The sequence below is a fragment of the Leptidea sinapis genome, chromosome 24, assembly GCF_905404315.1.
Source record: "Leptidea sinapis chromosome 24, ilLepSina1.1, whole genome shotgun sequence".
Lineage (NCBI taxonomy): Eukaryota > Metazoa > Arthropoda > Insecta > Lepidoptera > Pieridae > Leptidea > Leptidea sinapis.
The window spans coordinates 8,481,143-8,535,870 of record NC_066288.1 but is presented as its reverse complement, the minus strand read 5'-3'; the positions used below and the strand labels follow the sequence as shown (position 1 = coordinate 8,535,870).

The 54,728-nt window shown below is 35.4% G+C and overlaps 4 protein-coding genes and 1 long non-coding RNA gene across 6 annotated transcripts; 2 read left to right on the top strand and 3 right to left on the bottom strand.

Moving 5' to 3' along the window:
* Window positions 1-15,672: 15,672 nt before the first annotated feature.
* Window positions 15,673-17,328, bottom strand: LOC126971822 (uncharacterized). The gene is made up of 3 exons (XR_007730995.1): window positions 17,028-17,328; window positions 16,211-16,478; window positions 15,673-16,127 (listed from the first exon to the last, which is right to left on the bottom strand). It is a non-coding gene; the product is annotated as an uncharacterized LOC126971822 (long non-coding RNA).
* A 2,478-nt stretch (window positions 17,329-19,806) lies between these two features.
* LOC126971795 (zinc finger protein 271) lies at window positions 19,807-25,486 on the top strand. Its single transcript, XM_050818216.1, has 9 exons — window positions 19,807-20,030; window positions 20,160-20,299; window positions 20,388-20,421; window positions 20,823-20,854; window positions 20,945-21,106; window positions 21,171-21,296; window positions 21,388-21,454; window positions 22,661-22,789; window positions 25,230-25,486. Exons 1-9 carry the CDS (start codon window positions 19,920-19,922, stop codon window positions 25,458-25,460), a joined length of 1,032 nt encoding a protein of 343 aa, XP_050674173.1. The 5' UTR covers window positions 19,807-19,919; the 3' UTR covers window positions 25,461-25,486.
* An 8,802-nt stretch (window positions 25,487-34,288) lies between these two features.
* On the top strand, window positions 34,289-35,264 carry LOC126971815 (rRNA-processing protein FCF1 homolog). The gene is made up of 2 exons (XM_050818246.1): window positions 34,289-34,511; window positions 34,595-35,264. The coding sequence occupies exons 1-2, from the start codon at window positions 34,509-34,511 to the stop codon at window positions 35,204-35,206; spliced, it is 615 nt and encodes a 204-aa protein (XP_050674203.1). The 5' UTR covers window positions 34,289-34,508; the 3' UTR covers window positions 35,207-35,264.
* A 1,239-nt stretch (window positions 35,265-36,503) lies between these two features.
* Window positions 36,504-43,446, bottom strand: LOC126971785 (DNA methyltransferase 1-associated protein 1). The gene is made up of 8 exons (XM_050818199.1): window positions 43,133-43,446; window positions 42,878-43,041; window positions 41,979-42,197; window positions 41,443-41,574; window positions 40,505-40,774; window positions 38,513-38,654; window positions 37,184-37,338; window positions 36,504-36,667 (listed from the first exon to the last, which is right to left on the bottom strand). Exons 1-8 carry the CDS (start codon window positions 43,332-43,334, stop codon window positions 36,554-36,556), a joined length of 1,398 nt encoding a protein of 465 aa, XP_050674156.1. The 5' UTR covers window positions 43,335-43,446; the 3' UTR covers window positions 36,504-36,553.
* Window positions 43,447-44,788: 1,342 nt separating this feature from the next.
* Window positions 44,789-52,433, bottom strand: LOC126971786 (retinoid-inducible serine carboxypeptidase-like). Of its 2 annotated transcripts, XM_050818200.1 has the most exons (9): window positions 52,283-52,433; window positions 51,560-51,780; window positions 51,308-51,407; window positions 49,971-50,101; window positions 48,752-49,046; window positions 47,492-47,668; window positions 46,192-46,272; window positions 45,796-45,950; window positions 44,789-44,887 (listed from the first exon to the last, which is right to left on the bottom strand). In XM_050818200.1, exons 1-9 carry the CDS (start codon window positions 52,407-52,409, stop codon window positions 44,819-44,821), a joined length of 1,356 nt encoding a protein of 451 aa, XP_050674157.1. In that variant the 5' UTR covers window positions 52,410-52,433; the 3' UTR covers window positions 44,789-44,818. The 2 variants fall into 2 exon arrangements, with proteins under 2 accessions (XP_050674157.1, XP_050674158.1); XM_050818201.1 differs by lacking the exon at window positions 51,560-51,780 and having other exon boundaries at window positions 52,283-52,299.
* Between the last annotated feature and the right edge of the window lie 2,295 nt (window positions 52,434-54,728).

Genomic DNA, 54,728 nt, shown 5'->3' with positions numbered 1-54,728 from the left:
ATGCACAAAACAGGTTGCTATATGCCATAGCGTAAATGTTTTTTTCTTATGACAAACTACATCTTAAAGTCCCGTCGATAATAGTTTATATAACAATGGTTATATAAAATGGTGGTCTCAATGTAACTAAAGCGTAACGGATACGTTTTAATGTAGATTACCATTTATATTCTGTAATAACTAATAATAAGGTAAGTGTAGGTACTATTCTCCAAAGCTTGCACCAACAGTGGTGAATATAGAAGTACTACTTACTAAGTACTTATATATTTACTACTTGACTACCATGTACTAGTCTGAATTATTTGGTAATTCATGTTTGATGGTAAGTGGTGCATTTTCTTCACTCGAGATTCTTCTTCTTAATCGCTTTCGGCGACTTTGCTGGTTAGCTTGAAGGAACCTCGGGTACGAGGTGTGAAGATCATTTGTGAAATGTATAAATTATATTATAAATTGATTTAGTGTGTCCTTACTCCTTTCTGATTGCTTTGTTTTTTAAAGCATATCGATAGAATCACAGGTTGACGCTACTCGCTTGGTCCGGTTCTACGAAACTTCCAATTTGTGAAGAATATATTAAGTATTTTTGCGTTTTTTAATAACATTTGACTTTGAAGTTATAGTATTTATGACTTCCGACTTAAAAGAACCATGGTAATTCCGAACATATGAGCCAGTTGAAAAACAATGAAATAAACCGCACCTTGAGCTCGCGAATGCGCCTTTGAAGAGTAATTTATGATAATTCTGTTACCTACCTATTTAAACTTGTAAAAAATAGCGGGCCTAACTACACTTTAAGTTTTCGATTGAAAAAGGTTCTTTCAAAATATTATCTGGTTGCAATGTTTGGTTAGTTGATAGCCTCATTGCCACTAGTCAAAATTATGATAAAAAAAGAGCTGATGTCAAAGACAAAATTTTCAAAATAGGTGTTTGAAAGCGCGGGAAACATCTAAATTGGCGGACGCGTTTTTGCTTGATATTTTTATTTATAATTAAAAAAGTGGATCAGTGAAGGTTTTTATGATATAAAAGTATTTATTTAATAGTTATAACATATTTATTTTATTATTTTATTTATATAGTGTACTTTTTGGAATCCGGTAAGACTTTCTTTTAATTTTTAGAGACTGAGCGTTTGGCGATTAAATAAAACAACTGCTTGACTGTGAGGAATATGTGGAAGATATATGGAAGATATTAGACATTTGTGTTAATTGATATTATTGGTTGTAGGTACAGCTACAGGAGTCCCCTTCAAGTGAAACGCACCGGCAACTTGATGTGTCGGCCTGTCCTTGACATTTTGATAGGCTAGGACGTCAAGTTGTTCGTAGGGTCCGGTAACGTGGTATTTTGGGTATTGGTGGTATGTTTGTTAGGTATGGTATCGGTAAGGTTTTGGGTAACTTGTACAGGTAAAGGTAATGAATATAATGTATTGTTTTCTTCAGTTTCATTTAATAAATATGCAGGTTTTAAACGGTCGATCGATATGTTTGTTTGTCGACCTGGTAACTGAATGGTATAAACTTTACCGCTTCGTTTGATAACACGGTACGGTCCTTCATATGGTGTTTGTAATGGTGGTTTTACTGAATCTATTATAATAAACACATGACTGCATGTATGTAAATCTTGATGAACAAATATGTGTTTGTTATTACGATGTGAAGTAGGTGAGTGTGGTTTATTAGCTGCGATATGGGTACGTAATTTATCAACGTAGGTATGATTCAATGAGGTAGATGATGTTTGTGTGTTTATGTCGAAGAAATCACTTGGTAGACGAAGGTTATAGCCGTATGTTAGTTCGGCGGCGCTAACGCCTGTGTCCGATCGTAGAACTGCGCGCAGGCCTAATAATACGGTTGGTAGTTCATTGACCCATGCACAGGTGTTCGTTAACCTTGAACGAAGGACTGTCTTCAAGCAACGATGAAAGCGTTCTACCTTTCCGTTACTCTTTGGGTTATAGCTAGTGCTTCGTATCCGTTTAACTCCCATAGTTTTCATGAGGTTGGTAAACAGAGAGCTTTCGAATTGTCGACCTTGATCGCTTGTTAGTGTCGCTGGGCATCCAAATCTTGAGATCCAGTGATTGTATATGATATCTGCAATTGTCTCGGCTGTAATCTTGTCGCTAGGGATTGCCTCAGGCCAACCAGGTAGAGGTCCAACAATATCTATGTGTATATGCTGTGTGGCGTTGTATTTTACTTTTCTGACAATTTATACAAGTTTTACTCCACTTCCCGATGTCGATATTCATTGATGGCCAAAAGAATTTTTGAGATATTAATTTACGTGATGTTCGTATTCCTGGGTGAGTAATATTATGTACACTATTAAAAATTTGTTTGCGGAATTCTGTAGGTATGTAAGGACGTATATGACTTGTTTATGTTTCGCAATATAATTCTAGGTTCGTGTTTGGTACATTTATTTTCTTGAAGATTAAGTTTGGTTGTTGAATGAGTTGTGTTATGCTGCTGTCTCTCTCTTGTGCGATAGATAATTCGCTGTAGTCGATCGTAGGTGACACTGTTATTGTTTCTATTCGACTTACTGCGTCGGCAATAATATTGTTTTTTCCACTGATGTGTCGAATATCGGTTGTGAATTCACTGATGAATAATAATTGGCGCGTTCGGCGTGGCGTTTCGTTTGCAGTATGTGTTTTATTCATAGCGAATGTGAGGGGTTTGTGGTCTGTGAATATAATTATTTCACGTCCTTCAAACATCTTACGGAAATGTTTCACTGACTTATAGACGGCTGAGAGTTCTCTGTCATACGCTGAGTATTTCTTCTCCGCCTCTGAGAATTTCTTTGAGAAGTAACCGAGTGGTTGCCAATTATTTTCGATGTATTGTTGTAGGACTGCACCTACTACATTGTCAGACGCATCGCAGAATATTGCGATAGGGGCATCATGTGATGGGTGAGCGAGTAAGGTAGCTTTGGATATACTATTCTTGCACTATTCGAATGATTGTGATGCTTCGTCGGTCCATTCAATTATTGTTTTATCACGTTTCTTGACATGGTGTAGGTAAGCGTTTAGCGGAGCTTGTATTGATGCAGCATTCGGTATGTGGTCACGATAGAAATTTAACATGCCTAGAAATCGTCTTAAACCTTCTATAGTTTTCGGTTTTGAATATTCGGTAATGGCTTTAATCTTCTCTTCTGGCGGTTGTATACCGTTTTTTGATACGATGTATCCAAGAAATTTTACTTCCGTTTGGCCTAAGTTACACATCGCGGGATCAGTGATACCGTTTTCTTCCAATCTTCTAAGAACTGTTCTTAGGTGATCGCGATGCTCAGTCTCGTTTGCTGAAGCTATGAGCAAATCGTCGATGAATGGGAAAACGTAGTCTAATCCACGGAGCACTTCGTGAATAAATCGCTGAAATGTTTGTCCCGCATTCTTCAGACCAGGACACATGCGAGGAAATTCGAATAAACCCATTGGTGTGATGATAGCTGTCTTCTCTATGTCCTGTTCCCTGGCCTTCAATTGTTGGTAAGCGCGGTTGAGGTCGATTGTGGAGAATATTGTTTTGCCAGACAGATGATGGGTGAAGTCCTTGACTCTCGGCACTGGATAACGATCGGGTTTGGTTATGCTGTTCAATCGTCTATAATCACCACATACCCGTATATCTCCATTCTTTTTAGGTACTATATGGAGTGGTGAAGACCATGGACTTTTACTCGGTCTGCAGAGTCCTTGTTGCATCATGTTTTCGAATTCTTTCTTCACTATTTCATAACGATGAGGTGGATTGGGACGAGCACGGCAATGTAATGGAGGTCCTTGTGTTTCAATATAATGTTCCACGTTAATTTTTGGCGATAATTGCATCGATGTTAATCTCGTGGTACCGGGGAATTCGGCGAGTATCGCGTGGTACGGGGCCTGTATATCGATACTTCGTATTGTGGGTGAGGTCGTTGACATTATTGGCGCGTTGATTTTTAAATTTGTAACGGCATCAATTAATCTTCGATTTTTTAAGTCTACGAAAAGTTGATGGTGGTTGAGAAAATCGGCACCTAATATTGGTTTCGTGACGTCAGCTACAATAAACTTCCACTTGTATGGTCGACGGAGGTTGAGATCGAGTTCTAATGTTTTCTCACCATAAGTTGAAATTGTTGTGTTGTTTGCAGCGTACAATTTAAATGGTAGGGGCGTTGCTTTCAGACCGACCGACGTCATTAAATTGTATGAAACACCCATACCGTGGGTGAAGGATTACAAATACTTAGGAGTCACGTTCAACAGCAATATGAACTTCAAGAAACATATTGATACGGTATGCAATAGAGCCCGATTTGTCCTCAGTCGCCTTTATCCACTTGTGTGTGGGCGAAGCAAACTTCCGCTCAAACACAAAGTGACGCTGTACAAAACCATCGTACGGCCCATACTGTCATACGCAAGCGTCGTTTTCGCGCACACCCGACCGAGCTACTTACGTCGTTTGCAAGTAGTTCAAAATAAATTCACGCGCATGGCAACCGGAGCCCCGTGGTTCATCCGAAACGTTGACCTTCACCGCGACCTAGAGCTTCCGACGATAGCTCAACACTTTAAAGAGATCTCGCGACGCTTCTTTGACAAGGCGCCTAACCATCCCAACATCTTGGTTAGGAAGGCATGCGGGTACACCCCCCTTCACCATAGTCTCAACCCAATAAGACGTCCCAGACACGTACCGGTAGACCCGGATGACGACATCACCATGGCGAACGCGACACCCACACAAACACCGACACGCACACACCGCCTTCGCAGGCGTAGGCGCGGTCAACCACCGCAAACCACAGGCACTCGTCACTCTGACGATGGCCAGCGGCCCGCACCCTAGATACACCACACATTGTTTTGGTATCAAAACCGACGAGACGTTAGTCCTCGTCCTGTAATCATTTCACTACACTCACTAACACACGGACTGACTGACGGACTGACATGCACCACTTACACAACCACAAACACACTCCACAAACAGACACAAACACAAACATACATGCACACTAACATTTACACACAATCATAAACACATACACACACTTACATACATTACACTAAACATCACCACACTCGCCGGCGAGTGTGTTCTTCTCATCTTTTCATCTTCATTTTCATTTTCATTCTCTCTCCTTCCCACAAGCACACAGCCGGTCTGAGGTTCGAGTCTCCTTAGGAGACGCCCCGCGACTGTTGTTGCGTAGTCTTTGCGGCCTCCACGGCCCACGTCCTACTTCGCTGTGAAAGCCAGGGCTGCTAACAGCACAGAGGAGGTTTTAGTCGGTATGGGAGTCCGCTTACGCGGACACTCGAGTCCGACATATTACGACCCGTTCCGGGGCGTAAATACGTAACAGTATTGCCTCCTCTCAAAAAAAAAAAGTTGCTTTCAGGCCTATTTTTCTTGGTAGGACGGATATATTAGCACCGGTATCTACTAAGAATGACATCTTTTTTTCTTGTTTGTGACAAAAAGGCGGTATGAAGTGTGAAGGACGCCGGGTTCCGCCGCAGCTAGCGTCCGTTCTAGTTTCCCGATGGCTCTTTCTTGAAGCTGCAGGGCGTAGTACAACGTCGTGCTTCACTACCAAATCCGCGATGGTAATAGCAGTAAAGTGTTGGTGAGCTATTGAGTGTGCGGGAACGGTGTTGTGACGAAGTTCTATTTCCAGATGACGAGCGAAATCGGTGGCGATGATAGTGTTGAGATGGCCTTGACTTGAGTTCGGCGACTTCTAGTGATAGTTTTCGTATCTCGTTAATAAGGAATTGTGTGTGATCTACCTGATTTGACGTCGATGATTCTGGACCTGATGCTGGTGGCTGGCTGGAGACGGCTGGTGGCAGGCTGGAGACGGCTGTTGGCTACCTCCTGGATTTGCTCCATCATCGTGTCAGCAAGCAACGCTAGTTCCTCCAGCGTGGACTTCGTGCTGAATGACTCGCTGACGGCGAGCACGGAGCGAACGTGGGCTGGCAGCAGCTTACTCCACATCATGCGGAGGTCGGAGTCGGTAACCTTGTCCCTTGCAAGGTTACGCATGCGTCGCAGTAGCTGTGAAGGCTTCTGGTCTCCAAGCTCCATCTCGGCGAGTAGCTTCTGGAACTTGCGGCTGTCGGATTCCTTATACACCGATATGAGACGTTCCTTGATTGCTGAATATTGTTTGTCTCTCGGTATGTTAAATAGGATGTCGGAGATTTGTTCGATGTCAGCCTTTTCTAATTGGACGAGCACCATCTGTGTCAGCTGGGCTTGACTCCTCTTGAGATCATCGGTGGCGGCTTCAAAGCAGTGATACCACAATCGCGGATTTTCCCGCCAAAATGGTGGTATGCGCATCGACAGTGAAATGCTGGAGATTTCTGTCGCCGTGGGCGCTGGGAGTGGCTGAGCCTGGTTTGTGTCTTCCATTTCTTCGTCGGGTTGATATTCCTCGAGCAGAGATTCGTCGAACAGGAATTCGTCGTTTCGGCGAGCTGGTGAAGCTGTTCTTCGATGTGTAGCCGGGCAGAGGTTCGGTGTTCTTCTGTTCTGGCTTCCTTCCGTCGGTGTTCTTGTTCGGGCTTCCTGGCTTTCTTCCGTCGGCGTTCTTGTTCGGGTTCCTGGCTTCCTTCCGTCGGCGTTCTTGTTCGGGGTCACCACTTTAGAGACTGAGCGTTTGGCGATTAAATAAAACAATTGCTTGACTGTGAGGAATGTGTGGAAGATATATGGAAGATATTAGACATTTGTGTTAATTGATATTATTGGTTGTAGGTACAGCTACAAATTCTCCAATACTAATTACTCTTCCAGGACTAATTCCTCTCTCAGAGAGAAAACGATCGAAACCAATCAAAAAACACTCTAAATCAAAGAAAACTAAAGCTGGAAAATTGTCTTCTCTAACTAACGAAAATTCTAATGAGCAAACAATGTTACCACCCAAAATTCACGTCTCACCAGTTAATACTTCTGCTGATACACAACCCACTGGTTCAGGTCACTCACAACCATAATTAGAAAATATGTTCGCACAGATTCAGGCCCTTTCACGGTACATGTACAAAGATTAACAACATCCCCTGATGATCCCATTACGTTGCACCCAATACAGTTTGGAAAAGATTTAAAAAAATATAATGTTAATGGCAGCTTGAAGCGTATCGGCAGGAACAGAGTGTCCTTGTCTTTTACAAACTATGAGGATGCCAATTTGTTTATAGAGAACTCTGCAATAACTAGTCTCTGCTATAAAATATTCATACCAAGTTTCACTGTTACTAGAGTTGGTATAGTGAAAGGTGTGCCCCAAGATTGGTCAGAGGAGGATATCCAGGAAAACATTACTGTTACTATAGGATGTGGACAAATATTAAAAGTGAGGCGAATTAAAAGAAAAAATGTTACTGATGGTACTACCTTATTTTCTAATACCAACATGGTTGCTTATGGTGCGATGAACGTAGTGGACGTTGTGGAACAAATTTATTTATTAAATTATTTAAAATTTTATAAAATTCAAGAATACACTCTTCTAAACTCAGAGGACTAAAAATATTACACCAATCTATAGCACAAAGCTCATTATTTATTTCCTGGTAGTTTGCATTATAAAAACAGTATACCTTACAAGGGGCTGGTTTCAGTGTGTGCATGTATGTCAGCCGTAACTCGAATTGAAGAGCTTTGTGGTGAGGGTCTTCACTTGTTAAGGGAAAATCACTGGATGATACTATGCAACGTTCACTGCACAGGATTAAATCTAGTATACGTTTATTAGCATTAAAAATATTGTTACACTGATACATACCGGAGAAAGACATAAATTCGCGCAATATTTGAACTAAATAGCTGTTGTTAGCATTAGTTGGTAGGAACATATTATGACAGTCAGATACAGGCCACTGCGCTTCTGAAATATTAAAATCTCCAGTAATTAAAAATTTATCATTCGGATTGTTTACAGCTAACTGTCCACAAATATCAAAAAAGTTCGTTAAAGTGTCCTTATGTAAGGGACCATGCGGAATATAAATGCAACATATATTTAAATATTTTTGAATGTTCTCTCTATCTCTTGATAACGGCACAGAAACCCAAACACATTCTGACGAGGCTCGAGAGCAAGGCCAGACTCGCTGCATAGGCAAGTATTTACGGCGCACAGCTACAATAACTCCGCCTCCCCGTTCAAAGCCACTCTCTTCTACCGATCTATCGCAGCGAAAAACAATATAATCATTATTGAAAAATTCACCATCATAGTAACTTGAGGTCAACCAGCTCTCTGATAAACAAATAATGTCATAGTCTGACTGTGATACTTGGGTATGGAAACTATGCGACTTTGTGCGGACACCGCGTACATTCTGATAATAACAGCTAAATGTTGTGTCCGTCATGACTTATGCATATATACCTACATATACATTTTATAAATTCAAAAGCAACCGGCATGGTTTGGTAAGTTAATTTTAATTCATAAGGTAAGACACATATGGTCGAATGTGCAATAATATATTTGCTAAGATAATAAAAATAGACAAAATTCAATCTTACATGCACATACTTACGGAATTTTATTCGACTTAGCGGTGCAATGCTCGACCTGATTACCTGCCGAGAACAATAGGCGCCCAATAACTCGTTAGTTAATGACTTGTTTTTTCTAAAGGCCAATTCTTTGCAGTAAGCTGGAAATTTTTTAGGTATCAATTGATTATTGTCTGTAATGTAGAACGAAAGTAAGAAACGACTATAGAATATAAAAATACATGCACGTGTTTATTTGTTACGGTGACATTGAGTTCTTAATATTTTAATATAGTTAATGGATTTATAATTTAGAAATGAGATTTGAAGGATTAGGACATCGATAAAAGTGAATAACTTGATTTTAATTGACAAAATTGAAAAGGGCAAAACATGAAAGTCAATTGATTCTACTAAAGTCGAAATTGTTATTAATAATCATCACTTTCGACGAGTCAGTTTTTCGTGCTAGTATTTTGCAGTCTCGCACCCAGAGATGAGCAATCTTTCTGTCGGCCTTGAGTTGTCGTGCCTGCTTCAATAGCAGCTTATTTGCCGGGGTAAGGTGATTGGTCAAGAACAGGTTTAGGGCTGGACCTGTGAGACCTATGTTAGCTGTTGTAAGACCCCTACGCACTCGCACTGCTGATAAGAGTTCATCTTTATATATTCGGCGGGTTATAAACTTAACTATGATAGCGGGAGGTCGTGGACTTAAAGTAGCTTCAATGTTTTTATCAATGCCACCGGTGTTCGAGTCGCTTTCAATGTACCGACGCGATGTATGCTGTCTATTATTGTCGGTTCAAAGTTCAAACCCACAGCATTGTGAATATCACAGACGATGTTGGTTAAGTTTTTTCCTTTCTTAAAAGGTATGCGGGATATCTCTAGATTGTTCATTCTGCTGTATTGGTCACTTGCTTCAATTATGTTTTTTAAAGTTGAAATAGAGAGCTTCGCCACCTCGAGGTCAGATTGCACTTTGGTTATTGTCTTTGATTTATTTTCGACTTGAACTAACCTGTCCTCTAAAGCCGAGAACCTCGTTTCTTATTCATCACAACGGGTATTGAGATTTGAAATACCCGTTGAGCATACTTGTAACTCATTTTTTAAGCTGCTTAGGTCGGATTGCACTGCACCAAAATCGATTCGAAGGGATTTTATTTCTTGTAGCACCTTTGCGATGCCCTGTTGGCTAGTAGTCTCATCGGAAGTAGTTCCGGAGCGTGAGGCATTACGACATCGGGCACACCGCCACACTGCTTTCTTTTCAGTGCCCATGCGCCGATAGGTACCCTCTGTGACTCCAGAGCATCCAAAATGTAGGGAACCATGACAGGCACTACACACAACGGCATCTGTTACCGCCTCATTACACTCGATACATTTCATGTTTATAATTTATTTTAAGCTACTGCACACAAAATATGAGCCTTAAGGTCATAAACTTTGGGTTCAATATTCTTCGAAGCACGAGATGTTAACGCGATTAGGTAAATTGAAAAGTACCGACGTACTGTACACTACCGGCCGCGAGGAATACGACAAGCGAACTAATTGTGAGACAAATAATAGAGAAAGCAAAGGAATTCAACAGACCGACTTTCATATGCTTCGTTGATTTCCAAAAGGCATTTGATTCTGTTAAATGGCCACAACTATGGAAGATCCTCATAGAGATGGGAGTGCCCAAGCACTTGGTGCAAATCCTCAGAGCCCTTTATGAACATGGTTCCGCTTCAGTCAAGGTGGATAATGTCACGTCCGACCCACTTCATCCCTCTGCAGGAGTCAGGCAGGGCTGCATTTTGTCGCCTCTTCTGTTCAATATTTATACGGAGCACATTATGAGGATAGCTCTAGAAGATTGGACAGATGGCATTGGCATACCAATTGGCGGCAAAAACATATCCAATCTCTGATATGCCGACCACACCACGTTAATAGCGACAAGTAAGGAAAACATTGCTGAATTATTACATCGTATCGAGCATACCAGCCTCCAGTATGGCCTTAAAATAAACCGGCAGAAAACAAAAATAGATATAGTCGAGATTGCTAATTGCGAGGTTGTACAGTCATACATATACGTAGGATCACTGGTCGCTAATACTGGTGGCTCGGAAGACGAAATTAGAAGGCGAATGGCTATTACCAGATCTGCAATGCAGAAGTTGACGAGGATATGGCGGGACAGGAATATCACCAAAGCTACTAAAGTTCAGTTAGTAAGATCTCTAGTGTTTCCCATACTACTATATGGTGCCGAAACATGAACAGTCAAAGAATGAGAGAGACAAAGGATTGACGTACTAGAAATGTGGTGTTGGAGACGAATGCTACGAGTATCTTGGACACAACGCCGTACAAACGTCTCAATACTTGAAGAGATCAAGGTGAAAGAAAGGCTTTCATCTATAGTCAGAGCCCGTATCCTCAGATACTTCGGACATATCACGCGACGTGGAGAGCATGCCATAGAGAGACTTGTTGTTCAGGGAAGAGTCAACGGCAGTAGGTCAAGAGGACGCTCCCCTAAGCGCTGGACAGACCAGATCAAATCCCTAACCAATATTCCCTCAACACATGTGCCAGAGAAGCAACAGCCAGGGATAACTGGCGTAGAATCGTTCGTCGTTCGACGTGACCACGACTGCTCTGTCAAGAGTAATCCGACGAAGAAGAAGCTCCTTCATCTGCTCCCGACATTAAAAATGCCCCGTGTTGTATTCCTTTTTCTGTACCTTGTAGTTATACAGACCTATTAAGGTCATTAAAAGGGAGCATTAGCTCCCTTTTCTTTTTCTGAACTAAAAGGGGTGCTGTCTTATGTAAAAGACTCATCGCCAGGTGAAGATGGCATCACATACTCTTTCGTGATAAACTGTAGTGACACTTCCTTGAATTATTATTTGAGTATTATTAATGCTATTATGGAGACTGGTAATATTCCTTCTTCTTGGAAATCCCAAACCATAATTCGCATATTAAAACCAAACAAACCAGCTTCTAATATTTCATCTTTTCGTCCAATAGCGCTACCATCTGTCCTTGCCAAAATATCTGAGCATCTTGTTAAAAATAGGTTAGAATTTTTTATTGAAAATAATAACATTTTGACAACCAATCAGCTGGGATTTAGAAAGGGCCGGAGCGCCATAGACAATATAAGTATTTTTGTGTCGGATATTCGATTAGCTTTCTCAAATAATGAGTGGGTTCTTGCGGCCTTTCTTGATATCAGCTCAGCTTATGATAATGTACTGATTTCAGTACTGCATAAAAAATTACATGACATTCACGTTCCCCAATTATTAATTACATTTATCATCAATATGCTTTCTGAGAGATGTATTAAATTAGACCCAAACAATGGTACTCAACTATCTTCTTTCCAACCATTCTTCTCAGGTCTGAGACAGTCTCTTTTGAATGGGTGGTAGATTTTGACGTTCAATAAGTGATTATAAATCCTATTTTGAATAAAAATATTTGAATTTGAATTTATCAAGGCTTGTATGGAGAGGCCTGACCCAGGGGTCGGTCCTAAGTCCTTTGCTGTACAATGTATATACCTATGATTTAGAAACATCCTTAAATTCAGATATATATGTTTTGCAATATGCTGATGATCTTTTATATAACTCGGACAGTTCTGTAGTAAATGCTAGTAATCGCTTAACTACTACTCTTAGTAAGCTAAATGACTGGTTGGATGTCAATGGCTTAGAATTGTCAGTTAGTAAAAGCATTGTGGTTCTATTTTCTAGACGGAGAATCATTCCCGATTTCAATGTACTTTATAGGAATTATCCTATACCCGTAAAGTCTGAATCAAAATTCCTAGGAGTTATTTTAGATTCCAATCTTACTGGAATACCTCACTGTGATTATATTGTTACTAAATGTGAAAGAAACTTAAATATGATTAGGTGTCTAACCGGTGTCTGGTGGGGTGCCCATTCTTTTACCTTGCGTCTTATTTACAACGCCCTTATTCGTAGCTTATTAGATTATGCCACTTTTATTTTAGGGCCATGTAGTGCAGTTGCTCTTAGCAAATTAGATTGTGTGCAGGCTAAAGCTTTAAGGATCATCCTTGGAGCTATGAAATCTAGCCCTATCAACGCTATGCAAATAGAGTGTGTTGAGCCACCTTTGTACTTAAGACGTCAATTTTTATCTGATAGGTATTTATTTAAAGCAATGCAGTTTTCTCATCATCCTTTACGTTTAACGTTAACGTTACGTTTACGTGATAAACTTCAGCTCCTTTTAGAATTTATAGATACTTGTTCATACTGGTCCCATAAATCTCCCCCGTGCCTTGTCAAAAGCTATCAAACATTTTGCTCTATACAAGCGCCGATGTTTAGCACATATTGTTACCCTACTTTTGATACTAAATATAAGGCACTAATAATCTCTCCGGATGTTAGAATCAATCCAGATATTCCAAGAAATTAATTGGAAGCTCCTCAATATGTGAACATATTAAAAGAAAATGAGTTTACGGACTTTCATTGTATATATAGTGATGCTTCTAAGCACTCACCAGATGGCATAGTTGGGGTTGGAGTTTTCCATTTTCAGTATAATATTGTCCAGAAAACAAAACTTCCACCTGAATCATCTGTATTTACTGGAGAATGTCTTGGTCTGTTTAAATCTATTGAATATATACTTCTTGCTAAACTTAAGAAACCCATTATATTTACAGACTGTATGAGTGCCTTACAAGCTCTATCTAGGTTTCCATTCAAGTCTGCCCCAATTAACCATGTTATTTTAAAAATTCGAAACCTGCTAGTGACATGTAATGAAAAGGGCTATAAAGTGGTGTTTTCCTGGGTACCAGCTCACTCTGGCATTTTTGGAAACGAACGATCTTACCAGCTTGCCAACGAAGCTATTTCATGCGGAGATATGGCAGATTATTATAACAATGACCATGATATGTGTACATTGCCAAAACATTCCCTTCAGGAATCTTGGAGAGTGGCATGGTTGATCTCTAGCAAGTTAAAGGGTAGAACATTTGCTAGAATTCAAAACTGTATTCCGTCAAAGCCATGGTTCTGAGGTTTGGTGTTGAGCAGGAGAGTGACGTGTATCTTGACGCGTATGCGTTTGGGCCACGTTTGCTCTCCTGTTCAACTGGCGAAATTTGGAATTGTGAATAGTGATCTGTGTGAATGTGGTGAGTTGGGTGACCTGAACCATATATTTTTATCTTGCCCAAAATATAACCGGGAATCGTTATACCCGGGTCTTATTCAGTGTCATATCCCACTTCCTACTTCTGTTGACATCCTCTTATCCTCTGATAAACCTTGTGTATATAAACTTCTTTCCTCATTTATCCTATTAAATGATATTAAACTCTAAATAAGTAGTATAAGTAATAAGTATTCCATTATATATTATTTTCTATCCTTTCCTGATCCTATCAAAAATTTCGTTAGTTATTTTCTATTTTTTTCTAAGTAAATAAGTTTCCTCCGTTTTAAAAAGATAAAGAAAAACTTGACAATGGCTCAATCGCTTAACGCGCAGAGCCAATAAACCACGAAGAAGAAGAAGTAGGTATTTATTTATTTAATCTCTTGATAAATGTAGGGCGGGAACGAGTGAACGAAGGAAGGCGCGCTTATACAAAAAAAAATTGTTTAAATTATTGTTCATAGTGCATATATTTTTCATACTTGTAAATTGTTTATCCTGGTTTATAAATATTCGATTTTTGTATATATAAATTGTTAAGTGCGCTTCCCCATCGCCATGGGGAAGCGTACAGGTAAAAGGCCGAAGAACGGCCAGAGCGACGCAGAACCAGCAGACGAACTTCCCCTATCCGAATCCTCGGTATCTGACGCGGAGGTGACTGAACGTCTCATTGTAAGAAGAAAGGATAAAGAGAAGTATACCCCTTATAGAGCGACAAATTATTATAGGTTATACGACGAAAATTCAAATAAGAAGGAATTTATTGTATTTCTCAATCGCAAGCAGGGTGAAGTCAAAATATCAGACAAGGACAGGTTGGGTCTGTCAAATGGAATCAGGAGGCATTGCGTATCGGGTGTGTTGCACCTGAGGTCCGTTAATGCTTTTAAAGTTGGTGTTACCTTTGACCTGCCTAACAATGCGAATGTATTTTTAAAAAATGAAAAGTTACTTAGCGAGTTGGAGATGGTTGCCTCAATTCCGGCTTCTGAAACGGAGGTCACTGGAGTTCTTACTTCTGTTCCCACTGATTACTCCAACAAAAAAATTCATCAATTAATTGCATCGAGTAAAAAAGTTATTGCTGTGAGAAGGTTCATGCGGCGAGTAAAGGACCCACAGGGTGTTGTCTCCTTTGTTCCAACGCAAACTGTTGCAGTCACATTTGCATCAACGTTGTTACCTGAGTATGTAACACTTGATCACTGGAGGCATGAGGTTAATGTATATGTACCCCCTATTAAACAGTGTCTACGCTGTATGAAATTTGGCCATATTGCTAAATTTTGTAGAAACAATGAAGTTTGTTCCATATGTTCTGACAATCACAATTTTAAAATGTGTCCAAAAACTTTAACAAAATGTGCCAACTGTGGTGGAGATCACATAGCTATCTCATCTACCTGTCCTCTGAAAAAACAAAAAATTGAAGAAAACAAAGTGAAGTCCCGTAGTGTTAAATACTCAGATCTCTTCAATGAATCTGCTTTCCCTCAATTAAACTCAAAGTATATTGACACACACCTGAGCAATCTTATAAAATCTGACAAATTTATGAACCTCTTGGTTGAAGCAGTTTTACAAATTTGTACAAATAAAGATAAGTTAACTATAAATTCAAATAGTATTAAGGAAATTCTGAATAACACTTTTAGAAAAAAGACACCTAGTTAATTGTTATTATGGATACATTGAATATAGTGCAGTGGAACGCTCAAAGTATTATTAGTAATAGGCTTATTTTTACAAGGTTTTTATATGAAAATCATATCCATATTGCTATAATTTCGGAAACTTGGTTAAAACCACATCAGTATTTTTTAATAAAAGGCTATAACACAATAAGGAATGATTGTGGTAATAAACACAATGGTGTAGCAATTTTTATTCATAATAATATCACATTTTCTAACATAAATACATATTATGATAGTGCTCTACAAAATGTTTGCATTAAAATTAAAATTAATAAAAAAGAACTGAGTATTGTGAGTTTTTACAGTCCTTCCAATTCAAATCCTCCATTTAATAAAAACAATTTAAACAGTTTAATTAAGTCCATTCCAGAGCCAATGATATTTGCAGGTGATTTCAATGCTCATCACATGTTGTGGGGATGTGTTGATACATTGCCTCGAGGTAAAGATGTTTTAGAGGTTATAGATGAGAATGGTCTTGTTATTCTGAATAATGGTCAAGCTACCACAATAGGATCTCCATCTTGGCGTCCTAATGCTCTTGACTTGACTTTGGTAACTCCATCTTTGGCTCTTTTATGTGACTGGTCAGTTATTGACAGTCCTCTGGGCAGTAGTTATCATCTCCCTGTAATAATAAAAATGGCAGTAAGTAGTGATAGTATTAGTTTGCAAAACACATTATGTAATAATCTACATTTGCCCACTCACCCTAATTATAAGCAGGTGAATTGGAATATGTATAGTAACTTAGTTGTTTCTTATTTGGATGATGTTAAATTTGACACTTTATCTTCAATAGATGCTTTTAATTCCTTTTGTAATATTTTACTTTCTGCTGCCAAGCAGTCAATCCCTAGCTGTCTGTTTTCCAAAAGTTCTAATAGTAATAATGCTACTAGTTCTTGTTCACAAAAATCTTTTAAATATCCTTGGTCGCCTTGGTGGAATCAGAGGTGTACAGAAGCAGTTTTAAATGCTAAAAATGGTTACATTAATTTTAAAAACAACTCCACTGATGAAAATTATGTGGAGTTTAAGAGATTGCGGGCTTTAAAAAAACTTACCTTAAAAAGTGAAAGAAGAAATAGCTGGATAGGCTTGTGCAATTCATTTAATCGTTGTACTCCTTTGTCTTCAATTTGGAAATACATGCGCAAATTTAACAAAACTTACATTCCTGACAGTGTGTTGAATGATAGTTGGATTCCAGATTTTCTACAAAAGTATACTTCTGACTTTGTATCAAATGAGTTAACTAACTATGTAAATGTTGTTAATGATAGTAATAAATATTTGATAGAGCCTTTTTCTTTACAAGAACTAAAATCCGCTTTATTTACTAGAAGAGATACATCTTTCGGTCTTGATACCATTCCATATATTTTACTCAAAAAACTTAATTGCCACAGTCTCAACATCTTTTTAAATAATCTTAATCGCCTATGGAAGGAGAATACTATTCCTGCAGAATGGAAAACAGACTGTTTAATCCCAGTTTTAAAGCCAGACAAAAATAAAATGTTACCTGACTCTTATAGACCTATAGCTCTCACGTCTTGTGTTGGGAAGATATTTGAGCAGCTTCTGAAACAACGTCTCGAGTTCTTTATAGAACAAAATTGTCTTTTGCCTAATAATCAGTTTGGTTTTCGCAAAGGTCGGTCTTCTAGGGAGAGTATAGCGCAGTTACAGCTTGATGCGCATCAATGTTTAGCAAGTAATCAATATCTTTTGTCTGTATTTTTTGACATCTCAGGTGCCTTCAATAGTGTAAATATTGCCGTGCTTTGTGACGAGTTATCAATGTTAGGGATACCAGGTAAAATAATAAATTGGATGCAATCCTTTTTGACTGACAGAAAAGTATATGTAAAATTTAATAAACATTTGTATGGACCACGACTTTCTTCTCTAGGTGTTTGTCAGGGGGGAATATTGTCTCCTTTAATTTTTATTATGTACATAAGACGATTGAACCTTATTTTGGGGCCAAATATAGTAAACCTACAGTATGCAGATGACTTAGTCGTCTATGTATCGGGAGTTGATCTGATTAATTTAGCCGCTACTATTAATAAAGCACTTGTAAATTTATATCAATACTTTTCTTATCTTAATTTAAATGTAAATCCAACCAAATCAAAAGTCTTTGTGATTGGTCGTAAACGCATCATATTGCCTCCCATTTTATACAATGGCATTCCACTGCCTATTTCATGTGACATAAAATTTCTAGGTGTAACATTTACTCCAAAACTTTCTTGGAAAAAATATACAGATAGTGTTATAATTAAAGCGAATAAAGCTTGTAATGTATTAAAATCTTTGTGTGCAACGTCGTGGGGAGCGGACCCTAAAATATTGTTAATTTTGTATAAATCGCTTATTCGTAGTCATTTTGAATATGGCTTTCATTGTTTCGCCGCAGACAGCAAAATTGTTAATAGTCTGGATAAAATACAAAATAAATGTATGCGTACAATATTGGGTGCACTTAAAACTAGCCCAATAGCTGCTATGCAAATCGAGGCCAACCTTCCTCCTTTGTGTATTAGATTTAGTTATCTTAAAGAAAGATTTATTTTAAAGCTCTATAGCTTGCCGACGAACAATTTTCTTAAGAATCTTATTGCTTATCAATCGTCTTCATTTCCGAGACAGTTGTTTATCTTGCAAGATTTTTCTTCATTTTTTAAATTTCTACAAGATTTAAATATTCATCGGAATAATGATATACTTCCCTGCCATGCAGGTTCTTTTCGATGTAAATATTCTGCAATTAATGTTGTAATAGATCCAAATTTAACTTCAAAAGAGGAGGTTCATGTATTATTGTCAGAATGGTCTAATTGTAAATTTGTTTATACGGATGGCGCAAAAAACAATAATAATGTTTCTTTTGCAATCTACCTTCCTGAAATTAGGAAGGGTATTGGCTTTAAGATTAATAGATATGCCAGTATTTTTACTGCTGAAGCCGTCGCTATTCTTTTTGCTTTAAAGCATATTAAGAAACAAAATCAACTTAATAAGAAGTGGGTAATAGTTAGTGATAGTATGAGTGTGTTAAAAAGTTTGTCAAATAACAAAATGAGTGCTAACATCAATTACATCATTTTTGCTATAAAGGAATTGTGGTTCGAACTATGTTTAATCGATATTAAAGTGGATTTCGTTTGGGTCCCGTCCCATATAGGAGTAGCAGGAAACGAAAGCGCTGATTTTCTAGCTAGAACTATCATTAATATATCCGATCTATCCCTATATCCTGATTGCAAAGATCTAGACATTAACATACCATATACAGATATAATAAGTAATCTAAAACAGCGTATGACTCTTCTTTGGGGAAGATATTGGTACAATTGTACAGAAGTTGAAAATAAGGCTCATTCGTATACTTTGTTAGATAATCCCGTTAATAGCACACCCTGGTTTTGTAAGTTTAAAAATAACGCTCACAGAAAGTTCTATACTACAATAACACGAATGCGTATTGGTCACTATCGATTGAATTTTCATCTTCATCGCAAAAAAATTGTCTCCTCTCCTTTTTGTGACCATTGTAATAAGCAACAAGATCAGTCTCTGGATCACATCTTTTTTGATTGTTCGTCCTTTGGCATACAGCGCCTTGTGCTGATGGATGAGCTACTGGAAATATATGGTGCACCCAATATAATCCCGCTCTCAGTAATAGATCTATTAAAGGACACATCAACTTATATGTCCTTGTATAAATTTGTATGTAGTACTGTAAATACATTGTAATTTGTAGATACATACGTTGTAAATTTGTTTATAATTATGTAAATACGTTATAACTTGTACATATACAACTAGTAATAGCATAGCGCAATTCGCGAACTGAACAGATAATGTAAATAGGTAGGTATTATTCTAAAAAGTTATGCAAATTACACTGGATTTGACTTTAAGAAAAGGGGAAAATTATTAGAGACTATATTACTGGATTTGGACTTACTAAAAGGAAAATATGGAAAATATTCTTTAGAGAATTATACATTAACGGAAATGGTAAAATAACTGATGACTTTAAGACTGGATTGGATTTGATGAAAGAAACTACTATAAATATTCGCTATCGAATATACATAATTGGAAAAGGAAAATGGAAATAATGTAAGATGAAATGAGAAAACTGGATTGGACTTTTTGTAAAACAAAATAGTGAAAATAATAAATACCAAAGAAATGAAAATACTAACGACAAGGCAGTAAGGCCCCTGGCTATAGCCTGTTCGAAAGAACGAATTAATATAAAAAAAAAAAAAAAATTGATAAATGTATCAAAATAGTAAATAGTAATTGATAATGATTGTATTTGCAGAATAATAATTTTTCTGATGAACATTCAATAGGTATTACGTACATACCTTTATGTTATAAAATAAAAATGAACAAGATATGCAGAATTTGTTTAGAAGAGGGTGTTCTGTCGTCAATATTTACAACAAATTATAAGTTATCTGTATGTGATATGATTGAATTTTGCACAAATATAAAGGTGAGGTATTTTAAACGTACTGTTAAATTAATATTATTTGAAAAATTTATACTGTCCAGTAAGAATTAATTTGCTAGAAGTATTTTAATATAGGTATATACATAATATGTAAATTTATATAATTTACAGATTCAGAGACACGACGGTCTTCCTGACCAAATGTGTAGTAACTGTGCCTATAAACTAGGCATAGCATTTCATTTTAAGCAGGCATGTGAAAGTTCAGATATACGTCTCAGGCAGTACTTGGGTCTGGAAGCAGTACCAAAGTAAGTAATCAGACGTTGCTATGGTTTTAATTTATTTATGTATAAAATTTTAACTTTTTAATCTAATGTAGGTATATTTTATTTATAGACACTGTGATGCCGTCACAATGACTGACCCTATTGTAAGTACATTTAAATTCAATTGAAGTACACTTTGACTGTTCCTTTAATATATTAAGTGGCTAGCCATCCAGACCTTAATGGTTCTCACTTCTGTGAGTTGGTGATTCATTTCATTTTTACTTTGAAAATACAGGATTTATTAACTGAATCTATTAATGTACTGCATCAATACCATATTTCATAAATTATGTTATCTTAATTTTGAAAATACTTGAATAAGATTGAAACCCTATTGAAATTGTATTAGATCACCAAAAATATATTCAGCCAAGTTTATGCCACTAGTAACATTTATATTATATCACACTGAAATACTAGTGAAGCAAATGGTATGAATAAAATAACTGTTTTTTAATTGTACGTAGGTAATTGAATATAATTACAAAAACTTTTTTTTCAGGTCCCTATTACTAGAACAATAATAAAGAAATGGTAAGTAAAGGAAAAAATAATATGACTGTGCTATCTACAATGTCCTATTTTAATAAATGGTTATATGTGACAATTTTATTTTACTTACAGCAAATGTACAAAGGTTGAACAAAAGAAATACAGTAACTATAAGAAAAAGCAGGAATCTGAGAGGCTAAAGTGTGGACCTAAGCCAAAACCAAAAAAGATAATTGAATGTTACAATTGTCAGAAGCAATTCCGATGTCAGGCTCAATTGGATATGCACATAAGGTAGTAAATATAAATTAATTTTAAATTAATGTACATTCATCCATAATCAAAATTTGTTCTGCAGAACACACACTGGGGATAGACCATATTCTTGTATGTTTTGTTCAAGAAGTTTTACACAGAAACATAATCTTACAATACATATGAGGCTTCACACAGGGGAGAAACCTTTTCAATGTGAAATATGCAGGTAATAAATATATATGTTTACTTATAAGATTGCAAATATATGAAGAAAATGAAGTGTAATTGACAATTATTGTTATTGTATATCCTTTCAGCAAAAGTTTTTCAGCTCAAGGAAATCTACAAGCACACATAAAAGCACACAAAGGACAGAAAGATCATGTAAGTAAATGTAAGTTAATTATTCAGTGTATTTTACAATAAAGTAGCATAAATGAGTGTTCCGGACACAACTGTCGTAGGATACCAGAGGAATGACACAAGTTTTTACAGGTAAAAGGAGTTATGATTAAGAAATGAAGTACTTATTACTTAGAAGGCTTAACACAAAAATCCCATGAAATTTTAAACAAAATGCAATTTCATTCTCTGATTGCCATGAAAATAATATCTATTATGGTGGTCACTTCTATGGACTATAACAAATTAAATAAATGTACAAAACATAAATTAAAATACATAAGTTATAAACAAGGCATAGAAAATGCAAATGGATGTGCCACACAACTATTTGCATATGTACTAAAATTAGGTATTTGCAACATGGGCTTACGGCTGTTCGCAAAATACTATCTACAGATAGAGATAAATTATTACCTTCTACTGTCAGCATTTAGTTTTCAATAATCTGAAGCTGTATACACCCGATAAGTCATTCTTATCACCTTATATTGGGATGGGTGAATTGGAATTTCCATACAAACTTCTATCGCTGGTAAGCTATATGTTGTCCCATTGACAGACAGTGTGCACGGATAAGGTGAGTTACCGTCGATATGTTTATTGGCACAGAAAAGTCAACGATAGTTACGATTTTTATCTCAAGTAAGAGATAGACAGAATATTGGAAACGGCCGTAAGTGAGGATTAGCTAGTTTCTCTGACGTGATGTCTCAAATATATTACAATAACATCTGAATAATACAATTTTACATGGAATAATTATAGTGGGATATAAAATTTACTTACAGAGGGGTATTGTCTCACCAGAAGGTATAAACCTCATTTATAACTTTATTGGGAACTAAGTTGATTTTAATCTTAGAAATTTTCAGAATATTGATATGGATGTCAATAGTGGAATGGACTCCACAACTTTTACTATTTATAATTTGCAGTATATAATTGTTTTCTGTGTATATGTGAGTTTTAAGACAGTGGTTACTTAGTAAGGAAGTTTGAAGCAATTCCCCTTATATTTTCTATTCCATGACTAAAAATCTCATTTGCTTGTAACACTAACAAATTATAAACTAAATAAAAACCTTCACCATACAGTGTGACAAAGTGAAATTTCCATTTCATTTTACACAAGTTCCTATAAACAATAATCAATAATTACACAGATATATTTTAATTATTTTTCAGGTATGTGCAGTCTGTAAAAAAGGATTTGTTACTTCAAGTGAACTCACAAGACATATGTCCAAACATACGGGCATTAGAAATTTCAAATGTGATATTTGTGAGAAGTCTTTTTCACAGAAAAGAGACCTTGTGAGTATGTTCAAAGCATAGTCTTTAAATTAAGCATTATCTTGTGAAGGAATCAAATTGAGGCAATTAAAAGTCTTATGTGTTCATCAAGTACGCGCAAAAGCGCCTTCACCTCCGTTAAAGGCCGGCAAGGCTCCTGTGATTCCTCTGATGTTGCAGGAGAATGTTGTTTGTCCTCCTTTTCCAGAAAAAAAAAGTATAATTGGTGTCCTGGTATGCTTCAGAATAAAGATACCAGCTCTTACTAATCCAATCCCCTATTATATATTATAAGTCAAGTATAAATTGTTATATTATTTTGTTCAAATTAGATTTATATGCATTATTAAAATAAATTAAAAAGATGTGTTAATAGAATATTACATAGTGAATAATGTTATTTAACTGCTGTTCAAATATTAACAGTCAAGATTAATCCCCAAAAGCAAATATGTTACTTACCAGGGGTGAGACGTATTTATCGTCACAGGTATTACAGGTATTAAAATATCACCGGTTGTCAGTGTGACAAGATACAAAAATAACAGTGACAAGTATTAGGAGTATTTTGTAACAACTAGTATTTTAGTAACGACTGTTATTTGAGTAACACCTGTTATTGAACAAGTATTTGATAACAACTAGTATTTTAGTAACAACTGTTACTGAACAAGTATTTAATAACAGCTAGTATTTTAGTAGCAACTGATATTTGAGTAATAGGTACCTGTTATTGAACAAATAATTAGGAGTATTTAGTAGGTATTTTTTTAACAGTATTTTGATACAGCTATTATAGTTGTATCTGTATGCGTGATTTGTAGGTCTGTTATATTATTTTTAATTCAATAGGTAATAAAATAGTTATGGTTCAACTATTCTTTTAAAATATGCGGGATAAGAAAAACCCTGTTTACTTTTATTGTTTACTGAATATTTTTCTTTTAGACACATTTGTAAATAATAGATACATCACTTTCATACATTTATTTAACATACTATTGTTAAGATAAGATAGGTAGGTACCTAATTAAAAAATTTAAGTAAATTTCAAATGGAAGACCCTGTCTCTGATATCATTTTCCGTAATCGTATTTATTCACAGTTATATTGCCTACGAGCAGGAAAATACGGCTCACCTCTTCGAAAGAAAAAACCTATATTGGTAATTTGATAGTACCTACTGAATAATATATTTTTATGATGTTTATTTCTACTTTATTGTTGAATTTTTCTTATGATAAGGGCACATTTTAATTGTGTACTTGGTAAGGATCACTGTTTAAGCATAGGTAGTATTGAAACATAATGAATACGAAAGTATAATGATTATTTTTATTACATCAAAACTATAAAAATAATTAATAGGTCTGTACAGCTTTACCTAAACAGAACTTTTGAAATTACCACAAGAATTATGTAATACGTATAGATGGCGTTAACAAGTAACACCAAACAACGAAAAATATACGCCTCACTACAGTAGCTAGTATATTATCACAGATAGTATTTTGTAACAGGTATTTGTCGCTGTTACTTTTGAGTCACAGTCATACCTAGTATTGCATTTTGCCTAGTACGTCTCAACTCTATTACTTACATATTACTTTCACATTAACAAACCCAAATATTATAAAAAAAAATAATCATATTGTTTACTTACCATAGCGGCAATTGTGCACCAAAATTTCTTGTTTTATCTCACTGGACTATTTATTGATTCTATGTTAATTATTGCATAGCACATGGACAACTGAATAAGAATCAACATTACAACAGATATTTAACAATTGAAAGAATTCTATTTTCATTAAGCAGCAAACAAGTTTGTGTATCCTTAAATTTCAGATAAGTAACTGTTTGTGGCTGTAATGGGTAATCCTATGAACTTATAAAATACTCTAAAACTCTAATAAAACTTACTTGACAACCTGTATAGCCCCGAGTGGTTAGCGATCCTACCTACTAAGCTAGAGGTCCCGGGTTCGAATCCCGGTAGGTGCAAGCATTTATATGATGAATATAGATGTTTGTTTCCGAGTCATGGATGTTTAAATGTACTTATGTATGTTTATATGATTATATGTATGTTTAAGTAAGTATATTGTATTAAATATATCATTGTCTTTAACCCATAACACAGGCTATATATGCTTAACTTGGGGCAAGATAATTTGTGTAAAAAGTGTGTCAATATTAAAAAAAAAACAACACAAAAAATTTACCACAACTCTCTTTTTTATAAAATAACCTAGTGCCATTTCAACTAATTTTTCTAGTGCTTCACTAAGTTACAAGGAAGGAGTATTTTCATTAAATCATCAAAAAGTAAATTTTACTTTTGAGCCAATGCATGAAAAATAGTTTTTTATTGGCAGAAAAATATTTATTACAAGTTTTAATGATATTTTTTATCTACACACAATGCTATCATTATTAACATTATCTATACTTGTTTCAGAAATTACATAAAACAAGAAAACATGGCTGCCCAATGGTTGACTGTCCAAACGAAGCTTTCAACAGTAACATAGACATTATTAATGTTGACGAAGCTAATTTGCCAACAAGTATTAAAACCCCAGGTCATTATTTACATGTAGACAAGCCTGCACAGGATGCTAGTATGTTGACAGAAGACAACCCTTACAATCAGAAAACTTTAAACTTTTCACATTCAATATTTGGATAAGATTTTATTAAAGCTACTTAATAAGATTTTTTTTTCATTAAGTTAAAATAGTAAATACTATTTGCTATACATTTCTCAGCCTCAGGTAAGGTGGTGACTAAGATTCAAGTGTTCCACATGCTGTATTTAGGTACTTCATCCAATCTGACAATATAAAAAAAAACTTTATAATGACTGATAAGGTGTTATGAAGATTAACTTACCTTACCTTTTATTCTTCAAACTGCTGGTTGGTTGTTGAGATAATAAATTAATAATGAAAAGATGTTTTTATTTCTAGCATTTATTTAAATAATAACCACTACATCCATGCTTCCTGACTTAAGTAACACTTAGTCATTTAATTATTTTACCAGCATTTTTTCTATTGACATTTTTGAGATAAACGCATTTTAATTACTTACTACATATTTGTTTCTTTATCTTATTGGTACCCATTTTTCAAAAATGTCACCAATCTTCTTTCTTTCTGCAAAATAATAATATAAAAATAAATATTATTAAAATACCTGAAAGTTCTTAGAAAACCAAAAACTGATTAAACTAGCAAGTTATTAGTTTTATTACATCTTTTCAAAATAGAGTCCATTTGCGTTAACACATAACTGCATTTGAGGGAACCACTGAGAAAAGTACTTAACCCACTCATAATTGTCCCTTTGATGGCCTTTTGAAATGCAGACTGCCTTGGCGTCTATAAAAAATTTTCATCACAGTTTCATTTACTTTCGGTAATTTGACTGGTGGTGTGTGACCAGGTGTTCTCTTCAATTGTTGCTGTAGAATGGTGGTCCGCCACACAGAGCATTTCTGAGGTAAGTGTGACTGTTTAAACACATTAAACCAGTTGTAAACAGTGGCACACGATGGAGCTTCTTTGATAAAGGTCAATTCGCACACCTAGATCTAAAGAGAGCTAACTCAAAAATCTGAATTTTTGAGATACCTATGCATACCACCGAATTCCTTAACTCATTACCTATCGACCAACAAAACAGATACAACATTAGTTCCACTACCCAACGCTACATGAAGCTGGAAACCTTTTTTGTTCAACGAGCGAACCCAGCGGCCCGATTCACGTAATTTTACATGAGCGAAATCGCAGCGACATCTGTCGTTCACCTACGATTCGTATTCACGTGATTTAAATCGCACGTTTGAGAAACGATCCTATCCAGAAATCGCTAAAGCGTATTCACGTCATCTAGACGGACCTCAATCGTTGTGTCAGTGGTATTCTGCTATCTTTTTACAATCGGTTACAAACGATTTAATGTCAAATCGAACGTCTGAGAAGTCGCTGAACTGAAGTTAGTAATTTGCAGTTGTTGCCTGTTGAAAGTTTTTTCACAAACATCAATATCAGCTTGTCAAAGGGAAGGCGAAGAGAACGTCGACGCCGAAATAATATGAGGATCAACAAATATTTTGCTTTCGAAATGATAGATACGGAGTTCGTGAAAACATTCCGCTTTAAGAAAGGATTTAGTCCTTGGTCGAAGACCTCGTTCCACTAATTTCATGAGAGCGTAATACTACTCGTACTTAGTTTCCTATTTAGGTTGGTAGTTACCAAGAAAGATCTTACCTACTTATCTGACTAGATATTTACTATATTTAAGACTTTAATTAAATAAATTATAAAATCATGTGTTTTTTTACATTATAGGTATAAATAGCATTTTATGCTACAGAATCTTACCAAACCAATGTTGGTCAGAGTAATTTCAACTCAGTAGGTATCTCAACCTACAGTGTCTAGAGCAGTGCGACAGGTGACTAGAGCACTCAATGATGTTGAGTTAATCAAAAACATATTTATTTTCCTCTTACTCAGGATGGAAGAGATAGAATATACAGAAGGTATTTATTTACCTTTACCTATGTTATTGGACTAATTAAATACCTACTTAATTATTATTTATTAAATATTGTAGGAACTTATTACAGCTTTTATGAAAAAACTAAAATAGCTCAGTAAGTAATTCAAGCTGACGCACGGTTACAATCTTCTTCGAGCTAATTTTGTTTAATCGAACAAAACGAGACGAGAAAGAGTTACCTACACTTGGGCGAAAATCCAGTCTGTCTTTGATGTACGGCGGTTTTTTTTTTATTACAACCATTTGGGTACGACATTTCATTTTCAGCCTATTAATTTCTGTATAAAAATGATTATACCTTACCTTTTAACTACTCTACGGCTTCAAATATTGTTAGGTTGAGTACTAGTAACTGAGCAAAACACTTTGATATCATAATAAACATATTTAAAAGAATAAAGTAGAAAATAAAGGAATAGTAGAATTAGACTGGTAATGTTATATCGCAAGTCGTCGATGAGTCGCTGAGTTTCAGTCCTATTGAGTTGTCATCCTATCGAATCAGTACGTGAATACCAATTTTGGACCAAGTTTCAATAGGTCGACTTCTGAACTACAACGATTTTTGGATCGTTAAAATATACGTGAATTGGCCTACAGCTCATCCCCCATAAAAACCGGGTCATTACTAGTTGCAGTCAGAATAGCATGTGGAACGCACGTACCCGTCGTAAACAAATCAGAGTTATTCTGGGTTAATTCCGTGTTGTTGATTAAACGACGAAATTGTACTAACATTATTTCGAGTTGTCGCCGTTTTTATTGTTAGTGCTGAATAAATTAAAGCTACATTTTGAGTTGAACCAGTGTTGATAGTAAGGTGAGTAAATTTTATATTTTTTTAGAATTGTTAACGTTTTGTTGACTCATTTTTTAATCTCTTATATTTCTTTAAAAAACAAATTAAATTGAAATTTATTGCTAGTGGTGATTGAAGTCTTTTCATCTTAATTATATTTTAATTTCGTCTTAGAACTAGACAGCTTAATGTGTTTTTACTTAAGAGTTTTTTAGTTAGATATACCTACTATCTAAGTTTTTTTGTTTTTAAATTGCAATAAAAAAGGCAGCCAAATGTGATTTTAGATGTGCATTTAAAATTGTTTTTCGTGAAACAAAAGGTACCAATATTTTAATTATAAGATAATTTTATTTGAACTATTAACATAATTACGGGTCCTACGGGTGCTTTGATTAGATATTATTTAATTAATGATTAATAAAGATAATGTCTCATTTGAGTACTTAATTCAGTGTTTTCTTGCTAGTCCATCAACCAACGTGGGGTACGTTCTGGTGTCTGTTGGTCACAAACCTGTGTATGAGTTGCATTATTATAAAATAATTCAAAATGTTGTTACATTTATATTTATATTGAATCTTCCAAAGAGTTTCAACTAAAAACGAAATTCAGAAACAAAGGTTCAACTCCAAATAACGAAAAAAAAAAATTACAAATATTTTTAAGCAATACAAAAATAACTATAAAAATTAAATTTTCAGCCCCAATATACGATTAAAACACACGGTTCTGATAACATAATTCTTCTATATGCATTTAAAAAGCACTGATCATTACAGAAAACTGTTGCAGTGCACAAGGAGACGGTAATCAGTTTTTCAACTCTACTGAAAAAAGGGTTTTTTTGAGTTAACCGCTGTTTAGATATAGGTGTGCGAATTGTAATCTATCATAACTAAGATAGTTGACTAGTTGACTTTAATGACTTCAAAAGTCATAGAAAATACATTGCACAAAACTTATTTGAATCTTCAATTTGCCCCAAAAAAGTAAAACAAATGACCAATGAATAAAATACATAGGTCATCATTACAGCCGGAAGACGTCGACCGCTGCCCTCATACAACCTATTCCGTCGATCTTGACCAGACCGTCGGTCCATCTTGTGGGGGGCATCAACACTACGTCTTCCGATATGTGGTCTTTCGAGGACTTTACTGCCCCAACGGCCTTCTGTCCGTCGAGGTATGTGCCCTTCCCACTGCCACATCAGCTTCGCAATCATTTGGGCTATGCCGGAGACTTTGGTTCTCCTACGGATCTCCTCATTTCGATTCAATCTCGTAGGGAAACTCCGAGCATAGCCCTCTCGATTGCCCGCTGAGCGACAATGAGCTTCCTCATAAGGTCTGTAGTTAGCGATCACTGGCAAGTGATGATATTCGGTACGCAGACGTGCACACATTGGTTAAAAACCTTCGTCTTCAGACACTGTGGTATTTGAACGAGAAGATTTTATGGAGCTTCCCGAACGCTGCCCATCCGAGTTGGATTCGACGAGTGACCTCTTTCCCGAAATTGTACCTGCCCAACTATATTAGGTATTTGTCCAAGGTAGACGTACTCGTCAACAATTTCGAGAGTACAGTTCCCAACTGTTACTAGAGTAGGTACGATATGGGTCTTGTCCATATTTATTTCGAGACCTACTCCTTGGGAAGCTGTATTGAGGCCATTGAGCATAATAATGCTAAGACTTCCATGGTCTCTAACATGATTACGGTATCGTCTGCGAATCGAAGGTGAGTGATGTATTCGCCGTTGATATTGATGCCCAGTCCAGAAGCTTAAAGACATCTTCCAATGCAGCAGTGAACAGCTTTGGCGATATAACATCGCCTTGTCTGACTCCCTGCTGCAGTCCTAGGTAGGATAGACTTCGAAAACTGATCCTGGACACGGACTGACATGGTGTCGTTACCATACAAACACTTAACGCTTCGATATATCGATAATCAATGTGGCAACTCTGAAGAGACTGAAGCACCACCCAGATCTCGATCGAATCAAAGGCTTTCTCATAGTCCACGAACGCCAAGCATAGTGGCTGGTTATACTCCTCCGTCCTGTAACCTGCCGCAGCATAATATGTATGTGGTCTATGGTACTAAAGCCTTTTCGGAATGCGGCTTGTTCGGTAGGCTGGAAGTCGTAATTCGAACCTGCGTACGAGACGATTCGTCATAACCCTAGAAAACAGCTTATAAACTGACTGGAGGCTGGGACCTTTCAGTGTCTGTTTTCATTTCTTGGGGTGTTTACGCCACACTTTGCGATCGCAGTGGATGTTGATATTCTCGGGAGGATGCTGCTGTCAATTTTCTGTTCTTAGATTTAGTAGAATCTGTTCGTAGTCTCCTCTTATCAAACCCACGGGAGAAGATGGGGTGATGCTATTCTGGCGCGACACCACACGCATAAATACATAGGTACACAATCATATTGGCAGGGTTCCATTTTCAAAATTAAAGCTTTTTTTATTATATTATCTACAAGTGGCCCATTCAAAAAAGTTTCTGTGTCACCCTCGTTACATGAAATTAGACAAGTAATATTTCCATTGTAGAAAATACAGAAAAATATAAAACTGAGATTTAACAGTAATCCTGCAATTATGTAGTGGGTGGTACCCAGGTAATACTTATAGTTCCAGTATCAACAATTTATAGTCAAATTTAAGAAATATCGGCAAAAACAAAATTTTTTTATTCTGAATGGAGTAAAAACAATAGGTACATAATACAGCTCTACTATTTCTAAATTTTTCCTGCACTAATGAGTTAGCATTTATAGACTAAACCTGCCCCATTCTACTATGCACAGATTTTCTCTATAAACTTGGTTTTGTTAAGTGTTCTCTCAAGCAAGGAAATGTAACACTTATACCATAGCAAACAAGGACTGCTAAGTACATGTCCTAACTGTCATCAAAATATTGTTGGTTTTTATATGAGAAAAAGTATACAAGACAAGCAAGATGTTCATCTGTTACCCAAGATTCTGCAAAAACCAAATATTCTGAGTGGCATTGAAATTTCACTTGCTACTTAGTGACAAGCTATTCATTAGTCCACTAATTTCACTAGTTATGGTACTCTTCAAATTTTAGCCGGCATCATATATAGACCCTCCGCTGGAATAGTTTTTTGTGTTTATTGGTAGATATTGATAGGAGGCTATAATATATGACGCCACATGATGTTATAAGTATTCAAAGTCAAATAATTTTAATTAAATTAGGATTAAACTAAGCAATTTAATTAGGCACTATAAATATTTCTTTTAAATTACTGAAATTACCATATGTTTGCAAAAAGTGGAACTCGTGAGAACATTAACGGCCACTCTTTTTAACCGACTTCAATAAAGGAGGAGGTTGATAAAGAAGTTTCACTTCGAAAACATAGCGACATATGAGAGAAATTTTATATCAAATTGTCACGATTTTCGGTTATTTTTTGTTTTTTTAAATCCAAGATGGCCACGCGCAGAAAAATGATTTCAACAATATGGATATCATATCCGAGGTTCTCGAGGGTGCAGAGAACGAATTTGGTATCATTTTAGAAATACAATATGGCCGCCGCGCAAATTTATGATTTCAATGTGGCACAACAATTTACGAAAGATGCCTATAATTTGTTTGGCATTAGTGTTATCATTACCGTATCACATAACCACCACATATACATATAGCCCCAAAAGAATTTTTCACCTTCGATTTAAAAAATGATCCCAAATATGTTCTCTGCACCCTCGAGAAACTCGGATACAATATCCATATTGTTGAAATCATAATTTTGCATGGCGGCCATCTTGGAACTAAAAAATGGTCCCAAATACGCTCTCTGCACCCTCAAGAACCTCCGATATGATATCCATATTGTTGAAATCATAATTTTACACAGCTACCAACTTGGATTTCAAAAATTATCCCAAATTTGTTCTCTGCACCCTAGAAAACCTCTGATATCGCTGGGAACAGCGCCTCTATCATCTCGCTTTTTTGTTTCATCAAGTTTCAAACAAACAACGATTCTAAAGAACTTCTTTACTTACACTTCAAAAATTGTTGCAACAATAATTAAATACATGATGTTTTTATTAAATTCTTAATTTATATTTTATTTATTCTTTCTTATTGCAATAAGTATTTCTTACAATTTACTGATTTAGGGAAATGTCTATTCACTTGCAACATTATTTGGCTGTGTGTGTTGTTAATGTGATGGTCACACACACATTAATAATAATGTTACTTGGCCTATGGACTTGCATCCCGTGCCACTAAATAAATTAAAAAAAAAATTATAATGTTACTTCTATATTGACAGGAACTATGAATGAATCTATCGTTCTGAGTGTTATTATTATATGGTCAAATTATATCCCAAAGATTATAGTTTAGCTGTTATTTAAGTTACACTAAAGGTGTTTTTTATAAAATACTTGCACTTCAACATAAAGAAAGGGAAAATAAGTAGGCATATTATAATACACTAAACAATATTCAACCTCTAAAATGCATACTATTAAACTTTACTGATTACATTACCTGGCACTGGGAAGTCTTCTGGGTGGAGTTCTATATAATGTCTTAGAACAGCATCTTTTTCAGCCAAATAATTATCCCTCCGGTTTTGAACGAATGATAAAAGAGCTGTCCATCCCACAGTAGCAAGAATATGTTTTTGAAAGCCTTAATACAATAAACACTCAAATTAATACATATTATCATGATTTAAAAATAATCAAATGAATGTTTAATTTTTTTTAAAACAATGTTATTGTAATTATATAATATCTTACCACTCATTACAGGTCTACGCGTGCCAAAGTTCATGAATATTCCACTGGTCACACCAAAAGCAGTACCTAGAATATAAGTCCAGTATTCATTTAAAAATGGTTTTTTTCTGTCTTCATTGCCGAGCTGCAAAAGTTCAATAGCACTCAAATTGCTGCTCATGTTTGTAAAATATGAAATAGGTTATAGGTAAAATAATAAGTTTAGATTTATATTTTGACTTTTGTACGTCTTGAAAATAGGTAGAATAATGAAATGTCAAAATAATTCATGTCAACTGTCAAATTTTGTCAATGACAGTGAGTTAGCTTTTTCAGCTGATGAACGGCTTTGGTAGCAATATGCACATAAATTATAAAAAAAACTATGAAATGGTATAATATACATAATAATGTATTTTATTTCTAAATTAATTTTCTTCAAACTTCACTTAATAAATCAAGAATCCTGAGCAGCACTGTGTAATGGGCAAAGTGTATTAACTATCACTCCATCAACATCTACCAGGTGTTAGTGCATTTTCATACGTCCCGGTTGCCAGGTAGCCGGCGCCGGGTATCCGGTGGCGAAATGTAGGGCCAAGTACGATAGCTTTCACACGTACCGGCATAAATCTACCACTATGCGCCCGGTGGCTAGATATCGGTTAGCAGGCGGCCGGACCCACAGTGGTGTATAGAACTTGTAATAAGCTTTCATACGCACCGGCGGTCAGTCGCCCAGGCCCACACTGCAATCGCAATTAATGCGAAAATTGGAAAATGGAGATGTATCTAGAAGTATTTAGAAACGCTATAAATGGTTGTTCAAACTGTGATGTAATTGAGGATATTGACGTCCTAAATTTGTTTTCACCATTTGGTAGGTTTGGAAATAAGGTGTAGAATGCTCCACAGTGTTCTCATTTCATGTTAATCGGATGAACCCAATAATTTCTTGACTTCCTTTTAAGAGAAGATTGAAAATTAAATTATGAATGCGTAGTCACTACGCGACTGTACTAGCGTCGACGGTATGAACGCTGCTGGATACAAAATTGGGTTGTGTGAAAGCTGAATGTGTTACCGGGCATTCGGAGCCGGCTACCCGGCAACCGGGATGTATGAAAAGGGTCTTTCTAGGTAGTCTCGTTTTTCTTTACATATTCTTAAAACAAGTGTTGCTTGAATTTTAGAAATAATTAAAAAAGCCCCACTATTATTTGACTATTCTTTGGCTGATTCCAGACTCTAAGCCATAAGCATCAAGTTACCAAGCCATGTATAATCTTATAAAAAATAATATAAGTGGCATTTGACAATTCTTATTTTCTTAATCTTTCTGTCATTCTAAAATCTAAATCTAAAATACTTCATGCTATCGTGTGACATACAAAGTTACACACGTGTTTATCTTTAGTGTTGTGAGTTGTGACCAATACATATTTTTTTAAAACAACAAAACCAAAATTAGTATCAAATGTACCCAACTCATAAACCCTAGGGTTAAGGTTCTATGCATATAAGGACTCGGTGAAGCTGATAAAATATAACTCATCATCAAAACTAATAATAATGGTAAATATTCATACTTTAATTTAAATATGCAAATAAAACTTAAAATATTAAGATACAGTAACGACAGATTACATATTTTTTAGGGGAAGCAAAGAAAAACACGTAAAATAGTAGAGAAGAGATTCGCTCAAATGAAAAAAATGATAAACCCTCGAGACAATAGAATAAAGAAGAGTGAACGAGTAGCACCCAGGAAAAAAAAACCTGACCCTCACGCGTTAAAGATTCGTGAAGTACCTCAGGCTAGTTCAGCACTTTTCTTCCAATACAATACACAACTAGGTCCACCTTACCATATACTAATTGATACAAATTTTATTAATTTTTCTATAAAAAATAAATTGGATATTGTTCAGAATATGATGGATTGTTTGTATGCAAAGTGCATACCATATGTAACAGATTGTGTTTTAGGAGAACTGGAGAAATTAGGACGAAAATATAGGGTAGCATTAAGAATAATTAAAGATCCCAGGTTTGAGAGGCTCGCTTGTCTTCACAAAGGAACTTATGCTGATGACTGCATAGTACAAAGAGTTACACAGCATAAATGTTATATAGTTGCAACTAATGATAAAGATTTGAAACGAAGAGTTAGAAAAATTCCTGGGGTACCCATTATGTATGTTGCAGAACATAAGTATACAATTGAAAGAATGCCTGATGCATATGGTGCTCCTAAAGGTGCTATATAGTATGTAATAGTGTAAATAAGAAGTGTATAAAACATTTACAATAAAAGTAAGAAATATGTGTGATGTTTTTCAATCTAGTTATATTTTGTCAGGTCATTTTATGCTTTAAATATAAAGAGCAAAAATAACATGTTTATGTTGATGATGAGAAGACAGTAAATTATTGGCCTTTAGCAATTAAGTCTTATATACCTATTCCTTCCACATTGAAAATGTATTTCATGAATTCAAAGGCTTAAAGTAAGCTATTAACAATTACACCAATAGGATGTCCAATTAAAATAAACAGCATGTTAGAATGTGGACATTTGTTTATTATATCATTTAAATAATTTAGAGCCTTGATCAACAAATGAATTTAGTGTGTGCATTGTTGATGAATTAATTGCTAAGTGTGTGTATCAGACATCAATAACTCTATTGGTTTGCTTGGTCACTGGGTTAGAGCAGAGCTGTGCCATTTACAAATAAAATACCTTAAGGTCACAAGCCACAACCTACATAAAAAAAATGCAGTGCAGAGGGTTGTGGGTGTAACCTAAAAATTAATAGATATTAATCTTATCTTGACAACACCCTCAATGTTTAAATATTGTATTGTGAAATTGACAGTTGAATTTTGCTTTTACTAAAATTATATTAGTAAATCTTTTTCAACATCTTAGTTTTAATTAAATTGAAGGAAGGGGCTGGATGGAAAGGATATGAAGGACTGGTAGACATTATAGGTTTTTATCCATTAATTATTATTTGGAGATTAAAATGCACTTAAATCCTAGGATCTATTGTGCCCCCTGCTTGCACTAGCGGGCCCTCAACTGCTACTAACTAGGAAACATGTTAATGTGTCAAGATTTAAATTATTTCCTCGAGACCTATTACTCTTGAGAGTTGCAGGATCTTCAGAAGGTCCAGGCAGGGCACATCCTCTGCTTTGAGTGAAGGTATTTTAAGACACCTCAGCCTGATCCTGGCAATGGCTTCGCATTCCAGAAAGATGTTTTTAGGGTCTTCAGCGGCTTCGCTGCAGAATTTGCACAGTTTTGATTCACCAAGACCAGTTCTGGCTAGGTGTCCGTACAGCTTGCAATGGCCGGATAGGAACCCTGTGAGGGCTCTCAGTTGTCTCCTGTCCAAGCCTATGCATTGTTTAGCACACTTACGTTGATAGTTGCCTAGGAGCAACTTAGCTTATAGCTTATGAGAGATATGTTAATTAACAATGTACTATTAAATATTAATTATCGATCAAACTAAAAAAGGGAAATATTCACTAACAGCAAATTATAAATGAATGGAAAATAAAAGGCTTTATTATTATAACCGTTTTTATTTAAATCATTTTAACTATATAGTAGTGTTTAATGTGCTGGGTGATCCAACCACATCAATGATCTCTACTGGTGGCTTGCTGTCAATATCTGTGCTCAGATTACATAAAGATGGCGGGATTGTTAATGTCTGAAACAGAAGTATAACATTTTAATTTAATGCATGTCAATTTTCGAAGAATAATATATTTGTAACTACCTATTATTTCCTTAAAACACAGGCCAAATTATAGTTTTTTAGAATTTGACAAACTAAAGCCAATGTGAATGTGGTAATAACCCATATTTTAACAAGGTCTCAGTATCATTTAGTGTTTGTTACATTATAATCGGTTCTCTAATGAAAAAAAAAGAGATTTCATTTGGCCAAATTTGATTTATATTTAGTATTTTTGACAAAAAAAGCATCAAAAGTATAATTTTTTATGTAATCTTAAATAATACTCAAGTTACAAGTAAAACACGAGCATAAAATTGAAAAAATATCCTAAATAGGTATAGTAGAAATTATATCAGTCAGTTATGAAACTAATAGGTAGGTACTATTTATCACATATTTTTGAAAAATCTAAAACAAAAACTTTATTGTAGCACAGCTGGAAGCTATTTACAGCATAAATTATTAAAAACATTTGAGTAAACAAACCTTTCCTGGATTGAGGGCTTCATATTGATGTCGAAGTGCTTGCAATTCAAACTCATAGGATGCTAATGCATTCTTTAAATCCAAGGCAAGTGCCAAGTCTGAGCGAAGCTCGTTAAAATGTTTACACACTGCTTCTGTGGGTGTAGGTGCTATATCTAAAAAAAAAGTAAAAATATTACCACCTTCCTATTACAGAAGTGGCTCCAAAAACGTGGAACAATAATAAAACAAACTAAATAAGTATTAAAAGTCTATACTTTTAGAGTCTGTTGGAAACAATTACTTCCAAGGTTCTCGGAATGGCGTCATAATTAATTTGGGATAATATGTGAAACCATTATAGTAGGTATCACTTGTGTGTCTGTCATCAAAATTATAAAAACAGTACTGCAAGTGCTATTCAGGCGGCATTTACAGGGCACACTAAGATTTGCAGTGCTAGCTAATCAGAACTATTTGAATTTCGAATGTTATATTTTTTTAAACGTTGCAACCTCCTCAGTAATTAATAAAAATTTGGCGGGAAATCATTTGTCAATTGTTTTTTTTTTAATAAAAAACATCAAAGTTCTACGTACGCAACGAAAATGGAATTGAGTCAAAAATATTTTAGAGCGATGACTTTTTATGTCTGAAAAAGTACAACCCGCCACCCATCCTGCAGATAGCCCCGACCTAGCACCCTGTGATTTCTGCAGGTATTTTCCCCAAACTCAAAGATTTGATGAGAGGTTTCACTTTTAACAATTCCGAAGAGCCAGTGATAGCGTTCAATCAGGACGCAAAAATGTCTTCAGATCTGTGGTCCTCCTGTTTTAAAAAATGGTTCGATCGCATGATAAAATGTAAAGGAGAGTATTTTGAAAAACAATAAACATATATTTTGTTTATAACATTATGTTTTTTTACGTTACGCAATACTTTGTGTCACACTACGTATCATTAAAAAAATAAACGCCATTACTCATACCGTGTAAATGAATACGTGAGCGAAGTCAGTAGGAAAAACAGTTATTGTGTGGATAGCAAAGAGGTCCGAATATAAATCCCAAAGAATACCTACCCAATGAGTTGAACAAAGAGTGGGATATCATCCCGCAACACGATCGTGATCCTCACCCGTTACTTAAGGAACCGCATTGAAGCAGTCATTAACTGGCATTTTTTTTAAATTAATGTAAGTTATAAAAAACATACTTATTCAGAACCTAATGAGGTGTTTCGATTTTGATGAGACGCGTAAATATTGGAAACAACAAGTACAAGTTAATGTGAAATGATGACTGAAAAATATTGATGTATAAATTCTTGAAGATACACAGCATTTACCTATATTCATGGCTCGTAACTCTTGTTCAATTGCCTTGGTTTTGCGTTGACCTACCCCTGGAGGAAGCTTCATTCGTTGAGACCTTAGCCATACACCTGTGCCACGAGCCTCTGGGAACTTAATCCCCGACCATTCAACTGTCTAGAAAAACAAAAATAATAAAAGATACAATCTGAAATGCTACTCGCGATTTGTCCATTTTTTATTTTCATGCACATTGAATGAAAATTACGCCAGTAATAAAATGCTATTAGCTGCAATTAAATATATGAAAACCAAGGGGAATTGGAGACATCAAGATGATGTGTTTGTTTGACTGCAAAACAAGGCGAATATATTAAACACCCCTGTTTTCTTTCCCTGTGGGAAAGTAGAAATTATGCTGCTCACTACCGCGGTAGTTTGGCCGGCCGAACATTGGCCTATACATACTGACTACTATGTAGGTAAATACAATATTAATTGGGAAGCAATTTTCGATCCTAAAACTATATCAATGCCGCCATTGGATATTAAATTGGGTCTTATTAAACAACTAGTAGAGCCAAATCATGATTTTGATGAGTTTATTCAAAAGCTTTCAGAATCGAAAATTAAAGCTGAAATCTTTGTATAGGCCATACTGATATGATTACCAATGTTTTCACCATTGGATGCAGAATGTCTCTAAAGATGCATATTATGTTAAATTCTCATTTGGATAAATTTAAAGTATGGAAGCTTATTCGGAGAAACAAAGGGAACACTTGCAGCAAGGTATAATGGAATTAGAGAGACTACTAAGGCCTGTATACTGAAAGCAAGATGGGAGACTATATTTATTATAAGGGAAACTTCTGAACATGACAGGAGAAGAAAAACTGTTAGTTAAACTTCTACTTAAAAAAAAATAGATGTTCAGTATTATTTAACAAATCACCTCTATGTCAATTTAGTATGTATTTTCATTGATTTTAATTTACCCATTTTTTCTCATAAAAGCAAATTAAGAACTTTTTTTTTCATTTATATTCTTAATTCTAGATATAAAAGCAATAAAAATATATTATCATATCATAGATATATCATCATATAACCCATCGGCAAAAATGCTGTAGAGAGTTGTAATATCTAAAATGTTTTGATTTACTTTTCATTTACTTTTTTAATTATACGCGTTGCAAAAGCATTTATCCGACATCATAGGAAATGTACACTTCAAAGTGGTTTAGCAAGATCACTTAGCCCTTTAGAATGTAATGCCACTCAGAATTCTTGAAAAACCCAATGACGCTCGCTACTTTGAGACAAGATGGTAAGTCCCATTAGCTATATATATAATCTAACTTACTATGTCGCTCTTCAAACCGTAACGTAAAAATTCTTGCACATGTCTGATTTATGGAAGAAAGAGGCTTCGCTGTGGTACCCACATAGTCTTCATCTTGAGCAAGAAGGAGATAGATGCTGAAGCTTCTCACTAGTAAAGAACTCGCATAGTTCAACTTATCTACATACATGATTTGTATTAAGCTCAAAGTCAAAAAATACTTTATCGACATAAAATCAAAAAGATTGCATGTCAACATTGATATGTCTTAACTCTTGTCGCATGATATCATGCGACAAGAGTTATTAAAGGTTTTTATTTTCTTTCCACAAAATACGATGGGTTCCACTTAACCCTGTAATCCCTTCCATTCTCATACCAGGTCAAAGATCTCTTTTACCTGGTCACTCTCTATTCAGCTATTTTTTTAAGGAAGGAGAGAACAAACGAGCGTATGGGTCGCCTGATAAGTGATCACCGCCAGCCAAACTATCTTGCAACACCAAAGGAATCACAGGAGTGTTGAGCACTTTAGAAAGGTGTACGCGTTTTTTTTTGAAGGTACCCACAATGAAGCGACGCGACGTGTCTACGCAATACCAAGTAATCTAGCTGTATTGATCATTTTCTGTGCAATAACGCCTAATACTATAAAATATGAACATTCTATAAAATTACTTACTACAGTTTCAACAGCGCGGAGTGGCCTTTGCTGAGTTGAAAGCTTCTTTTTGTGCAATTTTCTGTCATGGCGTCTTGCTATGGCCGAAGACGGGGTACTTGGAGTATTTGCATTTTCACTAGTGGGGTTCACATTGTTAGTACCAAGGCCATTACCGGCAGTATCAGCCCTTGATATTAGTTTTTGTAGATCCTGTGTTTTACGTTCTCTTTCGCGTTTCCTAGCCTCTATTTTCTTTAACTCTGTTAATAGCATTTGTTCTTCATCTATCTGTAAAAAAAAACTTGTATGCTTAAAAATAGTCAATGGATTGAGTGGTTTAATGGGTTTTGATCACAGCTGTTGTAACATATTCCGGATATTGATGGGCCAACAAACCGCACTTACATTCACAAAAGTAAGGACTCCGAAGTTTGACCTTAGTTTGTGAATGTCCCCAGTACTTGAAATTAAATTAAAATTATAGATAAAATCTTATTCACTCCTCACATAAGTGAGTGTATTTTTTATGATAAGAGATGACAAGACGAGCAATACATTACAATGCAGTGCCACTCAGGATTCTTGAAAAGCCAAAAATCTGAGTAGATCCGCGATTGCACTCATCAACTTGAGACAAAAGATGTTAAGTTACTATAAACCAGTAATTTTAGTAGCTATATCTCTGTTCAAACACAAAACTCAAACCGCTTGGCGCCAAAACGGGGGTCTCAGTGGGACATATCCAGCCTGCATCTGGCACTGGTGGCCATACACAAAGTTTCTGGGCTATCCATTTGTATGACAATTATTTAAGTAATAACAAATACAGAATTTAAAAATGGAACAGTCTAAGAGTAGGTTACATTTTATTATGTGGAATTGTGATTTTTTTGTATTGTGGTATCATTTTCAAAACTATGTGCTATGAATTTGAGTAAAATGAATTTATATATTACTTGTTCTTGAGTCCTCTCAAACAATCTCTTTAATTGCTCCTTTCTTTTCTTTTCATGTTCAGCATCATAATGATAGACTCGTTTTTCTCCATTGACCATGGTGACTGAGTTTGACCACGGATTTGTTTTGACCTACAAAATAAATAACACAATATTTATATAAAATTAATCAGAATGAATTTGTTTCAGGTTTTATGCTTTCAAACAGATGAGTCAAGTAGATATTCGCTAATATGCTCCTTATATATAAAAAGAGGTGAGATATTGTAATGGGGATAACCATTGACTTACAATATACTAGCATTTAGATGAACAGTGTGAAAGAAAGAAGAACATATCTAGAATGGAGATATAGCAAGATAGAAAAGGAAAGCAAAAGGAAACTGCTCCTAAACCTATTCTGGTTGGCAAGATGAAAACAGTCAGCAACACTTGGCATTAGTATTTTGAATAATATTAAGCCATTATTGGGCTGTCAGATTGTCTGTATGCTAGTATGTCTAAGGGGATAAATAATTTTTATGAATAAGTTTTACCTTGCTCAAAGTTGCACAAATATGATAATATCTCTCCTTTAAGTCTTCAATACTCCTGTCTCTAAATGCAGCTCTGTCCCATCTGTCATGGATTACAATGAAACGCAAGTCAAACCGTTGACATAAGTCCATTAAGTGGTCCGTCTCTGCTTGGCTCCAGTCCTCAGACTTTAAGTACTGATTGTATTCTGATTCTGAATATGATGGTATTGAAACATGCTGAAAAATATGGCATATATTATTGTTTCATACCTATTCTATTGTTAACACTAGGAAATAATTCCTATATGCATCTGTAGACATGGTCATCTCTTCCTGTCTTACCATCTTTACATATTATATTTGTTTAGTTGTTACTTTATAAGGTCGGTTGCACTATTACAATTCTTCCTATATTACAATGGAGAATGGGCTGAATTGGCACCTTAAAGTGATGGCTGTTTCATCTCCAGCAGTTTTAGTTAACTCAAAATTGTATCTATAAATAATATAATGACATGTTCTGTGGCTCAAAATTTATCTAAAAATTGGAGGATGAAACAGAAAAATGATAGAAATAATATCTATCAGAAGTGAAGTAAGGGTTTTAAGAGTGTTGTCGTTTGGCATAGGTGCTCCTCAAGTATGTTTGTACCATTTTTGTATTAGCAAAGACTGTCAAGCCATGATCTCTTTTAAATTGGTCATAGAAAGCCAAATTATGCAGTGAAACATTTATTAGAAGTCAACAATTCATAATTGGATACAATAGTATCCAATGATAACCTGAATGGGCTAGCTTTGCCAAAAATCTTTGAGGCCTATGGTTTCTGGCAACTCCGACAAAAAATCAAACCTTCTCTTTAAGAAAAATTTAAGACTTGAAACAACAACAGTTTTACTTGAGAAATGGAACTTACTTTGTTGAATTGCGCAAAGGGATACTCCTTAGCTTCATCAGCAGCTCTCTTCCAGTGGTGAAATACAGCATTATCTTTGCGAGCAGGGTTAGTAAATGGTGCCCAAACCCATTTTCTGACTTTACGCATTCCCAGCCTTGCTTTATTCTGTTTATATGCTTTGCCTAGAATATAATTTAGTACCATTTAACAATTCAACATTGATGCATTACTATAAATGGGTATCTAATATGCCTATATAAAAAAGTAAAAAACCTGTGTCTGTGGGCATTAAAGGTGGTAATTCCTTATTATCATTGTACAAAAGTGCGAAAACTTCTCGATGCATTCCTTCAGGCCTGCGAACTGCTTTTGCAGTAACATATTTCTTTTTGTTTTTATCTCCATGAATAATACTATCCCTGGTCACTTCAGATGCTGGTTGTTCAATATCTAATATGTCTAAGATATCTGCCATGTTTAATATGTAGATTCATTAACTTATTAATTATAAATATGGTATAAAACAATTTTTTATAAACAAATATGCATCTAACACAAATTCACCAATAAAAATATTTTGACTGTCGCTCGATTTTTTTTTAGTTTCTTCGTTGAATATTAAAACAGGCAAAGGGTTCAAGCCCATACAGCCATGTCTTCGAAGGATCTTGGCCAAGAAGACTGGAGAATACACAAATCCCAAGAGAAGTCGAATGATGACGGAAGTGGACAATTTGATTTGTTTTTTATTGACATGCTTTATGCTTTAACAATACAAATTATAGGTAATTTCTATGGTTTTATCCAACCCTTTATCCCATATTATTCTGACTGATTTGACAAATTGGTTTTCGAATTACGAAGAGAATAGAATAGAAAAATCTTTATTAGCAATAATTATAACGCCACGCACCAATTTTATCTATTAATTACATCTTAAAATACTAATTCACATTAGAGACATATAAATAATTAGTTAGAGAGGAAGAAAACAGCAATTTAATATTTAAAATAAGAATTATATGAAACAAGACTGTGTGGCGTGTGAATCATTGTTAAAAGGAGCTCAACTAAAGTACTAAGGAACTCAGTACTAAGTTATGTTGAGTGCTTGAGACAGTAATTATTGTAGTCTTCGCATTGTAATAAATTTGCAGTATTTTACATTGCCGAATTTATTAATTTTATTGACAAGAATATTGTGATCCACCTTGTTAAATGGCTTCCAGAAGACTAAAAAAATAACATCAACTTGTAAATAAAATAAAGAGCCACAGACATGGTGATTGCAGATTTTCTGGATTGGTACTTACTCTATACATTTGTCACTAAATGTCTCCCTTTTCATAAGAAGTATTACAAGTGATGATAATGTAGGCAACTTATTTTAAGAATAGTACTAGAATATTATCAGTACCAACTTTGCTAAATGAAGTTTACTAAATTTTTGAATACTTTTAAGTTCCCGCCAAGAAAAATTAAAAAAATTAATAAAAATAATTTTTTCAAAAATTCGGGAAGTTATTGGTTGTACCCCGTTTTTCGAAAATGGACTTTTGATCAGATCTCGACGTTTTAAGGTCCTAGGAATCTTCCCTGACTTTTCCCGCCATTGTGTCCGTACGTCGGTGTGTTTTATTTGTCTTTTACCAGACTTTTGAGCTTGTATAAATGGTACATACCCAAGCTAAAATTCTTACGCCATAAGTAATTACGCCTTAAGTGTATAAAATAAGTAGAGGCTAACAAGTATTGTTGAGGCTTCTTGAGGCTGATTGCTTATCACTGATGTTCAAAAAAATGTAAAATAAAAATATTGAGTAATTTCATTAATTTTATGACCGATTGTGGTTTTAATTCAAGTGGGTCCATTCTTGATGCTCAGCCTCCGACAACTAACTGTGATAAGGGTAAAATAAAACTAAAATAAATATTTTTTGTGTGTATTTATAAAACCATTTACAACATACTCTCGCTTGTAACCATCTTTAGCATTACCCTTACAGCTTCGGTATTGTCCAAAGCAGCCTGAAAATTAAAATTTTCGTAGGTATAGGTCTAGACACGAATATAAAATATACCTTAACTGGTTAAAAGAATAATTGTAGTATTAGAACTAAAAAGGTTGTCATTGTAGTTTGTGCATAACGTTTCAACAAAATGTAATATTTACTTTACTTTTAAAATATAAAAATACCTGCACTCAGCGCATGAGAAAATAAATATGAGAACGAAAGAGGATGTTCTGCGTTTTCCGACTTCTTGATCACTTATAATAATTAGCCTCACTTAAATAGATCCCTAGATTCTAGTCATCGGACAGACCAAGATTCTAAACTTATCGAACTATGATTTAAGTACATCGTTTGCCCTTACGTCCTATGTCACCACGTGTTAAGGCTGCTTTAGAATTTTACTAGTGGGCTCCTTTGCACAGGATGCCGGTTAGAATAAGGTTATTACAACGGCGCCTATTTCTGCCGTGACGTAGTAATGTGTAAGCATTATTGTGTTTCGGTCTGAAGGGCACCGTAGCTAGTGAAATTACTGGAAAAATGAGTCTTAACATCTTATGTCTCAAACATGACGAGCGCTATAATTGTAGTGTCGCTTAGCATTCTTGGGTTTCTCAAGAATCCTGAGCGGCACTGCATTGTAATGAGCTTGGCGTTTCAATTACCATCAGCTGAGCGTCCTGCTCATCTCGTCCCTTACTTTCATAAAAAAAAATAGCTGAATTTACTGTGGTCCACTTCTATTGTCGTATTGTCTTAGGACACCGCGCAAGGAAGTCATTCCATAGTTAAAGGAACACGTGTAAGTAATTTAAGTAACTAAACAGCGATTACTTTTAGGTTTTTCTTATCTTCTTACTTCCTAGTTAGATATATTATACCTCGTGTTGTTTTTTTATTTGTAATAAGAAAGATATTTACGTTGTGGCCTGCAACATTGATCCAAAAGAAATTAAGGTTATTGTACTGTTGGTAATATCCTTCTATCAGCCTGTTTATAGATAATGTTCTGCGGTTACTCGCTTTAAAATCATTTCCACCATACCAAGTCATGTTTTCTATCCAAGCTAGTTGACCTGTGAAAATTGATAATGGTTTTGATTAATTTTGCATACAAGCATAGGATTCGATATTTTGATAATTTATTTAGATAAAGTAAAAAAATGTCACAATTACAAATAAAGTTATTTTTTAATTGTTCTATTATCATAACCAGCTGGGCTTTTCTCCTCCTTTAAAACTGCTTTAGTGCTGATGAATAATTTAAGACAAAGGATATTTCTTATTGATGTACCTATTGTATTATGTTTTTATTACCTGGAGTATTTGATACAGCATCAAGGTTGCCATTGTAAAGGGTAACACTTATGTTACGATGGTTGTTCAAGATGTATTCCACTAAAACAAAGGGTTAAATTGTCGTATCATTGCATAATTAAATGCGTTTGAAAGGTATACTATCGACGGGTGAATAAATGAAGTATTTGGTCAGTATTGCATGATATGTAGTATTATATGGATGTATTAGGATTATTTTATTGTTGTTTGCTGAGTTCTCGTAACGGGTTTCATCATACTCGCTTAAATGTCACTGCTTGTGGCGGCGACATGGGACGGGTCGTCCCCTTCCCTAAAATATGGTTGAGGGAGGCGATGGCTGGCTCATGCGTCATGCTCGTGAACGGGCGCTGCTTGTGGTGGCGGGATGATCCTGTTGCCGTAGACTCGGTTTCAGATTCTTAAAAGTTATTGTCTACATGTATCTATGTATGGATATATACATATTTATTTATTTATAATCGCTTATAAAATGCTCACAGAATACCTTTATTGATTTATGGTGTATGTGGATGATGCAGCTACTGTACTCAATAACTTTTGTATTAATTTACATTTACTTTTTTGACTTACTCCTGTAAGACATTGACTATTTGACGGTTGAGTGTGTTTGTTGCATCATTTTACATATTATATTGTAATTGAAATGATCTGTAAATCTTGATATAAAAGAGTGGCAATGAGTTTCTTGCTACTTCTTCTCATTAGCTCAACCCTTTACGAAGTAGCGGTAGATTCAATAAGATTTTTTTTTGACATTCATAAGTGACATTTCCGTGACCTACTTGAATAAAATGATTTTGATTTGATTTGATTTGAATCTTTATGAGGAATAGTTTAGTAATTAGGTTATCCTTATATATAATATAGGTCTAATAGCAGGTTGGGGATTCAGTTCTCACTGGGAGAATACCATTTTTCTATACTTCGCTGTTGATAATGACGCCATTCGCATTATATTAATTCCAGCCACCTATATGTATTATAACTAGCACATGATTAAGACCCGCATTTTTAAAGTCATAGCTAATAAAACATTATCTATAAATTTATCAAAAAGGGACAAATGCATTTTATTCATTAATCTCAATAGGACGTGCTCGAAAAATTTTTCGAATTTATTTCATTGAAATCGATCAAAATCGATGTGTGTTTATTCCTAATGGGTTTTAAAAAGTTTTGATGGAACTTTTAGGCAAACTTACGAAAAGGTGATCCGACTTCCAACATTTTTTGGCGAACTTGATTATAAAGTATTTAGTAAATTATTATTAATTACCGTTTTCAACTGTAGGCTGCATATAGACGGGTCTGAAAGCCTCTATTACAGAGTCTCGATGTTGGTCATAAGTGACGTCAGATATCCCAAGTCTGGGAGCAATTGTACCTTCCATAAAACTTTGCGCATCAGTCAAAAGAGCTCGTTGCGTATACGACCTTTGACCAAAATAAGAATCTGTAAAGTTACAAACAGAATTACAACATTCTAGTGAAATTACTGGACTTATGAGACTTAAAGTGTCGAGCACACTTACGATGCGTTCAGCATATTATTGTGCATTTCATGAATCCTGAGTGGCACAGCATTGTAATCACCCCTATAAATATATTTTCATATATAGCATCGTCCTCAGATTTCTGGACGATCTAGCTTGGTACTAAATATCTCTCAAATAGTCCGCAAGATTCGCATTTATTTGCTTAATTATTCAGCATTACTAGGAAATATAATATAATATTGCCGCAAGAAGAGGCGTAGGTCACAGAAAAAAGTCTTGGCTGCGCAACATCCGTGGACTGGCATCGCGAGTGCGGCAGAACTATTTCGCCTCGCGAAGGACAAAAAGTTAAAATTACAAAGTTGACTGCCAACCTTCGCTAGTCGAAGAGGCACGCGAAGAAGAAGAAGGAAATATAAGGACAAACAAGCAAATGGGTTATCACATGGTAAGTGATTTCCATTGCCCATGGTCCCTGGTCTTTAAAGTTTTATATGCTCTTTTTGAAACCATTAAAACCTGGAAATACTGCGCAAGGACGCTTATTTCATATTTGTACACGTATAAGAAACATGCTTGAAAGGCGCACTGTAAGATAATGTCACACATGTGGATGGTAAGGATAATACTTAAGTTGGGACGTGTAGTGCAATGTTAGAATTCAGCGGCAGGAATCAAGTCGAACAGCTCTTCGGAACGCTACATCTGATGAATGCTTTAGAAGACGTATAATGAAGCGATGCCTCTTCATAATATCAAGTATTCACAGTATTTTGGATCCCCGATCATTCGCCCAGCTTTCCGTTTTGCACGCATTGAAATAGTTCGAGCTCCAAATGGATGTTTGGCGCTCTTCTACAGTGCAGTTTTTATGGAAGGCGGAGGTATATCATCAGTTTCACTCGTTTATCCTTCTATACCATAAAATATTCTAATTCAAGTACCTATCTATAATAATTTAAATCATGAAATTAATATACACTTGTAACAATTATTTATATTGTTATCAAGTAATATTTCAATAAAGATTCAATACCAACCGGTAGAATTGCGAGTAATTTTCTGAACAATGTATGCCAAATTTACAGCTATAGCACCGGCTTCCTCATTTACAAACTCTCCTAAAGATACAAACTGATCGAAAGCTTCATCGAATAAGTTCCGAGAAACCAGATGACTGGTTGTGTTTGAAAAGTTCTCAATGGCTTCTCTACCGAGACCATCTATGTATCCGAGTTCTTCCAAATAAAAACCGAGCTTCGTGAGAGCAAGGGCTGGAGAGATAATGGCGTTTCCCAAGAAAAGGCCTTTGATATTTTCCGAAAATCTGGTGTCCTGGAAATAATAGTCAAACAAAATCAAAATTCGTTTATTTATTTTGGTGAAAAATTACACATATGAATGCCAAAGTGATTTGAATTCATTCAATCCATGATTAAATAATAAACTGTATGTGCCGTGTAAGATTAACTAGGGTTCAGAACTGCTTCATAGGTCTTGATAAATACACTACAGTTTACAATAAAATACCAGACAGTGTAGTGTACCTACTAGAACTCAATTTGCACAAATTTAAGAAGTTTGTTAAAACTTCTTTACTAAAAGGAGGCTTACTATATAGCAGATTATATAGATGATAATAATGGATGGTTCTTAACTGGTTCTGCGCAGGCCACCTAAAATTGTATAGAATATTAAATAGCTAATCAATTTTGTTATTATATAGACTTAAAAGGTGGACTGGGAGTTTCTTATCAGTTCTTCTCCCCATGTCCTAGTCCCCTAACGAAATAATGTTGCTTCATGACGTTTACCAAGTGTTGGTGCCATATGTTGTTATTGTCACATTCTGTGATAAATTTTTATTCTATTCTATGCACTTATCCATTTACTACCACTTCAAAAAAGATATTTATACAAAAATAAAGATATGATAAACTGGCCAGTCAATAATAGATTCAATTTTATATTTGACTATGTTTTTTTAATTTATTTCTTGTGTTCTGACGATTTGAGCAGATTCCACAGATGGAAAAGTAAAGGCTGCAATATAAGCTTTGATAACTCTAGAACCTTCGAAAAATATTTCCCTTCTAGGCAAAGGATATCACATTCTACGGGATCGATAATGGTGATAATGATCGATGGGAAAGATAAGGGCTTGTTTTGCTTAAACTAATGTAATATCTCGTCTCTAGACCCTGCCTGATGATTTCATTCATACTTCTATTGAAGAGACTCTAGTTTGAGTTAACTTACATTGGCAAGTCGGATCGTTAGTGGAATAGCCAAAAGTGATCCATCTCCCTGTTCCATGATATAAAGCGGTGCATCTTCGTATTTTGTATTTGCTTCATAAAACGACTGCAGAGTATACATCAAATGATCAACTGTAAAAATCATTACAATCTTCTACATAATGCGCACACAAACATACATAAAATTTATTTTTCGTCTTGTTACTTATTTTCGCAACATTTGTTTTAATTTTGTGAAAATAGGGCTCAGTTCATAAAATGTTCGTGCGTTCCGCGCGAAACCGCACGGTTGGAGCATTCACAATATGACGGCACGCGCGCCAGTCTAACATCAACATTGGTCAGATTTTAAACCGAAGGCTAAACGTCGCAGAAGAAGACAATGACGATACTGAGTGCATCCTACTAAAAAAAGAAAGTGTCCATCTCAACTCGCTTGGAACAACTGAACACAACAACCCATTAATGTTCAAAATCATGCTCGCGGGTCGCGCGTGAGACACGCGTTGCCGCGCAGTATAATTGTCGTCATTGTACAGCTTCGGAATTTCTATTACTGTATTTTTTTTATGAAAATAAGGGACGAGACGAGCAAGACGTTCAGCTGATGGTAATTGATACCCCCTACCCATTACAATACAGTGCTGCTTAGGATTTTTGAAAAACCGAAAAATTCTGAGCGGCACTACAATTGCGCTCGTCGCCTTGAGACATAAGATGTTAAGCCTCATTTGCCCAGTAATTTCACTTACTACAGCGCCCGAGCAGACTGAAACACAGTAATGTGTACACTTTACTGCTTCATGGCAGAAATAGGCGCCGTTGTGGTACCCATAATCTAGCCGGCTCCCTGTGTAAAGGAGCCTTCCACTGGTAAAAATAGAACATAGGTTTGAATTTAAATCAGAGTAAACTGTTCTGGGTTTAATAAGATACATTATTATTTAATGCAGCGTTTATCATTTACAATTTGGTTGGTTAAAATTGATAATTTTCCATGCAATCCTCACCGTCTGGATGTATGGTTTGCATATACAGTGTGGTTTTTTAAGGAACTTTCTTCCATGTACAACTAACTAACTATGGAAATAATTTCCTTGCACTGTTATTTTAGTTCTATACGACGCCATATTTTTTTTATTCTTTTCATTCTATAAAAGAAAAGAAAAAAACAAATAATAAGAGGTATTTGTTTCTTAATCAATCAGAAGTTCGAATGTTATTTGGTGATCATTTTCTCACAGAACGGAATTGTTGCCAAAACCGTTTTGGCGGTAGCGATTTATATGACATCAGGCATAAATGTAAAGGAAAAAAATTAAGAACTCATTTTCGTACCAGTTTCATCTGAAGTGTTGGAAACTTTGAACGCATCATCTTGTCGGCTGAATCCTGTTCCTGGTAGAGCGTCCACGAACAATAAATGAAAATCTTCTACCTACAATCATAGTTGCATTATTTTAACATTGAGCTGTCTATGTATATCAAGTTTCATCTTATATATAGTAGCAGGATTTTAAATTACATCAAATACAATGATCCAGTAAAAAAAATGATAGTTTGAATAGACTTATTGTTAAACATAATTACCAAGGAGTTATTTCTAGCATTTAAGTTGAGATCCAATGGTCCCAAGCCCCCAAAATTGAGAAGGAAACTGTGTGGGAATCCGACTATTCCCCCCAAAAGTAATAATATTGGTTTGTCGACTTCAGAAGAAGGGAAGAACCACCAGAAAATGTCACCAACATCGCGAATCCTTGTAAAGGCTGCATTATATTTGACATCACCAAAGGCGTCATTTTCTAAAACTAACCCCAATTAATTTAGTGAATGTAAAAGTATTAACGATAAAAAATAAATTAATAATAATAATTGACAAATGGAAGGGTTCAGGGGTTTTTGATGGAGGATATGTATTACTAATACGCGCTCATCAATATTGATTGACGAGATCGAACGAGGAAGAGCAATGAAATGAGGAGATCCGTAGGAGAACCAAGGTCACCGAGATAGCCGAAATGATTGCGAAACTGAAGTGTCAGTGGGCAGGGCACATAATTCGACGGACAGATGACCGGTGGGGCAGAAAAGTCCTCGAATGGCGACCACGTACCGGTAGCCGCAGTGTTGATAGACGGCTCACAAGATGGACCGGTGATCTGGTCAAGATTGTTGGAATATGTTGCATGAGGGCAGTGCACGTACCGATCGTCGCGGAGATCTTTGGGGGAGACCTTTGTCCAGCAGTGAATCTTTTCCGACGAATGACGATGTTGTTGATGATAAATTACAAAAACAGGTATAACTTACTTATAGTTTCAAAAGGTCCAGTATATCGATTTTCTCTTACTAACCACCATATAAGTACACCCACTCCTCCAGCTATTAAAGCACTAGCAATTACAGACAGAATTATAATAAATTTCTTCGACATCATGAATAAATCGCTAAGCGCTACTGTTTATCATTTCAACCCAACTAATATTATTATATAAATTTATCATTTAATAATTCGATTACGATAATTGAGATTACTTTGGCAAAGCAAGTATGTCAATTTGATAAAACAAAGTCATTTCAAACTCGACAAGTTGCATTACATACTTAATGCCCAAACGCTATACAAATTTGGATAAGCAAATTTGATAATATGATCAAATTGATAAGATTTTTTTTCAGTTAGACCAAAATTTGCTGAAGTAATTGTTACACAATTATAATTATTGTATAACTAGCAATGCCCCGCGGTTTCACTCGCTTATACATATAATACCGATCTCATGGTAAAAGGCATAAAACGCATTTATTTTCTCAAAATTGATTCCTTTACAATTCTTTTTGATACTACTACCACTTCGGAAACAAATGGCGCTCTGAGAGAGAAGAAGCGTCGCAAGAAACTCTCCCAGCATTATTTTTTTGCTCTCTTTCGCTATCGCTATAAAATAATCACAATCTAGTCCCAAGCTGTCCGATCATTTAGATATTCAGCAGTGGAGTAATAAGATTTACGACAGAGCCTTTTTTTATAAAACATTTAAATTTATTTATAGATAATGCCTGAACAGTGGCTGGGACTTTATTATAGAAGTGTATACATTTACCCTTAACGCTATTATGTAACTTATGAAGCCTACTAGAATTAGTTACAAGCAATCCCTTATTTCTAGTGTTATAATAATGAAAATCACTATTAAGAGCAAAATGGTAGTGGAAAGGTCTACTAAGTCGGACTATAGATTTATTTTTCCTAACATAAAAGTTTTACTTCACTTAGTTATTGTTGCATTCTGTTCTTTAGATTGTCATTTATAAATTCGTTATATCTTTTAAATGAAATGTCCGATTTTAATAATTTAAAAAGTATTTTACAGGTATTGATACGTTAAAAATATATTTATTGGGATAAGGATTTATACAGAGGTATGAATAATATGGTTTGATTATAGTCGGCACTTATATTAACTTTCAGCACAGAGCACTATATTATTAACCGACTTCCAAAAGGAGGAGGTTATCAATTCGATCGGTATTTTTTTTGTGTATGTACACCGATTACTCTGAGATTTATGATCCGATTTACGTAATTCTTCTTTAGTTCGATGCTAAATGGATGCCATTTGGTCCCATAATTTTACATAGTTTGGCCCAGTAGTTTTCATTTTATGAACATTTATATGAAAATTTTTGTCTACCTGGATGACTTAATTGTTTTCTGTGTACGGCTTTTTTTGGAGTTTTCATTCAAGTTGATTATATATTGTTATTTACTGACACTAAAACGTAAAAAATAAAAAATAAACTACTTTTAAAAAAACCGACTTCAAAAACTGTATCAAATAACTAAAAATTTAATTTAATACACCTCTTATGCAACCCTTTACCTATGTCATTTGATGAGTAGATTTTACTCTCCATATTTTTCTCATACCGGGCGCCTTATATGAAAATCGATTCTTAAGGAGTAAACTCCAATAAACTTCAAAAACCTCTTGTCAGATATAAAACTGTATCATCCCGGCAAACCGGCGCAAAGAAGCTTTTTCCACAGTTGGGTTAGTTGTACCTACACATCAAGGACTAATTATAAATAGATGGTTAAGGAAATGGCATAATCAGGTCATCCCGGAAAAAAACTCGACAGTCCATTTCGATCATAACCGCAGAAGCTTCTGCCAAGATCGCCCCATTATTTTATTAGGCTCCCTTATCCCGTTCAGGACCACAGCCAAGTACTTGGGTGTGACCCTCGATTCCCAGGTCACCTTCAGGCTTCACGTCCAGAAGGTGACTGGTACCCGCTTCTACCTGAGCCGCCTTAACAGTATGTTAGGTAGGCTCAGTAAAATGTATTTCAGAAACAAGCGAACTCTCTTCAAGGTTTGCATTCGCGGGATAATGACCTACGCCACTCCAGTCTTCTTAAGAAGAAGTTCCAGAACATTATTGATAAACTCCAAACGGTCCAATCCATTTTCAGCCGTAAGGCTATAAACGCTCACAGGTGCTTCAAGAACGCAGATCTTCACCGGTACTTCTGGAGCTCCTTTGCACAGGATGCCGGCTAGATTATGGGTACCACAACGGCGCCCATGTGTGCCGTCAAGCAGTAATGTGTAAGCATTACTATGTTTCGGTTTGAAGGGCGCCGTAGCTAGTGAAATTGACTTAACATCTTATGTCTCAAGGTAACGAGCGCAGTTGTAGTGCCGCTCAGAATTTTTGGGGTTTTTCAAGAATCCTGCACTGCATTGTA

Excerpts from the sequence above, each read along its gene's own strand:
- LOC126971795 (XM_050818216.1), top strand. The coding sequence starts at position 19,920 with ATGAACAAGATATGCAGAATTTGTTTAGAAGAGGGTGTTCTGTCGTCA. Across the intron at positions 20,031-20,159 it reads AATTTTGCACAAATATAAAG|ATTCAGAGACACGACGGTCT; the intron begins GTGAGGTATTTT and ends TATAATTTACAG. Across the intron at positions 22,790-25,229 it reads TTTCACAGAAAAGAGACCTT|AAATTACATAAAACAAGAAA; the intron begins GTGAGTATGTTC and ends TACTTGTTTCAG.
- LOC126971785 (XM_050818199.1), bottom strand. The coding sequence starts at position 43,334 with ATGGCAGATATCTTAGACATATTAGATATTGAACAACCAGCATCTGAA. Across the intron at positions 43,042-43,132 it reads TTTAATGCCCACAGACACAG|GCAAAGCATATAAACAGAAT; the intron begins GTTTTTTACTTT and ends ATTATATTCTAG. Across the intron at positions 37,339-38,512 it reads GTTACGAGCCATGAATATAG|ATATAGCACCTACACCCACA; the intron begins GTAAATGCTGTG and ends CTTTTTTTTTAG.
- LOC126971786 (XM_050818200.1), bottom strand. The coding sequence starts at position 52,409 with ATGATGTCGAAGAAATTTATTATAATTCTGTCTGTAATTGCTAGTGCT. Across the intron at positions 50,102-51,307 it reads CAACACTTCAGATGAAACTG|TTGATCATTTGATGTATACT; the intron begins GTACGAAAATGA and ends TGATTTTTACAG. Across the intron at positions 47,669-48,751 it reads AATTACTCGCAATTCTACCG|ATTCTTATTTTGGTCAAAGG; the intron begins GTTGGTATTGAA and ends GTAACTTTACAG.